The sequence below is a fragment of the Mustela lutreola genome, chromosome 7, assembly GCF_030435805.1.
Source record: "Mustela lutreola isolate mMusLut2 chromosome 7, mMusLut2.pri, whole genome shotgun sequence".
Classification (NCBI taxonomy): domain Eukaryota; kingdom Metazoa; phylum Chordata; class Mammalia; order Carnivora; family Mustelidae; genus Mustela; species Mustela lutreola.
The window spans coordinates 133,638,772-133,710,860 of record NC_081296.1 but is presented as its reverse complement, the minus strand read 5'-3'; the positions used below and the strand labels follow the sequence as shown (position 1 = coordinate 133,710,860).

Genomic DNA, 72,089 nt, shown 5'->3' with positions numbered 1-72,089 from the left:
CATATATACATATATATGTATATGTACATATATACATATTTGTAGCTAATATATTACATATATCTTGCTAATCAATAGAAAAAATCTTAAGTATGTATTTATTGGTACATAATATATTACATATATATTGATAATCAATAGAAAAAATCTTATGTATTTGTATATGTATATCAGTATGTAACTTACTAATCAATAGAGAAAACAAACATATCAATAGAAAAATGGAGAGAAAAGCAGAAACATCTATGAACAGAGGGAAAAAAGACATATGGCTAATCAACGTACTAAACCGCATTAGTGCTTTGGAGAAGAAAATCAAGGCCATGAAGATAAACAAATCAAGACCACACAAGATAAAATTTGATTCCACTTAATGGGTAAAGATTAAAAAAGCCAGACAATTCCAGAACAGATCAACAGGATTTCTTATACAGAGCTCACTGAAGCCATGCTTTAAACATTTTAGCATTATCTATTAGTGTTGCGTATCTAATAAAGTTGTCTAAGCAATTCCACTCCTTCTTACCCAAGAGTCAGTAGATGCAAATTATTGGTAGGGTTTTGGTTCTTTGACAGTATACTAGGTTATAAGATACTCTTTATATTATTAAAAAGAGAACAAAATAAATGATGGCCTTGTATGAAACATTGATAGTGTTTCATAAACCAAGGATCATGATTTATTCAATTCTAAGCATACAAGGTCCATAAAAAGAAAGAAAAATAATCTTTAGCCTTTTTCAAATAGAAAACTCTGATTTCTGAAACAGATGAGATTTATTTTTTATTGTTATTATTATTATTATTATTATTCTTGGTGGTGGTGTTATTTACTACTCTTATCAGGTTTACTTGCCTGAGGCATTAACGGATTCCATGGAGTAAAAGAAAATCATTACTGGGAACAAAACAAGCATTTGGTTAATATATGAATATAGCATATCATTATTAATGATAAGATGGTTAGATTCATACCATCAAGGGCTTTCCTTTTAAGCAGCATTATAGGGTTTTTGTGAACCATTTGGAATATTAATATATTAACATATTTCATATTTTTCAGAAAGTTGATATAGAAAGATCAACTTAATTGGCTATTTTCTAGTCATTTACCTTGAGACAAAGCCATTATTCCCATCCACTTGTAAAGCACAAATATGCACCATCTACTCTACTTCTTAATGAGCACCCAAAGAGGAATGGAATTTTCATCTTTCAAAGAAAGCTGGTGCATTGTTGAAAAGTGTTAGTGAAAGAAAAAAACCTGATACCTAAACAATTTTCTGAAAATGAAGGCCCTTCATAACACAATGACTGGGTTAAATAAAAAAGGTTTCCCATTCCGAAACATCATTGGTGGGTCTCGTTGCAGTTCTCGTCAACAACATGAAACACATCCGTAAAATAGAAGTTAGTACTTATAACAAAGTATATTTTCTTTTTCCATGTTTTTGAAGCATGAAAACAATTTAAAGTTAGTAGTTCTTCAAAGTGGAAAACAGAGGGATTATACAGATAGAGGAAATAGAACTAGAGGAAATATTCTGACATCATAACCCTTTGACAACCATTACATAATGAACATAGTTTTGAGATATACAATTAAAAAATCATCCTCGAGGGCGCCTGGGTGGCTCAGTGAGTTAAAGCCTCTGCCTTCGGCTCAGGTCATGATCCCAGGGTCCTGGAATCAAGCCCCGCATGGGGCTCTCTGCTCTGCAGGGAGCCTGCTTTCTCCCCTCTCTCTCTCTGCTTGCCTCTCTGCCTAGTTGTGATTTCTCTCTCTCTGTCAAATAAAATCTTAAAAAAAAATCATCCTCGATTCTTTAAGAAATTAAAAATAGAGCTACACTATGACCCTGCAATTGCACTACTGGGTACTTACCCCAAAGATACAGATGTATTGAAAAGAAGGGCCATCGGTACCCCAATGTTCATAGCAGCAATGGCCACGTTGTCAAACTGTGGAAAGAGCCAAGATGCCCTTCAACAGATGAATGGATAAAGAAGAGATGATCCGTATATTCAATGGAATATTATGCCTCCATCAGAAAGGATGAATACCAACTTTTGTATCAACATGGAGGGGACTGGAGGAGATTATGCTGAGTGAAACAAATCAAGCAGAGAGAGTCAATTATCATATGGTTTCACTTATTTGTGAAACATAAGGAATAATACGGAGGACATTAGGAGAAGGAAAGGAAAAGCGAATTGGGGGAAATCAGAGAGGGAGATGAACCATAAGAGACTGTGGAGTCTGAGAAACAAACTGAGGGTTTTGGAGGGGTGGTGGGTGGGGTTTGGGAGGGCCTGGTGGTGGGTATGAAGGAAGGCGCGTATTGCATGGAGCACTGTGGCGCATATTGCATGGAGCACTGGGTGTGGTGCATAAACAATGAATCTTGGAACACTGAAAAACTAAAACAAAATTAAAAAAAAAATCCTCATTGATAAAGCCCTGACTACAGTAATTTAAATTATTAAAACTCATTACAGGTAATCTACCCATAAGTAAAGACATAGACAAAAAGAAGCAATATGAAGTTCTAAATAAAAGGGTGTTTTGTTTTGTTTTTTTTAAAGATTTTAGTTTTAAGTAATCTCTATACCCAATGTGGGGTGCAACTCACAACTCAGAAATCAAGAGTTGCATGCTCCACTGACTGAGTCAGCCAGGCACCTCCTAAATAAGTTTTTCAAAATGAATGGTTGGCGTGCCTTGGTGGCTCAGTCAGTGGAGGCTCTGACTCCTGATTTCAACTTAGGCCATGATCTCAGGGTCATGGGATCCAGACCTGCATCGTTGGGCTCCATACTCAGTGGAGAATCTGTTGGAGATTTTCTTTCTCCTACTCCCTCTCCTCCTCCTCACTCCCCGGGCTTGTGCTATCTCTCCTTCCTTCTCTCTCTCTAAATAAATAAATAAATTTTTAAAACAAAGAAAAGTGAATGGTTATTTGTGTAATAAATACATATACCTAATATGCTTTAAATAAAGGCCCAATTTATGCTTTGTGGATTTTTATTTTTTGTTTTAAAGCACCTATGTTTACAATTTTAAGAAGTAATTCTTTACGTGAAAAGAAATTGCCTCTGGTTATGAATGCTATAGCTAACAAATTAAACATCCAATTGTTTGTATCATTATTTATAATATTAAATAAAATGGAAAACATATTGAACAACAGGGAATTATTTAACTTATGTTACATCATTAAAGTAATGCAATTAAAATAATGATTTGCCTTTGCAGCACTTGTCTAAATCATTTTTAAGACATTAAAATTCATGTGTATAACAATTTATCTATATGAGCAAAAGCTTATGACATGATATTAAGTTTAAAAATATATAAAACAATAAACAATTGGTGACAATCAGGTATAACCATGACTGGTGAAACAAAAACTGGAAGGCAAGTGCCTCATGTGTCATTATTGCCATGTTTTCATGTTGTAAAAGCAGGTGGTACTTTTCTCTATTACCAACATTTTTAATAAAAATTACAATGATTATCATAATAAGCATCCTTGTGGGAAAGTTTCTGTTCATATCATTTGTCATTGCCGTATAACAAATCCTATAAACAGATGCGTTAGATCAAAGAACATTTCCAAAACTTCTTACCTAGTGCCAATTGCTGTCCAGAAATGCACAAATATACAGTCCAGCAAGCAGTAAATAAAGATGCCCCATTGTAATCTTTACAAAGAAAGACCATGAAGCAAACCATCAATATTTGAGCCTCTTTTTTTCCAAATGTGGTTCTAAGGTCAATTGTGTTTTATGATTACTATAGAAAGTATGCAAAGAAGTTGGGAAGAAAACATTGTCATGTACTTCTGCTTTTCAGCGTGGTAACAAGTGCATTTGAAAATTGCCTGCTTTCTCTGATTGGGAAGCTTTGTAGAGATCCCCAGGAAATATAGTCCCATTAGTTTATGCAGTCAAGGTAAAAAAAGCCATGAGTGCTCTGAGAAAGACCATTCTTCAATTACCCCCTTGAAGACCGCTTCCAATCTCTGTGGGGTTGGTAAAGGGAGTAATTTGTGTCCAGATTTTTCTCACGTTTGAGAACAGTTTTTACTTATATTCAGTTCGGTTTGTCTGTTTTCCCCATGCTAATGTTTAAATACTTTATAGACTTTAGCCAAGACTTTGGCCATTATTTAAATCTTTTTTTTTTTTTTTTTTAAGATTTTATTTGTTTATTTGAGAGCAAGAGAGAACATGAGCAAGGGGGAAGAGGGGAGGGATAAGCACACACCCCACTGAACAGAGAGCCCGCCCAGGGAACTTGATCACAGGACCCTGGAATCATGACCTGAGCCAAAGGCAGACGTTTAACCAAGTCACCCAGGTGCCCCTTTAGTTAAATCTTTTAATAAACCGTAGGATTTTAAAACATTAAATCACACTACAATTACTTTTCATCTAGTCATTTGGTAAATCCTAGGAAAATGATGGAATCCTTATTATACAGCTTTATGTTGTTTAAATTTTTTTTAAGATTTTATTTATTTATTTGACAGACAGAGATCACAAGTACGCAGAGAGGCAGGCAGAGAGAGGGGGAAGTGGGCTCCCCGCTGAGCAGAGAGCATGATGCAGGGCTCAATCCCAGGACCCTGAGATCATGGCCTGAGCAGAAGGCAGAGGCTTTAACCCACTGAGCCACCCAGGCACCCCTGTTGTTTAATTTTTTTAATTTCACTGTGAATTGCAGTACTTTGTTTTGGACACCCTTGCCTGAAATTTTCTATAACTGAAACACTTATAAAATGTAGAGTTTGAGGAGGCAGAATTAAGTCTAGAACCAGGATACCTAGATTGGACTATATGAAGCTCCAGTTCCTTCATCTAATGTGAGGATATTAATAGTATCTAGCCTCTAGGATTTTCAGGAGTTTAAACAAGATAACTTCATGTACAACATGTATACATTTCTATGCAGCACTAATTAGATATTAGGTACTAGTTCATTTACCATCATCACCACCATCATTAAACCTGCATAGTTGAATGAGTAGGTCTCAAATTCATGAGTGAGTCTCAAACACTGGAGAGTAGTTTTAAATGCAGATTCTTGGACCTCATATCCAAAGATTCTGATTCAGTATGTGGGGCTGAGGCTCAGATGATTCTGATATAAGTGGTCAACTGACTACATTTTGAACTTCTGACTTGACCAGGCATCTAGGGACGCCTAGGTGGCTCAGCTGGTTAAGCATCTGCTTCAGCTTAGGTCATGATCCCAGGGTTCTGGGATTGAGTCCCACATTAGGCTCCCTGCTCAGTGGAGAGCCTGCTTCTCCCTCTGCCTGCCACTCTCATTCTCGTTCTGATAAATAAATAAATAAATAAAACCCCAAAACCAAACAACAACAACAAAAAAAAAAACCAAAAAACAAAAAAAAACTTTAGCTGATCTAAGAATTAAATTGACATGAGACAGATTAACAGGAGAAAATAAAATTATATTTTATAGTTACAGGGAATCCCCACAGACATGAGGTTCCAAAGACAGGCAAAGTAAAGTATATATATCATCCCCATCCAAGAAGGGGATAGGGATCTGGGACTTCAAAGAGAAGGGAAACAATTCCTGGGAAGATGAGAGAAGAGTATATGTTTGGTAGACAAGTGTTTGCTGAGCCATAGGAAATCAATGGGACAAAGAAAGGAATTTTAACAAACAGAGTTTACTAAATTCATTTTATACTATAATTATCTATGGCAATAGCTCCCTTCCTGGAGCAGGTCCTTTATCTAAATTCCCTTAGGCAATTACGTGAAGGTCAAAATGTCTTCCTGAGTTTTTTGGACCTTGATTGCCTTCAGCTTGAAATGTAATCTGTATGTCAAAGTGGTACATTATGGGCAACTCACCCTTGGCCCCTACAGGGGTCAGGGTAAGGAACTTAGTTCTCCGGTTTATTTATTTATTTTTTTTTGGGGGGGGTGTTTGTTTGTTTTTTAATTTCAATCACATGGAAGTGGAAACAACCAGAAAAACTGGTTCAACAGGGCACTTTGTCTCCAAATGGATTATCCCATGTTCACTGTGTATAACTATTGATAATGGACCAAATAGTACATGCCTTTGGGGACAGATAGCCCTCTTGCTTTCCTCCTAATGCTTTCCTTTTGGAGAATTTCATCGCCCTGTGAAATCACAAGTCGGGGTGTATTGGAACAGAAAAGAGGAGTGGACGCAGAACAGAATTCCATCTGGAAGCACCAGAACCTCGGTCAAAATTGGAATACTGATGCTGTGTGCCCTCGGCACATTCTCGGCACAATCCACCATGCCTACTTTCTCATCTGTAAAATAGGGAACTAACAGTGTCTGTCCGATAGCATTGTTGTAAAAATTAAATCATGGGACTTTGAAATAAGATGACTAAAGTTAAAGTGCATTTTAATTAATCATCTTTGTTCAGCCGTCTTCCTCCCTAAAGGTTGGCCGTCATTGATCAAATAATGTATCCTATCTCTTCCTCTCCCTAGTCAAAGATGCCGCATATGATACAGAATACAAATTATAAAAGGAAACATGGAACACTGGTCAAGCAAAATGTATTGCTCTGCCTGCAATTTCCCCTTCTCTACTCCAGATATTAAAAACTAATTCTCTCAGTTATTCATTGCTGGCAGAGATGATTAATTTAATCTTTATAGATAAAGTAAAATGTTTGGACGAAAGGAGCAAATACTCTGCTGAGGCTAATTGTAAGGCACATTCGGGTGAATAATTCATTGTGTGCAGTATAATAATATCATAGATGGTTAGCCAAGAACAAACATCAATTCTATAAAGAGAATTAAACTAAACCCAAGTCCATTTGGCAGGAGAAAATGAATATAGTCCTTACGGCCAATATGGATCTCGCTTTGGTAGATCCTACCCGGGCCCAGGAAGATTTCACTATTACCAATTTATGATAGCCTTTCATATGTGCCTTTACCTCTCAGTACTGATTCTTCACTTCAGTAAAATATGTAGGGTCTCACCTGGTATTTAGAAATGTGTATGAGTAAGATAGACATTGGAAAAACCCCACACTGCTACTAAATGTGGTAGTTGTGCATGTGACTTAAACTCCACAAGCTTTCAGTTTCTTGCCAGAAAAATGGGGAAAGACACATTGGGTTGTTTCGAGGATAATATGAGATTTATTTAAAGCGTTACTTAAGGGGCAACTGAGTAGCTCTGTCAGTTAAGCATCTGCCTTCAGCTGAGGTCCTGATCTCAGGGTCCTGGGATCCAGCCTCACATCGAGCTCCATTTCAGGCTCCCTGTTCAGTAGGGAGTCTGCTTGTCCCTAAGCCACTCCCCATGCTCTCCCCATGCTCGCCTTCTCTCAAATAAAGAAATAAAATCTTTTAAAGAAAAGCATCACTTAGATTTTTTTTTTTTTTTAATTTGACAGAGAGATAGCACAAGCAAGCAGAGCAGCAGGCAGAGGGAGAGGGAGAAGCAGGCTCTCTGCCGAGCAGGGAGCCCAATGCGGGGCTTGATCCCAGGACCCTGGGATCATGACCCGAGCTGAAGGCAGCCACTTAACCAACTGAGCCACCCAGGTGCCCCAGAAAAGCATTACTTGGGGCACCTGGGTGGCTCAGTGGGTTAAAGCCTCTGCCTTCGGCTCAGGTCATGATCCCAGAGTTCTGGGATCGAGCCCCACATTGGGCTCTCTGCTCGGCAGGGATCCTGCTTCCTCCTTTCTCTCTCTGCCTGCTTCTCTGCCTACTTGTGATCTCTGTCTATCAAATAAATAAATAAAATCTTTAAAACAAAAAAAAAAACCAAAAGCATTACTTAATGTAGTCCTGGGCTTATAGTAAATACTTGATCAGGGAGAAATATAGAGACATGTAATATGTGTACATGTGCATATCTATAAAAAATACATATGCATATTATAAATAGTATTTCTATTTATCCTCCTACCATCCAGCTATCTTCCTTTTACCCACCCGGCTGTGTTCATTTCTGTCTTTTTTCAAGGTATTTTCCTTTTCTCTGCACATTTTAAAATCCTCATAAAAAAATACAAGAAGAAAGCAGATGGAAAGATTCTTTTCCTCATTAGTAGTTAAAAATGCAAATTATAGCACCCTGGAAATGAGGATTTAAAAAAAAAAGATAAGATGAGCTGATGTGGCTAAGATAAACTAGTTCCCTACTAACAATACTTTACAATCTTTTTGTAAAACAATATTTCAAAAGTAAGAACCATAAATGTGCTCTTAGCCAGCACCCTTGGTCTTCTCTAAAAGTAAATCCAAAAGAACAATCTGCCGGAAGCAAAAATTTAGTGACACAATTAATATCTTCATGGGTAAATCTAAGATAGCAAATTTTTTAAAATAAACACATATGCCAAATGGAAGGCTGCATAATTTATGGCACAGCCAGATGATGGAATGTTACATGATGATTACAAATATAAAGTATGTAAAAACATGAAAAATAGTTATGACAATGTAAATAAAAATGCTTAATAAATTGTATATCAAGATTATGACTATTTAAACTGTTCATTTGTGAACACTAAAGCAAAACATGAGCTTTTAATGAGGTAGAATGAGCAATTTTTGTGATGACAATTTTTTGGAATTTTTTTTAAGATAGTTTTTTTTTTTTAAAGAGTTTGTTTGTTTATTTGAAAGAGAGAGAGAGAGAGCGCATGAGACGGGAGAGGGCTAGAGGGAGAAGCAGACTCCCCACTGAGCAGGGAGCCCAACGCAGGACTGGATCCTGGGAACCTGGGCCGAAGGTAATCGCTTAACCAACGAGGCCATCCAGGCACTTAAAAGATGGAATTTTTTTTTCATCTTGGCTTTTTCTTTCTTGAAAAATGATGATCAAAGTCTGCTCCAAATGTATGATCAGAAAATCATACATATTCTCTTCCCTTTTTCAAAATAATACCAAGCCATTTAGTTGTGTTTCTTTTTTTTTAAAGAGTAATTTTATTTAATTTTTTAAAAAGATTTTGTTTATTTATTTGACAGACAGAGATCACATGTAGGCGGAGAGGCAGGAAGAGAGAGAGAGAGGAGGAGGAAGCAGGCTCCCCACTGAGCAGAGAGCCCGATGCGGGGCTCGATCCCAGGACCCTGAGATCATGACCTGAGCCGAAGGCAGAGGCTTAACCCACTGAGGCACCCAGGTGCCCCCATTTAGTTGTATTTCTTATTCTGGACCTTACACATATTATTTTATCATTTTCACTTACTTCCTCCTTGTTCATTTCTTCTCAGAAAGCCTTTAAACCCTCTGAAGATAGAGGTGGGGTAATTTCCAGTTTACAAATATCTTGCAACACCTAGCCCAGACCAGGAACTCTGTAAAGCTTTGAAAAATTTAAAAGAATTGCCCACAAATATGAATGAACCACAGAAGTATTACCAATACACTTAGATAAAATTGCTTTATCAATTTGGGAACTGGTTAACCAAACCAAAATGTTTATGAAGTACCATCATGCAGTTCCTAATACAGAATATGGGTATAGAAAGGCACTTGGGGCTTGGTTTTATTGATCCCTTTAAGGATCACCTTCCTGTCTTTGTTGAAGTTCTGGGGTCACTGCCTTCTGCTGCTGCTCTTTCTATCCTGTACTCTTACATTTCCTCGATTTTCCCCAAACCCTATTCATGCAATCCATTGGTATGTGTGTGTAAGACTCACTAAAGATTTGACAAAATAGATCACACATCCATACAGTGGGAACTTTTGAAAATGCAATATTAGACACTTCTTGTATCAGTCAGGGTCTCATCAGGGGAAGCAGAAATCTCTCCAGATATTTAAAGAGAGAAGATGTCACTTAGGGAATTAACTGAACAGGCAGGGGAGGTAAGCCGCTGGACATACAAATGAACACTGGTCTGCTCACATATGACAAAAGAACTCTGACCCTTAACCTCTGTAGAAGTCAGCCCAGAATGATCAGGACTTGACCAATGACCACTGGCTTCCCAATCTTTTTATCCACCGCCTGTCTCCTACTCCCACCACCTGCCAACTTTAGGGAGCATATCCCAAGCCAAAGATGCTCTCCAAATCAACACAGCCTGCCTCTGAGATTCGCCATGCCAACAACCCCTAGTCAGAGCACCCCTGAAATCTTCCTTTTTCACTATAAAGAGTTTTCACTTTCCAGCCTGCATGTGAGTCTCCGCCAACTGAAGCAATGGTGGCTGATTCCCTTGCTATAGCAAGGTTTGGCTAAATAGCCTCTGTTTGTTCTCATTTGTTTTTTGTTTATTTCCACAGTGGATTAAAAAAAATGAGGTCACAATAAAGTAATACAAAGTTAATAATCACTGCAAGCCATCACCACCTCTAGTGTTGGAGACAAAAAGGGGAGCTCTTAGAACCTAGAAGCTCAAACCCCACACAGTTGGGAGAAACCTTGAAGGAAGGAGTGACCATCTGGCTGATGCCAGCAAATCAGGATCTTGGGGAGGGCGTGGCTTATGTATGGGGCTGAGCCCTCTGGGAAAAGGCTGTTGCCCCTCTGGTGCTGGTACATCCATAAGGGGACAGTGAGGCTGGTCCTGGAAGTGCCAGAACAGAGAGACTGAAGCTGACTGCTGCTCTTCGAATGAAGCTCTTTGTCAGGAAGATAGTTCTAGACACAGCAAATGGCTCCAGTGACAGGAATAGCAAGCAAAGAGGAAGGAGCAAGTCCTCAGACTTACTGTGGCAAAACCTAACAAAGGCAGCTGACAAAGGAAAATGTACATTGCAGCATCGGAGAGTCAGCATAGTGAAGCAGCATACAGAATTGCAACAAAGGAGAAAGACAACCACTTAATAATTAACACACTCTGTTCTTAAAAGAATTTTAAGCCACCCACATTCCCCAAAGCCATTATTTTGCTTTTCTCTTCCTTTGTTTTCTTCCCATTCTTTCCTGAATCATCTTTATTTTCTCCAACCTTCCAAGCAACAGCGACTCTCTCTTACATTGTATCCTTCTACACCGTGTCCTGGGAGGCTCAGTGCTTGCACCCTAAATCAGCCAATGGAGGCATTTTCCTTTACAAAAAGCTGTTGGCTCTAGAGGAAAATTATACCACTCCCTCCGGGGACAGCAGCAGCGGCTGCCATTTGGGAGTTCTAAAAGCCTTTTTGTCCTTGTTTACTTGGTTACGCATGTTTCCATACTCCCTGTGCATTATGTGCAAGCAGATGCTGGGGTCGCTGCAAAGGTGAAGTTTCTAGGAGGTAGGCATTTTGCAGCGTCTCACTGTAGGAGAATCCATGTTACCACAGGTCAGGGCATGAAGATCTAGTGGCGGCAGAGGGTAAACGTCTGTGGGTATGGGCGATGAAGTCAAAGTAGGGAAACTCAGAGGCCACACTAGAAGGAGAATGTTTTCTTCTGTTAACTTTTCAAAGTAAAATACTTTGCAAAAATAACACACGCTCATCGTAAACAGCAAAACAAAACAGCATGTGGGTATGTAAGGAAGTAAACATTCTCCATTGTCTTCCTCCATTATTTCCACCTCCTGGGTATGCCCACGTTATTGAATGGTGAGTATTCTTTTAGGCTTTTTTCTTCCATGGGTGGTCCCTCCCACACTGCCTGGGTTTGGCCACATGACTTGCTTTAGCCAATGAGCTGATAGCAAATCTGATACAAATAGGAGCTTGAAAAATGTGCATTAAAGTGTGCCCTCTCCTGCTGCTGCCAACCTTCCCACGTTCACGTGAACAAGCCTAGGCTAGCGTCCCGAGGAGGAGAGACCACGTGCTGTGAGCCTCAGCCACCCTAATGTCCCTGCCATTCCAGCAGAGGCCAGGCCAGGTGAGTGAGGTCATTCTAGACAGTCCATGTTCAGCTAAGTCCGAATAACATCAAACCCACCCATGGAATCATGACAACGAAGGGTGTTTTAGACAATCAAGTTTTGAAATGGTTTGTTGCACATTATATGTTTGTTCATAAAGATGGAAATATATAACTATTTAGATATAAATAGATTTCTATTTCTGTATATAAATAGTACAGGGTTAAAAATATTGTTATTCATCCTTACTTGAGTCATATATAATTATGTTCCATAAAAAAATCACCAGACAACTCATAAGGTGAGAGAATCCCTATAATCTGTAGCCAGCACCCAAGTCATCAGTGGGTATGTGCTCATGTGGAGCTACTCCTGCTTTGTGAATTAGAAAAGAGAAAATTTTCTTTTCTTTTCTTTTCTTTTTTTTTTTTTACTCTAGCCAGTCAACAGCATGGCTTGGAATTATGCCTATCCCAGTGAGCGTACATCTATTCCTAGATAGACACGCACACCTCCACCATATTGTTTACTACCTAGATCTTTAGAATTTGAAATCTCTTAGATCAAGCTGCTCTCAATTTATTAATCTTTACACCCAAACTGGGCTCAAACTCACAACCTGGAGATCAAGAGTCGTGTGCTCTACCGACTGAGCCAGCCAGGTGGCCCTCTTTCACTTGAATTTTAGGCTCCTCGGGTCACAAAGGATGAAACATCTTGTGGGAAACATCTTGTGGGAAATTCTGGGAGATTACATTGAATTTAATCAGTTTGAAAGAATTAACAACTCTATTGTATTTCATCTTCCCATGAACAAATATGTTATATTTCTCTTTTACTCAGGTCTTTCCATCACCTTCAGCAAAATTGTATAATTTTCTATACATTATTATACATTTACTTCTAGATTCCTTCCTCATTGCTTTATATATTGTGTTTCCTTCAGAAGAAGGATCTTTAAATCTATTCTATCCCATTGGTACATAGGAGATCTCTAGATTTTTTTTAGCATTTATTTTTACCAGGCCACAATACTGAACTTTATTCTACTAGGAAAACTAAGACAATCAACCAACCAACTATGTAGGTAATCTTTTTTTTTTTAAGATTTTATTTATTTATTTGACAGAGAGAAATCACAAGTAGATGGAGAGGCAGGCAGAGAGAGAGAGAGAGGGAAGCAGGCTCCCTGCTGAATAGAGAGCCCGATGTGGGACCCGATCCCAGGACCCTGAGATCATGACCCAAGCCGAAGGCAGCGGCTTAAACCACTGAGCCACCCAGGCGCCCCAAGTAGGTAATCTTATCACTTATAAATCATGATTTACCTCTCCCTTTCAGTATATGTACTTTACGTTCTTTTTCTTATTTTATTAATTTGGAACTGCAATGTAGTGTATTAAAGTCATTAGCAGTCATCTTTATCTACTTCCTGACTTTGATAGGAATGCTTCCAGTGACTCACCATTGATCACAATATTTACTGTAGGTTACTGGTAGAAATTTCCTATCAAAGTAGGGTTATTTTTTAGTTCTCATTTTCTCAGAGTAATTTTTTTTTTTTAATAAAGAATGGGTGTTGAATATCATCAAATGCTTTTTCATTATCTATTGAGATCATCATACAGTCCTCCTTCTTATTTATGAGCTGAACTATCATAATAAATTCTAATATTAACCTACTCTAGCATTTCTGAAATAAATGCTAATTACATTGTATTATTTTTCTAAAACACTGCTATGCTTTATTAGTAGCATTTCAATTTAGATATCATGCTTCTGTTCACAAATGAATTTTTTCAATCCTTTTATTTTCTTATTCTCTCCTTATCTACACTTGGTAACTACAACAGCTGACCCAAGAACAACATGGGTTTGAACCACAAGGGTCCATTTATATGTGGATTTTTTTTTCTGAGACAGTACTGTAAATGTATTTTCCCTTCCTTATTATGTTCTTAATTATATTTTATTTTCCCTAGCTTACTTCATTTTAACAATATATAATAATACATATAATACGGTACATAATACATATAGACTACTATAACTATAGTTAATTAACTATTTATGGTATTGGTAAGGCTTTCAGGCAACAGTAGGCTATTCATGGTTAAAATTTTGGAGAGTCAAAAATTATACATGGATTTTCAGCTGCCTGTGAGGTCAGCACGTTTAATCAGCATGTTGTTCAAGAGTCAGCTATAATACCAGCTTGACGCTTGATGGTGTGACTATTGTAAATGATTACCTGTAGTTATAAAGTACTGTGTTTCTTTGTGCCTGTTTATATGTGTGTTTTCTTCTGCCTATGACATATCTATATTAAATTCATGCAAATTCTTCTCTCCTCATCTATCTCTCTATCTACCATCTTTCTCTCTTTCTCGATCATATATTCATCTATATATATACTATCGTCTCCGCCGGGTAATTTTGATTCTCATCTTCTAAAATAGCTGCTGAAATGTTTAGTTCTATCTTCAGTGACTCTCATTTTTTTCTTATGTTTTCCTCAGCTTTCTGAGATAGGTTTGAAAGTGATAGTGAATATTTATATATCTCTTTATATACAGGCACTGTCCTCAGTATTAACTCACATATGACTCAATTCATGTCCTGGGTACACATATTGCTTTATCAATATAAAGCAAGATTGATTCAATCTTCCTAACCACTTAGTTCTGGTAGAACATGGTAAACTATATTAGTCAGGATTGATTTGGGAAAACAAGACACCCTAGATGTTTCAGCAGAGAGAACTCACACGGGATTGGTTAAGCAAGTACTAGAACCCTGAAAAAGCAAAATGAGAACACTGAGGTAACCTAGAGGTATATGGAAGTACAAGTGGCTACCACCTGTAAGTGTGGGGAAATTCATGAAAGATTTTCAGAACCTAGAAACTCCACAGAATTGGAGTACAGAACTCTGAGCAGGAGGTGTTACTGTAGGTCATGTAGACAGAGGAGAGCTCTCTTAGAGATGAGGCAGTGTCCACTGTATACATATTGGTGAGGGAGGGGGAAGAAGCCTGCTTTGGGCTGCCAAAGGAAGGTGGAGACTGGAACCAACTGCTATGGCCACGATTGCCTCCGACTACTGTTGGGACCATGGTGACACGAACTACAAGCAAACAGGAAGTTCCTACCCTTGCCTCCAGCATCTTTGTTGTGCTTTTGTGCTCTCTGTCAGCATAACTTCACAGTAAATAAAGTGACAAAGTGACAAAGGAGAAATAAGTTCACAAATTCCTAGCCCCAATTTCACAAAGAAAAGTATTATAGGATAACGTTTGGAGTTTAAAGAAAAAAGCTTAATAACAAGCACAAAAAGTTTAAATGATTTTTCTAATGTCACACAGACAGTAAGTATAGACGTAATATTCAAATCTAGGCAGTCTGTTTCCAAAGTCTGTGCTCTTAACCACCATACAAAGTTGCCTCTCCAACTATTTAAATTCCAGAAAATCCCTTGGATCTAGCTTACTTGTTTCTCTTGAAATATGTCCTTTCTTTTGCTCAACCCAACTACTGGGTATTATTTCAATGATGAGAGTTTTGTTTATTTTTAAATTTTTAAAATTTTATTGTGGTAAGAACACTTACCATAAGACTTATGCACTTACATTTTTAAGTGTTGTTCACTATAGGCATAATGTTGTACAGTAGATCTATAGAAGTTGTTCATCTTCCATAGTTGAAACTTTATACTCACCTATAGCAACTCCTCATTTCCCCTTTCCCTCAAGCCCCTGAAACCACCATGCTGCATTCTGCTTCTCCAAATTTGATCACTTTAAATAGCTAATATAAGTGAAATCATGAAGTGTTTGTCCTTCTGTGACTGGTTTATTCTACTTAACATAATGTCCTCAAAGTTCATCCATGTTACCACATATGATTTTTTTTAAGGGTAAATAATTTCCATTTTATCTGTATACCACATTTTCCTTACCATTCGTCCACTGATGGGCATTTAATTGTCTCCATATCTTGGCTATTTGTGACTAGTGCTGTAATGAACATGGGAGTGCTACCATCTCTCTGAGATCCTGATTCCAATTCTTTTAGATAAATACTCAGAATTGGGATTGCTGGATCATCTGGTAATTGCATTTTCAATTTATAAAAAGATTTTATCTATTTATTTGAGAGAGAGGGAGAGAATGAGTGGGAGGAGGGAGAAGTGAGAGGGAGAAGCAGACTCCCCATTGAGCAGCGAGCCCGATGTGGGACTCGATCCCAGAACTCTGGGATCATGATCTGAGCCAAAGGAAGATTTTAACTGACTAAGTCACCCAGGCTCCCTTAAATTTTTTTATTTATTTTTTTAAAGAACTCCATACTATTTCCCCATAACAGTGATACCACTTTATATTTTTATCAACAATGTGCAGGGGTTCCATTTTTTGCATATTCTTGCCAACCATGATGACAGTTTTAATTTCCATTTTATTAGGTTAATTTTATTATGGGTTAAATATCTTCCTACAGTTTTTAGGATATAAATTATATTTATTCTGAACTTCCTGTTTTGCTTATTCTTCTGTCTCTGTCCTTATGATTAAGTTGAATTAAGTTGATCTTTTATTGAGGAACAACAAGATATTGGCCTTCCTTGAATGATTGATGACTTTTTTTTTCCCCCCTAAAACTAGGCAATTTTAATGGTTTTTTTTACATTAGAATAAATAGTATTCTTGATGATTTCAGTCATGTAAGGCTATTGGGTAGTATTCAGAAACATCACAGTAATGCTGATTTTCTCGATTGGTGTGTAGTCTTCAATAATTATAAGGAGTTACTTGTATGGAATTGATGTCAAACCATAGGACCATGCTTATGCATCATCATTTTCAGGCTTGCTGGTAACTTGTGGGCATATCTTCCCCAAATACTTTCCCTCCTTGTGTCACTGTGCCATAAGGCCCAACTTGCTGACGTTTACTTCGATGAGAGTTCCTTTGGTAATGACATTCAAAGTTGTGTAGAGTGGGGATAGGAGACTCTTTTTGATACTAAGCATTGGTGGGCAAAAGATGCCATTCAGTTCAGGATGAGTTACATGGCCTTTTTCAAATATAAGCCCAGCCACAGATGTCTATAGCCATACCACCCTGAATGCATCTGATCTTGAAACATAAGCCCATTGGCTTAATGAGTCTTTCATATTTAGGTGGTTTTTGAGTAAAGCCATCTCCAACACAGCAAGACTTGAGTAACCCTCTTCTTCCATATTTTCTTCTTTCTCTTCCCTGTTTGAATAACTTTTAATACTTCTATTTCTTCGCAGGCAAAAAGTTGGGCAGAACTTTCCTGATTTCATTCTTTATTTTTGTTTAATCATTTTTTTTAAGTTTTTATTTATTTCTTTTGAGAGAGAGTGATAGAGACAGTATATGTGTGCACAAGCTGGGTAGGGATGGGGCAGAGGGAGGAGACTCCCTCCTGAGCAAGGGACTCAATCCCAGGACCCTGGGATCATAACATGAGCCAAAGACGATGCTTAACCAACTGAGATATCCAGGCACCTCTGTTTAATCATTTTGGAAAGTATCTTTGTCTACTTGTGATCTCTGTCAGATAAATAAATAAAATCTTTAAAAAAAAAAAAAAAAAGAAGAGGAATTCTCCTTGATTTACAAACCAGATGTGAATTTTAAAAAGAAAATGCATGATCATTCCTAGAGATTCTATTATGATATAAAGTAGCTAAAGCAGTGCCAAGTTTGCCATCTAGAATGAAATTTTATATATATTTTTAATAAAAATGGGCTTCTGCTACTCACAATATTTTGAAAAATTTTTGATGAATCAATTAAACACATTTCCATGAAAGTAGATATATGTTATTTTAAGGTTGCCTAGTGTTTTAGATATAAATATACCACCTAGACATTCCCCTGTTGATGATCATTTTAGTTTCTTTTCAGTTTTTATATTACAAACAATATTGCAATAAATATGTCATATACTTTTGAAATTATTTCTATAGAATGGAATTTTTAATATAGATTTATAAAGTCAATAAGAAATATTCATGGGATGTGGTTTTCAAAGGAAGAGATCACTCTTTCTTCTCTAAGTTTTTGTTAGCCCCCATCCGCATTAGCTCAAGGTTCTTATCATTCTGGCTATTTCAGTCCTGGAGTTGAGCGACAGGCCCATCATCCATAAGTATTCTCATTTAGTCAGAGCAAAAGCACCAGGACAGAGGAGGGTATTCAAAAGCATGGAGAGGGGTCCCTGGGTGGCTCAGTGGGTTAAGCCTCTGCCTTCGGCTCAGGTCATGATCTCAGGGTCCTGGGATCAAGGCCCACATTGGGTTCTCTGCTCAGCAGGAAGTATGCTTCCCCCTCTCTCTCTTCCTGCTCTCTGCCTACAATCTCTGTGATCTCTCTCTCTCTGTCAAATAAACAAATAACATCTTAAAAAAAAAAAAAACACATGCAGAGAAACATGACGCAAAAAGAAAGCATCACTCATGCATTCCCAGAATATTAAAAACCTACAATATCTATTGATAAATAAGAAAAAATATTTTTAATTAAAATTTTTACTGAATAATATGCAGAAAAATAACATATCCTGAAGTCAAACAACTAATTTCTCAAAATTATCAGGAGCTTTACACCCACCAAGAAATTCTTAATCCTTTTCAGCAAAGAGATCTTTCCTTCACATCCTAAATCCTTTTTCTCAATAGACTCAAATCCAACATCTGTCTTCATTGCAATTTCAAACATCTTCTTACCTGTTCTGGACTTCTTTTCAACAACTAGCACTTTCAAGTTTGCTTCTTTTCTTTTATCCTCAAGTGTAAACTCCAAAATATCTGTGTCAGAACAAACATATGGTAGATCTACCAGAAGAACCCCAGCTACAAAAGTTATTAAGCTGATTTATAGCAGCTGACCAAAATATCACTAGAATTTACTAAACATGTGTTCTCCATACATGAGTTGTTACTTCTTTTTCAGAAACTGTAAGAAAGCACAGATAGGACACAAACACACTCACACAAAGGAAAGAAAAGAGAAAGAAAACGGAAAAGAAATAATCATTGTGGCAGACCATGTTTCAAAAACTGTCCATGTTTTTGTGTTTCCAGTTCTATGACTGTAGAAACTTGACATTTGTCCTATCAGAAGGTGCAGTTTAATTTTCACCCTTCAAGGCAGGTCAGCCTTTGTGACTGCCCAATAAGTAGAATGCAAAGGAAGACACTGTATGACTTTTGAGACTAGGACACAAAGGGTGTTGTAGCTTCCATCTGGCTCTTTCTTTTTTTTTTTTTTTTTTAAAGATTTTATTCATTTATTTGACAGAGAGAAATCACAAGTAGGTGGAGAGGCAGGCAGAGAGAGAGAGAGGGAAGCAGGCTCCCCGCTGAGCAGAGAGCCCGATGCGGGACTCGATCCCAGGACCCTGAGATCATGACCTGAGCCGAAGGCAGCGGCTTAACCCACTGAGCCACCCAGGCGCCCCCATCTGGCTCTTTCTGTGGGACACTCACTTTTGGACCCCAGCCACCAAATTTTGAGGAACCCTAGGCTCCATGAAGAGGCTACCTGTAGGTGATCCTTTGACAGTCCTATATCAAGTCCCTGCTGAGAGCCATTATCAATCACCAGGCACGCATGTGAACAGCCTTAAGATGATTGCTGTTTCTAGATGGTTCCTAGACTTCCTTCATAGTGTCCTCCCGATAAGGCTCCAGCAGTATGGATCAGTGACAAATCTTCCCTCGCGTGCTCTATTCAAGTTCCTGACACATAGAGAATCTATAACAAATGGCTGTTTTTACCATTCAATTTGGGGTAGTCCTGGAAAAGCCACCCTCACCATTAGAAAAACAGAACACTTGCCTTGAGTTACTGAAATAAATAAATGTGGGAGGATATACGTTTAAAACATCAGGTTTGAAAAGGGCTGGACACTCACACCCTTCCATCACAATGTTAGTTCTAGTGTAGAATTAATTCTTCTACTAGAGATTCGAATCAATATTGATGGATCTCAAAAGTTTCAGGTGAGTACCTTTTCCTGTCCTTTGGCATTTTCTAGGCTGTATATCTGAAAAATGTTTAAAATTGCAATGGATTCTCCTAATGTTTAATTGAACATTGCCCTTCCTATGTTTTAAGGCATTGTCTCTAAGGCTCCTATCTAACATCAGCCTTGACCCTCCCATTGCCTATTATACACTCTGCTGAGATTCATTTCTCTTCCTTAGCACCTGCTTCATCTGACTGTTAGGTTTGGTAGAGGTGGATGAGAATTAATAATTTATTCATTTGGAAGAAATTGATAAGTTTATTATTTAGCAAGTATATTTCGGAATGCCTTACGCTCATCTATTAATGATTCCTTCTCCTTTAGCTCATAAAAAAACAAACAAAAACCAAACCAAACCAAACCAAAACACACCCAATATATAAAATCAACCAGTAAAAATTTTACCCAAGCTACACTGTTAGGTCAACTCAGCAAACAGAAATCAAATTGGCTGAGACCTGGTTTTGTTTTTAGTTTTACTGAGCAGGACTCTTTTCCTGAACTAAAAGCTTGATGTAACAGCTAATGGAAAATTGTATCTCTTTCTGATGATATGCAAAAGAGCTACACAGTTGAGTGTAAGTCTTATATTCAGAGATTAAAGCCCACATTCACTTATGGTATCTCCAATTCTGTTTTGGTGATGAAATTTAGTGTTTTAAAAAAATTTACACTGCAGCCCGTTCTAACACAATTGCTATCTGACTACTTTATAACCTACACCATACCATTTATGGATAAAATAATGAAATTTCACAGAGAATTAATTTCATGCTCTCAGAGGAATTTTCCATATCTGTTTTTCCTTTAATTACCCAATATGGCTGTGTGAATAAGGTGGAGGAAAGACGTGGGAAACTAGGTTCTATTCCTTTCCTGGGATTTGATCTAAGGCCGCTCAGAGACATTCCATTTTTAGGTTCCTCAGATGGAAAATTTTCTACTCATGTTAGTCCTTTATTTTCTTAGGTCAGGTGTAGGTAATGGGATGCTGCTGCAGATTTTTCTTTTTCCTGCTGCACATTTGAAGATGACTATGTCACAAAGGTGTCAGAATCAAATAATAATTTACAAGTGTATTAAATAGTCTAGTATTACTTTTAAACCACACATTAAATTTGAATTATCAAAAGTGATTTAAAATGGGACATTGATATACTCTACCCATTCTGTCTTGAAAGCCAAACATTTTTATTGCTATAGTTACCTTGTTTGAGTCTGGGTGTGTATGTACGTTTACATGTGTATTTTATAAAATGAAACAAGACCAGAGAAGTGTATCCTCAGAGAAATTGCATGCAAATAGGGAAATCCTTTGGCCCTGAGGCTATCAGTGGCTTTCTTTCTAGTCCACTTCAGGATTTTTCCTTTAAATAATTGTAGAGCTGAGAGTGTGGGACAGAGCCCACTTATTCAGGATGTTACACTTGCTTTTTTTTTTGCCCCTTTCGTGGGCTATCATAAGCTTCTTACCTCAACTGGACTTCATTTTTGGCAGTTTCCAACACTTTTCCTGCCATTATGACACAACTATGTATATAAGAGATCTCTGAACATACTAAACATTGCTAGAACATAGTCATTCATTATAAGCTAAAATATAAGGATGCTTATATAAAGTTTTTTTGTGTGTTTATTTTGGTTTAAACTAGGTTCCTCCGATTCTGGGTTGACCTTCATATTCTAGCCCATGAAAAAAAAATTCAAGTGGTATTTATTAGGCAATTAATCTAGTGCTTTCTAGGCATTGTGATAGAATTTTTGAAGTGGCTGTAATTTTTTTCTTCCTTTTTATGGACTGCTGCAAAATATCCACCCAGTCAACATTTAACTGTGATCTATAGTGTGTGACCAAATCTACTGGAGAAAATATCTGTTCTTGCAAGAAATAAGCGCATGCAGATTTTGGAAATAATTAGTTTGTACTCCACAGTATAATTATTTTTATTTTAAAGAACTTGGGATATTATTCTCAGACCATTCAGGGGACAAGTCCATCTGGTCCATTTTCCTATAATAGTATTAACCACTATTAGTACTACTGTCATCACACTTTTTTTTAATATTTTTTTTGTGGATACCTACCAGATGTCAGACACTGCTCTACATGTTAAATGTATGTTATCTTCGTAAATCTTGTGAAGTAGACATTACCCTTATTGTAAAAATGAAAAAAAATTGTCACTATGTATAGTGGAAATAGCAAAATCATTGGTGTCAAACAGACTTAGACTCATTCTCTGCCACTTCATGTCTTTTGAATCTTACTGTAATAAAAGATACAAATGTTTGGTTTGAAGGAACCATGAAGCAAAAAGCAAATGAAAGAAAAATACAAGCAAAAATCAAAACAAGCAAACAAAAACAGATAATCAAGCCTTAAAGTTGTTTTATTCCCTTTAGGGGTCTAAATTGTTGTAAAAATTATCTCCAGTTATATTGATCAGGTGAACTTTAACTTCTGATTTTTTTCCTTTGAATTTTAATGAGCCTTTTAAGTTACCAAGGAATGAATTTTATGTGTATTTAAATTCTAAATTGCCTAAAAATATGATTTTTGTCCTCATTTTAAGCTTTCAAGAAATTATGCCTGAATCTCTGGTTAATCAAGAGTTCTGCTCATTTCAGTTTAAATCATTCTCTTATTGAAAAAAGCCTCAGTTTTAACTGGATTGAAGTTGATTTTAAGTTATCATGTTTCTTAGAACCCTTCTTTTTCAAATGAAGTTCTGTAGCTTTTTCACTGACACCTTTAAACCAAGACATTTAACTGACACTAATTGAAAATGAAAAAGAGAGACACTCTGGGGTATTTTCAAATCTCACCTATGGGAAAAAAATATGTATATCCAGTCTTCCAGGATTAATGCATAGTCTGGAAGGTACCAGCCCAGATGTGCCATGCTCTTTGGTGAACATCTGGCCCAGGATATGAGTAATTTTTGAAGCTCCCTCTGGGCAGAGATATGTGCAGTAAAATACCACCTCTGTTTGTCCACAACAGATTCCTCACCTTCTAATTTGGCCAGGTCTCTGTAATATCCTTTGTCCAAAAAGGATGCGCTATGTATTGATGGGTACTAAATAGCTTCTACTACCAAGGAGACTTCCTTTTCATCTTCTAGTCTCAGATGATCACAGTAATCCGGGGAGAACACTATTTGGTGCTGAGGTGTCTTTTCCTTCTGAACACTTCAAAGTGAAACCATCATTAAACCCGAGTGGCAGTCATTATTTGTCTCCAGAACCCAAGTGAGCAGATGAGTGGTGACTGTCTAAATGGCAAAGGGCTTGACCACTGACAGAATTCTAAACCTGGATTCTGAACCTATCCTTTGTCATGAGGACAATGAAAGGGAGACAGATTTTATACTAGGGAGGGTCAGCAGGAGAGATATGTTCTTCAATGGTGGTCAAGGTCTATCAGTTCAAAAACACTCAACACACATTTAATGCCTACCAGTGTGCACTGCTGTCCTTGAGGCACATCACTCTCTGCAAACTGTTCCTTCAGAGGAAACAATAGCCCACACTCATGAGCAAGTTCTTAACAGCTGTGACCTTAAAGGATAGAAGTGTGGTTTCACACTAAATTTTTCCAACTGGAATTAAATGCTTGAAAGGGCATGGGAGTCAGAGGCACAGCTAATCCCCGCATCCTACAGACAGATACAGAAGACTTAATTAGAAAGACTTTACTAGAAACATGATCCACCCTAGTTTGAAATGTCTCAAAGGGAAATGTTCACAATTTTTCATGGAAGCCCAAATTCACAGTCTGTTAGAAGTTGTTATCCTCCTGTCTTCTTGCATTTAAAAATGAATATTTTTCTTTCTCTTTTGATTCTTTTACCTCCTATTATTTCCTCCTAACAGAATGCTTACTCTATTCCTTTATCATTTCCATGTGACTGTGGTTTGGAAGTTGATACCTAATGATTACTAAAGAGTTGGCCAAGTACTCTTGGAAGGTACCTTGATGATTATCTCCGATCCACAAAAATGTCTGCACTTTAGATCACATACAAATTAAAAGTAAATACATTTTTGAAGTATAACATATAAAGCTAAAAAAATCCATATTTAAATAACCCTGGGTCAGTCTTTTTTGTAATCAGTTCTTTAAAATAATTCCCTTATTAAAATTTGAGGTGAATGAAAGCACCAAGGTTCTTTGGCACTTGGATCATTAATTATCTGCCTTCTTTTGCCATATGATAAAAGACAGGCTTTTGTCTTGGTTTTCTTTCCTTTGTCTATTTAAAAAATGCTTTGCCTGCCTACCTTTGACACATTGCATTTCACAACCTGCTTAGCCTTTGCTGGTCAAGGAAGCTTGGATTTTCTCTCTTAGAAAGTCCATTTGTTCAGAGACAAATTATATGAAATGATCAGTAAATGTGGCCTTGGGTGATGAACATGTGTGCTCGTAATGTTCATGTACATGCCCTTCAATCCAGTATAAATTAATTTTTAATATATTAATTAAAACATTGTTTCCTAAAGGCAGAGAGCACATCTCCCTACCTCCCTCTTCCTCTGTCTCTCTCTCTCTCTATCTATCTTCCATGTTGCCTAGTAGAGTGCTGTATATTTCGTGATTGCACTGAGGAAAGGGTGCTGGCATATTTTAAAGACAGTAGTATAATAATAATAAAACCTTCTATTTTCTTTTCCAGTTTCCTAATTTAAACTCTGTATCTTTCTATCAATCACTCTTATGGTTCCCCTCAGCTCCCTTCATTTCAGTTGTATTCTTCCGTAAGAAAGAACAAACCAATGTCAATTTTCAGGTGGTATTCTCATGCATTTCCATGGCTTTATTTACTACGTATGCAGGCGACAGCCTGCTCATTCCATCAATCACAGAGGTAAATTCCCATGAGTCCCCAAGATGCCTCGATTTATTATCCCTGGACTATTCCCTTTGAGAGATTTATCAAAGAAAGGGTGTTTCAGAGAAACCTAACAATCCTTGCATTGAGGTTCTCTCAATCATTCCAACAGTCTAAGGCTTCAAATTTGTGAAGCCTCTTGATGCATAAAATAATGCAAAGAGAGGAATAAAGCTCACAATGAACTTGCACTAGTGGGAAAGTCACGAATGGTAGTGATTAAAAACACAGGCTTTGGATTCAGTCAAGATTCAAATCACAGCCTATCAATTACTGACTGTGTGATGAGGGCCAGGTCCTGAATCTCAGTTTCCTTGTATGTGAAGAGAAGCAAGAATATCGACCTCATAGGACTTCGGAGAAAATCAAATGAGATAATGGTTGTATATATGAGACACAGTGAAATGTCTGGAATGTGTTGCATTTTCCTAAAGCTATAACTATAGTTATTCCTAAAGGCAGTAAAATGGTCAATTTCATTATGAGAAGGTTTGTTATTACAGTTCCACAGATTCCTTTACCTAAATCACATTTTTCAAAATATCTCTATTGAACATGGAGGGAGCATGTATTACCAGACATTGGCAGTGCTGTCTTCCCATCTGCAGCAATATCAAGAGGCAAGGAAACCAACTCATCACATTGTGAATTTGGCAGAAGGATTAAAAATGTATAGAGCTTGAATCATAGGCTATGAGTTAATTAGTATAGAAGCTAAAAGAGTACTTGATTTTCAGTTCAACTTGAAATTTTCAATTTATTTCTCAGTTCAGTGGAACAGTGATATTAATAGCTAGTATTAATGGAGTGATTACCCTGTGCCAGGCAGTAGATTCCTTAGCACAAATATTTCTCAGTTCAGGGGAATGCTCTGCAGGGTCCCTGGGACAATAATCCTTGGGTAGGCAATAATTATCTTGCCTTCTCCTCAAATGAATCAAAATTCAAATCAAGTTCTCCTTTGACTTTGTATATGCCAAACATCTGGCAGCTACTTTGACATCTAAGTCTCACCAGGCCATTTATAACTCCCTGATTTTCTCTTCATTCTGAAGGCTGCTTTTTCATGAATTCCTCACCAATGCATAAAAGTTGTAAAGTTCAGTGCTTTTTCATAGTCAGATGAAGAGTTCCCGGGACCATTTGTGTTATCAAGATTGCAACATAACTAGGGTATTCCTTATTGCCCAATTTTTAATTTATTCAGTGAAAAAGCAGAGGACAGTTAAAACTATTAACATTGAATCCTATATCTGAAAAACCTATAAATAGGTTAACTAAGGGGCTAGCTACACAGGACTGAAAGCAGTAATTTCATGGTAGGAAGAATGCCTAAAGGTCTTATTTCAAATTCTGATGATGCAGCAGATCTAGACACTAGCGTTTTATAGTAATGCCTGAACTGACAAACATTAACCAGAAATCACTGCCCTTATTACAAGTGGCAATCTATCATGGTAAATGTCAGTATGGGGAAGACCTTAAAAGCCAAAAAACCAAAAAAGATCAGATATAAAGCTTATCCAATAGGACTTTGCTCTCTAGAGGAATTTTAAATTCATATTATAATTGGGTAACCTGTGCTCTTTATAAGTTCTTGAAAAGTTCTCTAGTTCTAGATAGTACTGTTTATGGCCTTGAATGATTACATATCAAATCCCCTTAGGAGAGGCAATCTTCGAATGACAAAAAGATTTCCATATTTTCTAAATGATTGGCCCATGTATTTCAAGCTACATTCAGATCAGTAAAATTTCGAAGTAGCACTGATGATGGGGTTGGATCCATCTTTTGTGATCAGCATTAACAAAATTTTACTCTCAATATTATTAATTTTTTTTCAAATAATAATGATCTTTCAAATCAGAATGCTAATCAAAGAAACCAAGCAGAATATATCAGCTTCTTCTTTTAGATCTAATACCATTGTTTCTAACAATGATATGATAGAAATCTCTCACTGATGTGTTTTTAATACATGAAGCTTAAATACAACACTCAACTTATTAAAATGATACAGAGTCTCTTGTTCCAGAAATGAAGACTAAATCATCAGCAAAATACTGGTTAATGTTTGTCAGTTCAGGCATTACTATAAAATGCTAGTGTCTAGATCTGCTGCATCTGACCCCCAACTTAACTTTCTAATCTTTTCCCTACCATTTCTACTTATCTTCAAAGTGTATACCTAAACCATAGTTACAGAAGACCTGCTGCATTTTCTCCAATGTGTCATGGACGTTTACCTGTCTGCTTCTTGCACTTAAATGACCCACTTCCCTTCTTTGCATGAACAATTCCAAATCAGCCTTCAAACTGCGGCTCAACTACAACCCAGAGCTGGTTGCCTCTTCCTGTACCTGTGCTCAATCTATCAGAGCATCTGCCACATTGTGCAGACCTCTGACCACATCACACAGAATGATAAGCTCTATTTTGCCTTTGTATTTGCAGCACTCAGAGTAGCACTGAGGAGTCAGTGGACAATAAATAATATATTTTTTTCTGAATGAATCACTCCCAGGGCTGCTGTGTACATCTCTGCAGGTTATACACGACTTCACTCTAGGGGCCACAATTCAGATAGATTATGATGTGAACAGGAACCCTGCAGTTGTGAAATACATATCCTGATAACACATGGCAGACTCAGTCTTTTGGGCTACAAGTTTCATACTCCCTCACGCTAAACGTTAGTGTTTGGTGCTGCTCACGCCCTCTTCCTTCAGTTTCCAAATCCTGGTAAGTCAGGATAAGTTTGTTTTGCTGTCGTAACAAACAGTTCCAAAATCTCACTTATTTGACACAACAAGTGATTAATAGGACATGTCCAATACAGGTGGGCAGAGGAATTCTGTTCAATATTATCTTTCAGAGACCAAGACTGACAGAGGTTCTATCTTGACCCATGGTCATGATCATTGAGACTAAAATCAGAATGTGACTGATTCTGTACATGATTTAAAAATCATGTACTGGCTCTTTGAGCTTCTGTTTAGATGCGCCATGTAAAACTTTCAATCACATATCAGTGGCCAAAGAAAATCATGTAGCCATACCTAATTTTGAAGGGGGCAAAGAAAATGCAGTTCTTCCAGATGCTCTAAAGAAGGAGAAATACTCATAAATTGGAGCATCTCCTATTTCTACTCCATTTGTCTGGTTTAACTCCTTCTTACCTCATCCCTAGACTACAACTATCACCTACATAGCTTCCCTGCTTTCTTTTTCTTTCTTCCATCTTGCCCTCAGCTCTTCTCTTCATCATTGATAGATTGATCTTTAAAAAATAAAAAAGGGGCACCTGGGTGGCTCAGTGGGTTAAAGCCTCTGCCTTCAGCTCAGGTCATGATCTCTGTTTGTCAAATAAATAAAATCTTAAAAAAAATAATAAAAATAAAAAATAAGTTTCTTACTTCTTTTAAGAAGAGATTTTTTTTTTTAAGATTTTATTTATTTATTTGACAGAGAGAAATCACAAGTAGATGGAGAGGCAGGCAGAGAGAGAGAGGGAGGGAAGCAGGCTCCCCGCCGAGCAGAGAGCCCGATGCGGGACTCGATCCCAGGACCCTGAGATCATGACCCGAGCCGAAGGCAGCGGCTCAACCCACTGAGCCACCCAGGCGCCCCTTAAGAAGAGATTTTTAATTAAAAACCTTTAGTGATTCCCCCACTGATTACCAAACTAAGTCACAATTTATTTATCTAATCCCTCCTCTTTCATACTTTCCACAATTTTTGACTTCTTAATGGGAATCAGACACCACATGGGACACTGAGAAGCAAAAAAGATAGTTTCTGGACTTGACAGAGCTTATAGCTAGACACAAAGAAAAAATGAGGGTATTTCAGAGTGATGTTATAGTGGTATAGCTCAGTGGTAAGATCAAGAACAGGATAACATTTTTTTTTTAAAGATTTTATTTATTTATTTTTTGACAGGTATAAGAAGTAGGCAGAGAGGCAGGCAGAGAGAGAGGAGGAAGCAGGCTCCCCGCTGAGCAGAGAGCCTGATGTGGGACTCGATCCCAGGACCCTGAGATCATCACCTAAGCCGAAGGCAGAGGCTTTAACCCACTGAGCTACCCAGGCACCCCAAGAACAGGATAACTCCGATTGGAGTCGATAAAGGCATCTCCAAGGAAGAGATGTTTAAGATGGTTCTTGGATTTTGAATATATGTTATATAGTCAAATATAGTTGGGGATGGGTGAATTGGGGAGGGATGAAGGCAGAAGGAAGAACATGGATAAAGATGGAGGCATGAAAATTTGGTGTGTTAGAAATATAAATAGTTCTGTAGGCTAGAAGACAAGGAGCTCAGGTGGTGGGATTGGAGTAGTTCTGAGGGGTAGGAAGTACATATGGAAAGAGAGATTGAAGTCATGTGAGAAATGGGGGAGCCTTACAGTTGGTTTTAAGGAGTATGGCCTTTGTTCTTTGGGAATGGTAGAATAATTGAATAGTTTTAAGCAGGAAATGATGTGATCTACTTTGTACTTAAGGTTCAGTCTAGTGGTAGCATGAATGCAGAAGTGGAAAGCAGGAGATACCTATTTTGGAGTGACTTTTACTATGATTAATTTTATGTATCAACTTGCCTGGGCCATGGGGTGGCCAGATATTTGGTAAAACTTGTTCTGGGTGTTACTGTGAGGGTATTTTGGGTGAGAGTAACATTTAAATTAGTAATAGTTTAAATTAGTAGCCTTTGAGTAAAGCAGATGAACCTCATCCAGTGAATTGAAGGCCTAAATAGAATAAAAAGACTGTTCTCCCCTGAGCAAGGGAGAATTCTCTAGCAGACTGCCTTTAAACTTCATCTCTAGCATCAGTTTTTTCTGGTTCTAAAGCAGACTGCCTTGGGACTCAACTGGAACACTGGCTCTCCTGGGTCTTTAGCCTACCAGTCCACCCTGCAGATTTTTGACTTGCTAGCCTCCGTAAGAGTGTGAACCAATACTTTATAATAAATCTCTCCCTCTCACTTTCTTTCCCTCTCCCTCCTCTCTCTCTGCCTCCTGTCTTGCTGCCTCTATCTCTCTCGGTCTCTCTTTGTCTTTATGCTCTCTCTATCTCTCTCTCTATTGGTTCTGTTTCTCTGGAGAACCCTGACTATACAAATTTTGGTACTGAGAGTGGTTCTGGAAGAACAGAATCTTAAGGATGAATTTTGTGAGTTGGTTCTAAGGCTTCTAGAATTAAGATTTTAATCTGATTTAAAGACATTAATGACTCTATTTTAAGTAGTAAAAAGAACACTAATAGTCCATGTGTGACCTGGCAATAGTACTATGCAAAAACTATCACCAACGTGATAATCAAAGGCTAGAAGTAAGAATCTGGGTGTCCATGTATATAATACTTGGACATATTTATCAAAGTAAATCCTTAAAAAGAATTTTATTTATTTATTTATTTATTTATTTATTTATTTATTTTAGAAAGGAAGTGGGAAGGAAGAGGGAGAGAGAGAGAATTCCATGCAGACTCCACACTGAACCTGGATCCCTACTCGGGACTGCATCTCACAACCCTGAGATCATGACCTGAGCAGAAACCAAGAGTCGATGCCTAATCAACTGAGCCACCCAGTTGCCCCTAAAGGTAAAAGTCTTAAATACTTAGCATTTACCAGGTCAAGAAATAGTCTATGAAGTGTTAACTGCCTTGCTCGATGCACCAAAACTTAAAGTGAATGAGGTGTGTCATGAACTCACATTTGCTGGTGCAGTTTCTGGTATTTTTACCCATTACTCCAAAACTGAAGGGCTGAGTTCAGTCCAAGGACTTTACTTTTGAATTACAGTTTGTAGTTCTCTGGAAATAGCTCAGTACTTTTTGGGATGCTTATAATGGAGCTGCTGACTAATGGTTTATTAACAATGGAGGTAGACATAATCTGATGGGATTAATCAGGTGTGGGCCAAGTTGCCCCAAAAATAATTTCCATATACTCCATATAAATAGAGAACCTAATTATGTAAATTACTCTAGAGATCCCCAACTGACCTTCTTGACAAGAACTAACCAACAGTAATGAGTGGAAAGAGAAAATATTGAAAATTGGATCATTTCCTCAGATAATACCAGAGTTGACAACAATGCTTCTGGAGTTTGAGTGCTATCGTTGCTGACTGGAGACGATAGTGCTGATTCAAGCTCCCTGAATGGGATGTATAGATTCACTAGGAAGTAAACTAAAAAGAGAGATGTTTTCTGTTTCTGTATGACCTTTATATTTATTAAAACTTGAAATGTTTCTCAAAGTGATGGTAAACAAACTTCTTCCAACTGGCAAGAAAAAAAAAATCACCCTGTATTTTCTAATCAAGGAGGATTAAAAGGCTATGAAACTATATCCAATGCACAAATGTTGTAATTACGATAAATATTTGTCCTTTCTGTTTTCACTACAAACTCAAAAATCCTAGAGTCTGTGTTTGGCACATGCAGGAGATTACAGCCATCTGCTGACAGACAAAGCTGTCAATTATAAAACAATCTGGCTTTCCATTTCATTCCATTTACAGGTTAAATGTGGCCCAGCTGAGGTAGGATCTTAACTATTATTACTACTAAAATTGAGAAGTTCTTGATCCCTTCTGCCCTGTGATCCCTTCTGCTCTGGATTCCCAGAAATTTGCAAATCTCTGAACTTGGAGTTTCAAACTCAAGGTCAGCATATCTTGTACAGGCCATTTAATAAGGTAAACCACACTAAGGGAAGGCTATGAGCTTTTTCTCTAACTCGAGGGCAAAATGATGGTTTCATTCAATTAAAATGTACTTTAGACTAAGGAGAGAAATTATGGCAAACAGACATAGCAAAGGGAGATAGGACTATTGCCTGTCAGCTGGACTGATGAACATTTAAAAGGGAAGCTTTGAGGGTAATAAATAATAAAACAATGAAATATGGGAGGTATGGGGCTGGCTCATTCAGAAGAATATTCGATTCTTGATCTCTAGGTCATAAGTTCAAATCCCACATTGGGTACAGAGATTACTATAAATAAATAAATAAATAAGTAATAAACTTTTAAAAAACACACAGAATGAGGGGTATCTGCATGGCTCAGTCGGTTAAGCGTCCGACTCTTGGTTTTGACCCAGTTCATGATCTCATGGGTCCTGAGATCCAGTCCTGTGTTGGGCTCTGTGCTCAGCAGGGAGTCTGCTTGAGATTCTTTCCCTTTGTCCCCTCTCCCTGACTTGTGCTCTCTATCTCACTCTAAAATAAATAAATAAATTTTAAAACAAAACAACAAAACCCGACACATACAATGAAACATGGAAAGTAGAATGGCCAATTTAATGCCTTCAGATTCAGCAACATTGAGGAGGGACAGTTCAAAACCATGGTATAGACATTTTAATGAAATCAGCAGTGGCCCTAAAATTAAGGCCATTAAAGACCTAATGGAAATGAGTTAGCCTTTGTTTTGGCCAGATTCCATACTAGACAATTCACTCTGCTTTCTTGAAATTTTCCTGCAGTTTTACTGGAAACAGTTATCTTGTATTTTGTTTTAGTTAAATTGCCTTTTAACGGACTGTTCGGTAACTCTTCTATTCCTCAGCAGCCGTGGAGGAAGAATTGGCTTTTAAACAGACACCTAAGGGTAGAGAATACACATTTTCCCACCTAGATCTGGGCATGGGTCAAGCCTGAGGACAATTCCAAGGGGCTATTGAAAGCCTAATTAAGGCTCCATATTTACATAATGTTAATAATAGTGTTTTTTTTTTTTTTTTGATAAAAGGTTTTTTTTTTTTTTAAGATTTTTATTTATTCTTCAGAGAGAGAGGGAGAGAGAGCGAGCACAGGCAGACAGAATGGCAGGCAGAGGCTGAGGGAGAAGCAGGCTCCCTGCTGAGCAAGGAGCCCGATGTGGGACTCGATCCCAGGACGCTGGGATCATGACCTGAGCTGCTTAACCAACTGAGCCACCCAGGCGTCCCAATAATAGTGTTTTTTGAAAGAGTTCTTTCTCACCGCCATTAGAGACCAGGGGGAAGTGAAAATGAATTTGAATTTTCTCAAGTGCATGATTCCTCCCCTCCTTTCAATTTAACAACCGCAGTTTGCATTTCATAACAATGACCTAATCTTAGGTAAATAATTTCACCTACTGACTCCTGAACTCAAGGCAAAAGAAAAACAAAAAAAGAGAGAGACTATTATTTTACAACTGAAGAGCCCACTAAAATACAATTCATAAATCTAATGTTTCTCAGTTAAACATAAAAATGTGTACCTAAAAGGATTCCGTTTAAAGCAAATTGGGTAACAATTAGGGCATCTGGCTCTAGCCTGCAGAAGCAAATTTTGCCTCCTGGTTTAAGGGAGAAGGTTAAGTTGGATTTCAAAGTTACCTTCCACTTTCCAGCTGGCTCTGTTCTCCCATCTGGTGACATCCTCAATGTCAGCATTTCATTTTCTCTTCTCAATGCCTCTTGTACTCAGCCATCAACATTGTGTGTCCTGGGTCTCATTCTGTCAAATGGATTAAATGTTAATCCAATAGTAAAGAATAGTGGACTAACTTTATTGTCTAGTACAGCTGTTGGAGCTTTCAATGTCAATACATTGTTGGACCAGAATCAACTGGAAGGTTTATTGTAATTAACTTAACATCTATACACGGACTCCTCTACTTGAAGACTTTCAACTCCAGACTCTTAGAGACATAAAAAAATTTCCCTATAACATGATCAACTTTTCTTTCCTTGACAAATGGTAGTATAGGAGGGATCCTACAGATAGGTGTTGAAGGGGGATCAGGATATGCGACCTCAAAATATGTCATTTTGACATAAGGATTACTTTGAGTTGAAGGCAATTGGTCCTCCCCACTATCTGCTTAAAAGTGAACATAAATTTCCCTTTGTAAAGTTGACTCCATTTTACCAGGAAGAGAAGAGTGACTGTTACCTGAGATAGAGAACAAACACCAAGATGAGTTTGTACAAACAAGCATTACTAAAATAACTCTTATCTCCCATCAGCTGCCTGGTGTATTTCTAGTCCCTTCCCCATAATTTATTGTCCTTTGAAGCCCTAACTTTGCTTCCTTTGTTAAAATGGTGTATAAGCCCCTGAGTCTAACCACTTTTCTTTCTTTTTCTTTTCTTTCTCTCTCTCTCTCTCTCTCTCTTTTTTTTTTTTTTTTTTGGTTTTACTTATTTATTTAAAGAGAGGGAGAGTGTGTGTGTGAGAGTGGCAGGGAGGGGCAGAGGGAGAGAGAGAGAGAGAATCTCCAGTTGATTCTCCACTGAGTGGAAAGCCCGGTGCAGGGCTCCGTTTCACAACCCTGAGATCATGACTGGAGCCAAAATCAAGAGTCAGATGCTTAAATGATTGAGCCACTGAGATGCCCCTTGTCTGTCACTTTTCTATGGACTCCTGTGTATGTAACTATTAACAAAAATCCTGTACCTTTTTCTCCTCTTGATCTACCTGTTGTTAAATTCACAGATCCCCAAGACTGAATATAAGAGATAGAAGAAGAGATTTTTCCTCTCCAACAGTGGACAGAAGTTAAGTTTCATCACTGTGTGCCTACATTGATACAGAAGAAGGACAGGAGTATATCTGAGACTATAAATCCTACATGTATTAAAGTTCCTGCTGATGGGAATTTTCCTGGGGACTGTGGATGCTGGTTCATACTCAAGATAATTTGCATCCACACATCCTCAAGGTCAATGGTAAGAAGGAAAATGAAGATACCCAGTGGAGTTTATGAAGTTTATTAGTGACATATGGGGTACCTACTGTTTAACCCACAATATTTATTTTCCTCTTTTTATTCATAACTTGAATTTCTCATTCATAATGATTTTTTTAATTAATAACCCTTACTTCCTTATCAGATCTGATTTCATTCAGGATAGCAGTGATGAACAGTTTAGTCCAATTAAAAGAACTTATAACCTTACACCTCCCCAAAACTAGGAGATTCTGTGTCCCAGGTGTGGTTAGTGAGGGCAGGTCTCCAAGTGGGCATATTGAGAACAACATTGTTTTCCTGTCAAAAGTGACAAACTAAGCCTGTATGACTCTTTTGCTGTTTATTCTTTTCTTTTCCACTTGCTAGAATACAGATGCAATGTCTGAAGTACAGAAGCCATCTTACAGTCAAAGTTAAAAGACACAGGCTAAAAATGGCAGACCAGGAAGTAGAAGGGGCCGAGCTTTTGATGACTTCCCAAAACAACTGCCCCAATTTTAGACTGCTCACCTCTGGAGTTCTGGTCATGTGAGAAAAATCTGTTTAAGCCACATTTGAGGTTTTTGTTGTATGAAGACATCCCAAGCCTAAGTGATACAAATTGCTCCAACAAATTTTAATTTTATTGATAAAAAGTGGTCTATTGGGGGGAAAATGCTTGAAAGACTTTATTTTAAAAACTTTGGGGAGTAGCTCAGACTTCTATACAGGAGAGTGTATTGGTTGAGCAAGTTAAATTTCTCTCTGCAGCTATAAATTTACAAAAAGAGATAATTAAAAGGAGTTACACACACACACATTTTGGTTATTTACTTTCTTTGCCAAGGAACTAGCATTAGTAAATTAGTTCTCTTCATGTGAGTTAAAATACACTGAATATTATTCCTACAACAATGCCTCCCTCCCTCACTTGGGCACTGAAGCTCTCAACTAGTAATAGAAGGTTGGATCTCTAGTACTCCTGAAATCAGACCCAGTCCTGGACACACCCTGGGAGTTTGTCCTCTGTGAGAATCTCCTTTGCTGTGTTTGTCTAGGGACCTCTTTAAAAACTGCTGGAATAACACATGTATCTATGATTAGTTTTTTAAATTAGCACACTGATTTTAATGATCCTTTCTGAAAATGCTGTCTTAACCCAACAGAATCCTGTAAGAGAATGAGAAGGTGAGTATTTGGAAAATCGAGGCCTTTCAGCATTCCTCAAAATTGGTTCCACTACCATGGGTAAGCCTCTTTTAGAACATGAATGCTAGATGGAGGAAAGCTGGCAGAAAACTAAAGGGAGAGAAGAAAGAGGTGGCCTCCATCACAGTAATTTGCCTAGGGCTCTCAGTAGGTCTGTTTGCACAACAGTAATTCCTTGGGTTTCCTTCCACCAGATAAAAACTCCATCATTAGGTTTGTGATTTGCAAAATTCCCTTGCTGCCTCACTCTCACTGGACGGGACCAAATGAATCAATCAACATCGCTTTCCCAAGGCTCTGTTTGGAATCAAAAGGGCCAAAGTTTTTCTTGTTTATAATTAGTGAAACATCCTGCTAAAACAAGATCCCCATGAAGGCTTGCCAGCATCACACCTCCTCATCCCAACATCCAACTCATAAAGAATACACACTCTTTGTGTTGTGTAGAGCGGTGCTTAGCAGCTGTTTAATGGCATAGCAACTGTACACGGGACTGAAAAGCAAAGGCAAATACCAGATTTGATTGAACCCGCAGGGAAAATTTCAGGTGGTCTAATGAAATTACCAGAGTTAGGATATTGAGGTTAAGGAACACCTATGCTCTCTTATCTAAAAGTGTGCAGGATCTCTACCAGCCATAAATGACTTGGATCTTAGTTTTATAACCCGGTAGTGGAAAGGGAGGCAATTCTCCAGCAGCACAGCAGTCTCTTGTTGGAAACCCTGTTTCTCATCCGGCACCACCTGTGTGTCTCCTTGGCTGCCCCCCAGCGCAAGGCACCGATGCAGCCAAGCCCACTGAGCCTGTGAGAGTGGCCAGAAACACAGCAGAAGGTGTTGGCTTCCTGGCCTCTCGTTGAGGCCATCTGGACTCTAACACACCTGTTTGGGAGGGTTTCCATCGCTTGGTTTACAAATGTAAGTGCAGCTCAGAATGTTCTGGTCTGGGGCTGATCACTGGCCTTTACTTTTTGGGATGTTAATTACGCAACAAGATCATTTCTGTGTCCATTTTTGTCCTCCGTTACAAACTTTAGATGGCAAAAATGTGCTTCTCGGTATTTTTTTTTTTTTTTTTTAGTGGAATGAACAGATGTAAAAGTGTTTTCAATTCCTTAATAAAGGTGACATTAGGCCAGATTTGATATTACACTAAGTCCCACATAACATTTAAAAATGAGTTTTTCCAACCATAAAATTACTAATTGATCTGTCTTGTAAAAAGATAAAGGAAATGAATGCCTATTTGAGTTTCATTTCTGTCAGGCTCCCGATTCCTTATTTTATGTAGCGCAAAATGAATTTTAATGAAGCAGCCTCCAAATTTCAAAATATGCCATTACCCTTCTGAAGTAATTGGCATATTTGACTGCCTTTTCCTGTCTTAGAGTCTGTCTGACTTTCTCATCTTAAAGTCAATGTTCCATTCAACATGTTCTTCTGCATGCCATGTGAAAGAAGTAAATTAAAACAAGAGGAGGGACTGTACCAGAAAGAATTCATTCATTGAGCAACTCAGCAAATATTTATGGAATTCCTGCTGTAGGTCAGGCACTGCTCCAGGTGCTGCAGAGAGAGTGGGATGTAAGAGAAAATCCCAGCTTTCACGGAGTTTCCATGTCCGTGGAATGAGACAGTATAGACACACAAATAGATGATATTCAGGAGATTTGCACTATGAAGAATAATGAATATTAATATGTGGAAAGGGACAAGATGAAAAGTCTGCATATGCTGGTTTTTTGTTTGTTTTGTATTTTTTTTTTTTTTGAAGGGAACCCAGATGAGCCTCTTCAGGAAAAATGGCATTTGAGCAGAGACCCAAATGAAGTAAAAGGGTGAGCTATTTTGGTGTTGAGAATCAGTAGATAGAGTAGGCTTTCTTTTTTTTTTTTTTCTTTAAAAGATTTTATTTATTTATTTGACAGACAGAGATCACAAGTAGCCAGAGAGGCAGGCAGAGAGAGAGGGGGAAGCAGGCTCCCCGCTGAGCAGAGAGCCCGATGCAGGGCTCCATCCCAGGACCCTGAGATCACGACCTGAGCAGAAGGCAGAGGCTTTAACCCACTGAGCCACCCAGGTGCCCAGAGTAGGCTTTCTTCTTCCTCTCACATTTTTGCCTACTTATGTACATATAAAACACTTGGGGTTGCTTTACCAAAGCAACCCTTTATCAAAGCAACCCTTTCTCCTCAGAAGGGATGAGGAGAAAGGCAACTTTGGCTAACTTCCTGTGCTACAAAATGTATATTTCTGTTTTGTGAACCTGTATGACAACTCCCTGGCCCAATAATCGGATCCCTTTTTACAGCTAGGGAAGCCAAGGCTCAGGGACAGCTTGACGTATGAATGCTCCAGTTCTTTCTTGTTGCATTACAAACTCCTAAATTTTGTGGGCTAAAATAACAACAGTTCTTTATTTTGCTCATGAAGATGCAATTTAAGCAAGACTCAAAAGGAAAGGCTTGTGTCTGCCCCATTTTGTGGCATCATTTGGGAAGCACAGTTTAGGGTTAGGGATCCATATCCCAGATGGCTCATTCCCACTGATGGCAAGTTGGTGCTATTTACCCAATGATAGATAGCTGAGTCTGAAGGCCTGTGGGCCTCCTTTGCACACTAGGTTCCCTCAGAGCATGGTGACTGGGTTTCTAGGACAATGCCCTGAAAGAGACCACAAGATAGAAAAACATGGCATTATAATGTAGTCTTGGGAGTCCATATGCCCAGATCTGCCTCTCACTAGTGTTGGGTTTTCAACAAACTGACATCACCCTGACCCCCAGGAAGGCATTCTATTTTCCCAAATAACACCTTTCTCTGCATCCGTTTGTTTAGTAAACAAGCACTCCTGAGTGCCTCTAGCACAATAGTTAGAACTCTGCTCTGGAGTCCAGTTGTTTGAGTTTGTATCCTGGCTTTTCCCACTTACTTGTTGATGAAACTAGGGAGATTTACCCAATCTCTCTTTGCCTCGGTTTTATTAAATGTAAAACATCAGGATTTAAGGAAGGTCCAGAGAACTTCTCATGCACCTAATAAGATCACTAATTTCTAGCCCTGTAATGCTACCAGCTCAGTTCCATTGTCTTAAAAAAAAAAAAAAAATCAATCCCAAGAAGGTAAAATTAGAATTAATGACCTACTGGGGCACCTGGGTGACTCAGTTGCTAAGTGTCTGACTCTTGATTTCAGATCAGGTCTTGATCTCAGGGTTGTTGAGTTCAAACCTCATATTGGGCTCCATCCACACTGGGCATGGAAACTACTTAAAATAATAATAATAATAATAATAATGACCTGCGTTCTCCAGAAGGACTGACATACATTTTATCTCCACAAGAAGCCCAAGACATATATGATATCCTTTATAAGAACTTTTATGCCCCTATGTTTCTGTATAACCCTGAGTCTAATTCAAGCTCTCATCTCTTACCATGTCTACCACCTCTGCCCCAGCAATGCACCAAACCCTTCTACTTCTCCCTTTGGAATTCATGGTCATCATCTGAAAAAAAAAAAAAAGACAAAACAAACAAACAAACAAACAAAAACTTAAATAAAACCTATTTTCTAAGAAATCTCCTCACCTTCTTTCTCTAAAAGAAATAGTTTCCTAAAGCTCTTTCCTGTGATAGCTGTTTTGTTTTGTTTTTACCACTACTACCCTATGTAGTAAAGGGCTTTGTGGTAGGATAATTGTTTTTCTTGTTCTTTCTTACTGTGTCTAAATCATTTCTCCTCTCACCATCCCCAAATCCAATGTTCACTGAAGCAAATGTCATAAGATTATACTGCCTACATCCCTTCATAACACAATCATCCATCAGTACCCTGCTTTTTCCTTACCCTTCACATGAGACTTTAGCCCTTGCCTCATTCGGTAGGTTTTCCCCTAGTATTATACCTATCACTATATTACTGGGTTTTACCACATATACAGATAATCCATCCACTATCCTGGCTTCAAACAATAAATTCTCCTTCCCTTTCCAACAATCTTCTTTCGCCCCCTCTCTACCATCCACTCTTACAGCCATATTTTGGATCCTAAATCTTGTCAGCTTACTTCCTTTAGTACAAGTTCCAATAATTCTTCAGTTCACCAAGAATTTTAATCCACTTTTCTCAAAATTCCAATCTTCCTACTTTTTCCTTCCTTACCTTGCTAGGTGGCATTCTATAGCCCATTACTAAGGACCACTCTTTTGCATATTTTTTCAACAACTTGAACTTTGTCACCTATGGATGAGTTTTTATTGGTGTCACAACAAATCACTACAAATGTAGTGGTTTGAAACAATACACATTCGTTTATCTTATAATTCTGTAGGTCCAAGTTTGGTGGGCTGTTACTTGGAGGCTCTGAGGAATCATCCACTTCTAAGCTCATCAAGTTGTTGGCCATACCCAGTTCTATGCAGTTGTAGGACTGAGGTCCCACTTCTTTGTTGGCTGTTGGCTGGGAGCCACACCTAGCCCCTCGAGGACATTTTCTGGTCCTTGCATGTGGACCACTACAATTCAGAGCCAACAGGTTCTACTAAATCCTTCTCATACTTTGAATTTCTCTGATCTCTTATTCTGCCTCTTTGCTTTTAATAGTTCTTGTGATTACCTTCAGCCCACCTAGACAACCTCCTTATCTTAAACTCAGCTGATTAATAACCATATATCTTTAAAGTCCCTTATATTAGTGTCTGATGGAATAACCAGAGGATGGGATCTCGGAGGGACATTTAAAAAATTTTGCCTATCACCATCCATGTAATTTTTACATGATAAACTCTAACTCTGCTTAAAACTGGCCCTTGACCCCTTTGCAGCTGCACCACAGCTGAAGAAAAACATTCAGTGTTCTAATAGGGACATTCTGAATTTGTGATGACAAATCTCAAGTAGGACTCAGCACAGCCAAACAATCATTCTGTATTTCCCTAGGAGGCATCAGCATATAGAAGATATTTAAAACACTGCAACTAATGAGCTCAACTATAAAGAGAATGTTGATAGAGAACAGTAGAGAGCTGATGACTGAGTCCTGAGGAAGTCCAATGCTTAGAGGTCAGGAAGAAGGAGAATCAAGCAAAAGAAACTGATAAAGAACAGCCAAAGAGAAGTACAAGAAAGCCCAGGAGAGTATAGTGATCTAGAAGATAAATAAAGAAGGTGTCTTAAGAACAGGGGATTCATCAACTGTGTCAGATGTTGCCTAGAATTGGGAATTGTTCATTGGGTTTGGCATAGTGGAGGTCCATGGTGAACTTGAGAAGTGGAATAGCAGTATATGGTATGAACAAAGCCTGACTGGGATGAGTTGAAGAGAAAATAGCTATTGGAGAAGTAGAGGTAGCAAGAATAAGCAATTCTTTAAGGAGTTTTTCTATAAAGATGAGCACAGAAGTGGGGTAATGCTATAGGGTCTCATGGGATTTAAGAGCAGAGAAAGATTGGTGGGGAAGCACATGGGGGCATTTGTATTGACTTCTAGTTGGTATGAAAATCCAAAAGAATCCACTTAGAAAATTTCAATTTCAGATTTTCACTGTTAATATTTTCAAATTATTGAACATTGAATGCAGGGACACTTCCTTAGGTTTTTATGCATTACTGGACAAGTTCTTGCACAGTGTAGGGTAAGAAGGCTATAACGTATAAAAATGTATCTGAGAGCCATATATCTTTGACACAACAAAGTCCAGGGAGGACTTTTTTAAAATGGGAGATATATTTGCATTTTTGTATGGTGACATTAAGCAACGTAGGAAAGAGAGGAAAAAATGCAGAGAAGAAAGTATAATTGCAATTGGAAAGTCATAGAACAGGCAGGAGGGGATGAGATTGAGTGCATTCTGGGAGGCTAATAGTAAATTAAAGCAAAGACTTAAATAGAAGCAGGGAAGCTGAATATATGCATGAAAATGCAACAGATAACTAGATTTCATAATGGAGAAATATTGTAGTTTTCTTCCAATTGCTTTGAATCTTCCTCCCAGTGAAATGAGAGTTGAAGCTATCATCTGGAGGTAGAATATGAATAGAGTTTTGAGGATCAGAAAAACATGTGAAAGGCCATCTGGGGCAGTAGAAGCAACCCATACCAGTCAGGCTTTGCCCCTATCATTTACTAATATTCCACTTCTCAAGTTCACCATGGTGGAGTTCACCTCGACTATGCCAAACCCAATGAACAATTCCCAATTCTAGGCAACATCTGACACAGTTGATGAATCCCCTGTTCTTAAGACACCTTCTTTATTTATCTTCTAGATCACTATACTCTCCTGGGCTTTCTTGTACTTCTCTTTGGCTGTTCTTTATCAGTTTCTTTTGCTTGATTCTCCTTCTTCCTGACCTCTAAGCATTGGACTTCCTCAGGACTCAATCATCAGCTCTCTATTGTTCTCTATCAACATTCTCTTTATAGTTGAGCTCATTAGTTGCAATGTTTTAAACATCTTCAATATGCTGATGGCTCCCAATTTTAGATTTCTAGTTCTGACATATCCCTTGAGCATTAAACTCATTTACCAATTGCTTACTCAACATCTCCTCTTGGTTGTCTAATAAGGTTCTCAAAATTAGCATGTCTAATATAAAACTCATGCTCCTCTCCATTTCTGCTTTCCCTTCCCCACCACAATTCACTTATCTCTCTATCTGTTTCATCTTTGTCAATGTTACAATTCACCTACCTGCTCAGATCAAAGCTGTATTATTCAGGGTTCTCCACAAAGCATAACCAAGAAGATATGTAAACATATAGAAAGAGAGAGATATCTTAAATAATTATTAGCTCAGCAACTATGAGGGCTGGAAAGTCTAAAATGTGCAGGAAAGCCAACAGGCTAGAGACTAAGGGAGGGGTTGATGTTACAACTTAAGTCCAAATGCAGTCAGGAGGCAGAATTTCTTCTACCTTGGGGGACCATAGTTTTTCTCTTAAGGCCTTCATCTGATTGGAGCATACCTACTCACACTATGAAGGGTAATCTGCTTTATTCAGAGTCTACTGATTTAAATGTTAATCACATTAATCATGTTAATGTTAATATAAATTCAATTAAAATTTAAATGTTAATTTAAAAAGTATCTTCCCTACATCTAGCCAAGCTGACATAAAATTAACCATCATGGTCTACCCCTTGTCGACCAGACATCCATATGCATCTTCTTAAACCATATTTAATCTCCAAATAAAGGCCACAATAAGGTCATAGTTCTAACATATTACAGATATCCTGTGTATAACCAAAACACACTCATATTTTCCCTAGAAAAGAATACAAAGTCCTTAGGTGATAGTTTTCTTCTTGCCGTCTTATAATTAAATATGATGATATAAAGTGAATACATCTTATAGAGAAAAGGGAAAAATCAAAGATATTATTATATACATATGTGTACTTACATATATCACCTTTGGTGTCAATGTAGAGCTTGTATCCAATAAACCTCAAAAAGTCATTATTTTCAGTTCTTCCTCAGAGGAGGCCCATAGATGGCAGCCATGGCACTCCGCTAAAATGGCATGATCCTGCAGCACCACTTCCACAAGGACTGGCAGGGGCACATGCCCACGTGGTTCAACCAGCTGGTTCCAGGAGATCTACAGACATAAGGCCTAGCAAGTCAAGGCATGCTGCATTGCTCCATGCCTTGCATGCAGAACCCCCTAGCCCATTGTAAAGTGTCCCAAAGTAAGGTAGCATGCCCAAGTACAAGCTGGATGGGGCTTCAGCTTGGGAGAGTTAAGGGTGGCTGGCATCCACATGAAGGTGGCATGGGTCATTGGGATTGCATTAGGCTTTCAGTGGATCCAAAAACGTGGAACAAGTCTATGGAATCCTTGTAGTCCAACTTGCAAGCAGCTCAAGTGGTATCATCCTTGGTTCCCAAGAAGGGAGACAACTCTGCTAAAGAACTCAAATTGGCTACTCAGCTAACAGGACTGGTCATACCCATAGGGAATGTCTATAAGAAGGAAAAAGCCAGAGTCATTACAGAGGAAGAGAAGAACTTCAAGGTCTTCACTAGTCTTAACATGGCCAGTGCCAATGCCTAGCTCTTTTCATATCTGGGTAAAAAGGGCCAAGGAGGGACACCTGGGTGGCTCAGCTGGTTGGGCAGCTGCCTTCGGCTCAGGTCATGGTCCCAGCGTCCTGGGAAGGAGTCCCATATTGGGCTCCTTGCTTGGCAGGGAGCCTGCTTCTCCCTCTGCCTCTGCCTGACACACTGCTTGTGCTCGTTCTCACTCCTCTTTCTCTCTGACAAATAAATTAAAAAAAAAAAAAAAAAAAAAAAAAAAAAAAAAAAAAAAAAAAAAAGGCCAAGGAAACTACAGACCAGGACATTGAAAAGAAAAAATTAAGTGTCATTGACAATTTGTAAAAAAAAAGTCATTATTTTCTTTTTCTCAATGCACAGTCATCTTGGTCGAAGGCCATAAATCACTTTGGAATAGATTGGGAGAAAGAATAGCAGGATACATTTTCAGCAGTGTACTGGGTCCTTCTCCAAGGGAAACTGGCTTTGCCTTCACTCAAGTTCAAGGGGTCCCAAGCCTATAAACTGGTTCAAATATAGGAATTAACTATGGGCCTGTGACTCTTTGCTTTTATGATTCAAATTTGACTTTTGTTCTTTTGACCTAGAACCCTCTGCTTATACAAATAAAGAATTTAGACTTGCCATGTATTTTACTCCTAGAAATATCAGGATCAGCTAGACAACAGATTTCTGCAAGTCATACTATTCTAATTGCTGCTTTGATTCTGCTGTTCATTAGAGTAACCATGCCCACCTTGCCTTTGGTGATTAAATAGCACCACTTGGTTTGATACCTTGGAATTCAATTACTTTCATTACATTTAGGTATTCCAAGTCTGTGACAGTTGTTTCCACCATAATTTCTGACTTCGGGAGGAAAACAATCACAGAGCTCTTCAAGAGTATTGGGCCTTCCCTCACAAACTTATTGCTCATAGTCATATTGAAAGGTATGTCCTCTGCACCCTCCTAGGATGGATGAGGAGATCTTAAGTGATAAATCCATTCTGACATTCCAATCTCCCTAAGCTTTTGAATCTCTTCCTCTATAGTTTATCAAGACAGTGCTGGCATTTCAGTCCATTTAGTGTAGGCCGTATCTTCTAATGTCAATGAATCTGTTGGTTTGTGTTTCGAGTAACCAATCAACTAATCAGGTAGAGTTCTTTCTAATCTCCTAAACTGCAACATTAAATCCACATCTCTGCTTAGTGGGCCCAAATCGATAAATTCTGCTTGATCCAATTTTATGGTCCTTCTACCATTATGCCACACCTGTAAATACTGACTCCCACCCATATTTCCTGGATTTCTATTTATATAGATTGGCAAGATCATGTAGTTCTTGTGGAGTGTACTACACTCTTTATGGGTGACATTTTGTCTGTTACCATAGGGGGTCTACAGGAACTTGAGTCCAGTGATAGATCTAGAAGCAAAGACAGTGGTGGTCCTGAAGAGAATCATCAGTGTCTTGAAAGGCAACTACTTCATGGGAGGTCATTACAGTTTCTTTAGGCAGAGCAAGGTTAATCTCCTCAGATGAGGATGGAGTGGCTGCTTCTACTGGCAAAGAAGACTCATGGGAGTTAAAGTGTTCAATGTCCCCAGCTTTATCAGGATCTTCCCATATGTCCCTATTCTAATTTTCAGGATCTCATTCCTTCCCAATTTATGCCTTCACTTTAATAGCAGACACCCTGTGAGGTTGAAAATTCAATTTGCATTGTAATTCAACCACTTGCAGGATGAGACTCTGAGTTTGGTTTTCAGCACTCTCGGCTCTTTGGCTGTACAGGTGATAAGGGTTTCTTTCAGCACAGAATAGAAACCTTTAGGTCATTTATGCAGCACATGAGCTGGGAATTTGATTCCTAAACTCTTCCTTCTTTTTCCTTACTTGGTCCAGTGCAATTAGGAGTAGCCAGCCAATCCCGTACTCATTATTTTGCTAAAAATATTCTAAAATATTAAATACATAGCCATTCTGAAACTTGCCTCGTAAGTATTTGACTAGGAGTATCTGATTATGAAACTTTGTGAATCTCTATTTTCACATCACACCACAGACAATCCATGTTCTCTTCACCAATGGAAGTAGTCAATGGTACTTTTGAATTTAATAAGATTAGAGAACCAATTTCAAACACTGGGCACCATAGTCTAGCCAAGTTGACACTTAAGCATTATAAAAACCTATGATTAAAAGTAGAATTAAGCATTATAAAAGCCAACAAATCATCCTTGGTGTCTTTCATTCTTACTACATTAGATCCATCAGCTCCACTTTTGAGTATATCCTGCCTCTTATCACTTACCATATTCAATATTATTGCCACCCTCATCAAGGTTATCATCATTGCTCATCTACACTCTCAAAATACTCTCTTTTTGGTTTCTTTGCTTTCACTCTGCCTTCTACCTCACTGGCCCCCTACCCTCTGAGTCCATTATTTATGCAGCAACCAGAATGGTTTACTTGAGACACAAATTTAATTGTTTCACTCACCAGCCCCAAAACTCCCATGGCCCCAACAAACTCAAAATAAAACTCAGACATCCTATTGTTAACAACTCTACATAGTCTCACCCTGACTCTCTTTCTTTGATTTTATTTCCATATTCACCAGCATTTTTATGAATTCCCCAATGTCTAATTGAAGGTATTTTTGTTTCTTTTGCCTGGAAACCTCCTCTCCCTGATGCTCTATGGCTCCATTCAGATCATTGCTCAGAAGTCATCTCTTCAAAGTCTTCTCAGGATCACTCTATTTAAATTAACTGCATTATACACTATTCCCTTACTCTGATTAACATTTCTTCATTACTCCTATCACCATATGGTATATCATACATGTATTTGTTTAATGTCTGCCTTCCTAAGTAGAATAAAACCTCCAAGAGGACAGGGGCTGTCCTGCCTTGTGTCTTGCCAAATCCTGAGACCCCAGAACTACATCTAATGTACAGTAATGCAAATCATTTATCAAATATATGAATGGCATTTATAGAGTACCCTAAGTTAGTACTCATAAGGTTGTTTAGAGGGTTAAATTTGATAATACACAAATGCCAAAGATTGACAATTATCTTCTAATTTCAATTCTTCCTTCTTTCCTAAGAGAATCCCCAATTTTTATGTACTCACATGGCTTCCCAGAATAAAGACTTCATTTCCACCCCATCCACACAGTCACACTGAACTAGTACCCACAACTGGTATCTGCAACCTCTGTCGTTCCTGCCACCTCTCTGCCTCTGGCCATGGATTCCCACAGATTGAATGAGCTTTGGGCCTTGGTGAAAATGTGTAAGCAGGATCTGAACATTCTGCACACCAAGCTATGTGCTTCCTGTGGGAGTGGGTGGCAAGTGTGGTGGGTGAAATACTACCTGCTGCTCTTAAAACTAAATCAGAAGACAATGTCAAGGAGGAAAAAACAGATAGAAAGAAGGTGGAGGAAAACATAAAGACAGAGGAACCCTCAAGTGAGGAAAGTGGTCTAGAAATTGACAATGAAAGTGTGATTGAACAAGATCCTGATGCCTCTCAAGGCATGGGAGGTGGGTGCCTGAGTGGCTCAGTTGGTTACGTGACCGTCTTCAGCTCAGGGCCTGATCCTGGAGTGCCAGGATTGAGTCCCACATCAGGCTCCCCACTCAGCCAGGAATCAGCTTCTTCCTGTGACCCACCCCTCTCTTGTGCTCTCTCTCTCTCTCTCTGTCTCTCACATACTCTTTCTCTATCTTTCAAATAAAGTCTTTTTTTTTTAAGATTTTTATTTATTTATTTGACAGACAGATCACAAGTAGGCAGAGAGGCAGGCAGAGAGAGAGGAGGAAGCAGGCTCACCACTGAGCAGAGAACCCGATGCAGGGCTCCATCCCAGGACCCTGTGATCATGACCCGAGCCGAAGGCAGAGGCTTTAACCCACTGAGCCACCCAGGTGCCCCTCAAATAAAGTCTTAAAAAAAAGAAGTGGGAGATGAAAATGTAGAGCTAACCAAGGAAATGATGGATCAAGGAAATAATAATAGTGGCTGACATTGATGCCCTAAGTGATGGTGAACTATGGAAAGCCATTGACTTGTTCACAGGTGTCCTCAAGCTGAATCTTCACTTGGCCATTCTGTATGCCAGAAAAGTCAGTGTCTTCATCAAATTACAGAGCCGAATGCTGCCATCTGAGACTATGACTGAGCTACTGAAATAAATCCCAATTCAGCTCTGCCTTCTGAGTAGTGAGGGAAAGCACACAGACTTCAGGGCCATTGGAAAGATGCAGCACGTGATCTTGCCCATGCTTGTAAACTGGATTATGAAGAAGATGCTCATGCATGCTGGAAGAAGTTCAACCAAGGGCCCTGAAAATTGCTGAACATGTGAGAAAGGATGAGCAAAAACATGAAGAGCAGAAGATCAAATTAATAATAGAAAGGGTTAAGAAGGCTTGGGAAGGACATGAGACAGCCCAGAGGGAGGAAGAAGCTAGAGGACCATCAGGAGCACAGGATGGCTCCTTCCCAGTTTACTTTCTTGGAGGAATGCCTGGAATGGGGTAGGGTATGCCTGGAATGGCAGGGATGCCTGGGCTCAATGAAATTCATAGTGATCCAGAGGTTCTTATAGCCACACAGGATCCAGAAATTAATGGTGGCCTTCCAGCATGTGGCCCAGAAGCCAGCAAATATGTCAAAATGAGAGCAACCCAACTGGCAATTAGTAAATTGCCAGCCAAAGGACTTTCTGACAAATACAGCCCGTGCTGAAGGAAGAGCAACTTTGATCACCCAATGGACGTCATGATAATACAAACAAGTGTACCTCTGACCATTTCATGGAGAAAACTAGGGTGCTGTGAAGAGAATCTCTACTCCTCTGCCCCACAAGCAACTGAAACATTTTATAGTGGTTTGCCATTAGGGTATTCATTCAGATAATGTTTTCCTACTAGGAATTACAAACTAAACACTTTTTTAACCTTCAAATATTTAAGAACAATTTAAAAGGGTATGTTAATTCCTATAATTTCTATTTATTTATTTATTTATTTATTTATTTATTTATACATACTAATCTTTTCAAGTTTTTTTCCTTTGGATTAATTGGGCAAGGCAGACACTTCAGTATGGAAGATTTATTGCTTAGTTTGAGTGAAATGAAGGTTTATTAGTGGGAAGCAAATACAGCATTTAAATACATAAAGTCTGGGTTGAATTTATGGTTTCTGAGGCCTTTTGACTTATCTTTTTAAATGCTTTACTTTTTAAAACATGATTTATTTCAATACAACCATTGGGACTACCAGTATTGCATTAGGATCTGGATGGGTACTAGAAGTACTTAGCAGGGCAGCTGCAATCTAACCACTACTTTTATATAGCATGTACCCTTATGCAGATGCATTTAAATCTTTTTTATTTAAATTTAAATTAAATTCACTGTGGTGAAGGGGTGATTTTTATATATGCGGAAGTGAAGTTGGATTACTTAGCTGTGTTCTTGTCTGATATAGAAAATAAATGTTTCACATTATTTCCACACACACCAAAAAAGACTCCATTTCCCACCATGCCTTTCGGTCAATATTGATCATGTGATTAGTTCCTGCCAACATGGCATAAGCAAAGTTCCACAAACTTCTTAAAAGAGATCATAAAAGAAGTGAGTAGAGGAGTTTGCCCCCCCTTCTCTTCCTTGCTGACCGCAGTTTAGATATGATGGATCTCCAGAAGCTCTAACATCCATTTTGAAGCATGAGATGACCTTCAGAATAGAGGTTGGCAGTGGAGGATCAGGAGATACAAAGAGCCTAGGTTTTTGCTACCACAAAGTGACATAATATGTTCAGAACATCTGAACCTCTGAATGTGAGCAAAAAGTAGATTACTTTCATTTTTTATTTATTACCATTTTGAGATTTTCTGTTTCTTACAACCGTACCTACTCTTCACATTTTTAACACATAAATTGACCAGGACAAACTTTGGGTCCCAATAAACCCTTAATAAATATTATCTTTTACTTGGTATTACCATCATTGCCTTTTTTTATTTTTTTCTGTTTCTATATCTCTTATTAGCATTGTTTGTTGTTAAATGCTATGTACTATACCAAATTTTAGGGATATGGGCAAGAATAAGATAGATCGTTGAGTTAAAGGACATTGTGGTTTGGGAGGGTAGAAATAAAATTACAATACAACATGTATTGTGCTTTAATGTTTTAATAAAAACGTGCTATGGGAACAAATAGAAAGAAGAGCATAGGAAGTCTTCCAGGGGGAATAGAGGCAGATTCATTGGAGAAGACATAAATCTTGAAACAAGATGTAAATATGTTAGTAACTATCATGAGGACAAAAGGTTGGGGAGGGAGAGAGAGAAGCAAGAGGAATGACTGCATAAGGACTTTCCAATTTGGTGAGCAGGAGTAATTTGGATCTTACAAAAAGAGAGAGAGAGAAAAGAAAAAGAAAAAAAAAGGGGTTGTTTTCGTTTTTGCCTTTAAGAAAGCCCCGTCTCTTATCTTACCCAATACTTCATTGCAAATGTGAGGACATCATATTAAAACAAAACAAAACAAAAACAAAAGACAAGCAAAAAACATCAGCACCAAAGAGTTTGAGTAAAAGATGAGTTAATATCTTAGAAAGCAGAGTGGATTTCCAGAAGGAACTTATATAATCAGGACTATTAAATCATGATGACATATCTTAGGTTGAAATTATTGGGGGATAGAGGTGGGGGGAGGAGGTTAGGAGGTGGCAGGACAGAATATACAAATGTATAAAATTAGAAAGACCATCTGAGGGAAAGATACCTACTTAAGGTTCTTAAGGCAACAATTTTTAAAGTAGTTTCTAAAAATTACACTCTAAGTACTCCCTAGTCTATCCCTTATATTGACAAGCAATAAGGAGCTTAGGATAGTATTCATTTGACTTTCATTTTCAGGGCAATTTCTGTATACATTTCAAAATCATCATCCTACCTTCACTGTATGTTTTTGCAGTGCAAGTCAGAGGATAAGGGAAGGATAACTAAGATAGCAAAACAAGGATGGACAGTTTGGGACTTCCTCCTTAAGACATCTTCACTGTTGTAACCTCAAGGCTTCTGGTGATTGCTAATTTGGATCCTCAGGATTCTTTTTTTTTTTTTTTTTTTTTTAAAGATTTTATTTATTTATCAGAGAGAGAGAGGGGGAGAGAGCGAACACAGGCAGACAGAATGGCAGGCAGAGGCAGAGGGAGAAGCAGGCTCCCTGCTGAGCAAGGAGCCCGATGTGGGACTCGATCCCAGGACGCTGGGATCATGACCTGAGCCGAAGGCAGCTGCTTAACCAACTGAGCCACCCAGGCGTCCCGGATCCTCAGGATTCTTGACATTGTCCATTTAACCTCCTGAAACTAAGCTGACCTTAAATTTACTCCTGAAATTTCCCATACCTCTAATACTAGATTTAGCATTTGCTCACAACTTCTCTAATAGTGACTCTTGATTTTTTTTTTTTTTTTGTCTTAATAATCTCTTCCATTGGCAAATTATTTTAAATGCAGTTTTTAACATGCCTTAGAGTCAAGTGCATTTCTGGGCAAATAACACACCTCTGAAAATACAATGGAAATCTATTGAAAACTATTAGTTGATCTATAAAAGTCTGATTTACAGATTTTAAATGTCAAGAATGACTGTAAAAAAAACCCAAAATAAAATAAGCAAAGCAAACAAACAAAAATACTCCACAAGGCATCACTTAAAGGAATTGATTTCTGGGACTGAAGAGGAAAGGGATAATAACATTTGCTTAATATTAATCTACTATAATGTATCCTTCATGTGAGCTTCTCTTTGCCACACTCTAAAGCAGCAACCCTTTTTACTGACCATATAATTCAAATCTTTCTTTGGAGAAATATGCAATAGTTGGTAATTGCATGCATTCTAAAGCATCTCATTTTATGCCCCCCAAATGCATGATTTACTTTGAATGATAAATATGGCTATGAAATGGAGTGTTTCCGGCATTCACAGATCAAATGTAACTAGGGAGAGATAACTCAGATGCATCCTGATGTTTTATATTTCCATGCACTAATATTTGCTTCACACCATATGTCACAGTTACACAAAAAATGTGATAAAGTAGAACAGCCCAGTGGTTTTCTCTTCCAACATCTGGTCTTCTGAGGAAGTCTAACACTTTAGAGATTCATGTTTAAATCCCCAGATAGGTGGGATAATCAAATGCCTTGGTGACAGGAAGCAAAGGCAGTGCTGGAAAGTCTTCCCATTATCAAATTGGCATCAGTGAAAACTGTGATAATCTCAACTGAGTTAAACAAACAGACCTAGAAGTCCAGTGGACCCTCCATGGAAAACACACACAAAGTCCATTCCCAGAGCAGTAAAGAGAACCAGATGTCAGCCTTTTAAATGGTGACTATCCATCAAGCCTTCTGACTCTTCATTTTGTTCAATGCAGTCCAGCCCTGGAGGGACCACAGCTACCTAAGGAACAATAGCAAAATCATCTTCCTAAAGCTGGCTTGGCCAGTCTACACAGAAAAAGACCAAGACCACATCAGCTAAATTGATGGAATTTGCAACACATGCTTGTGTCCTTGTGTCTCCAATCTTTAAAAAACAAAAAACAAAAAACAAACAACAACAACAACAACAACAACAACAAAAAGATGGGGAAAATATGCTTTCATATTTCTTACTCCCCTGCAGGAATAAATTAGCTATATTTGTTCTCTTCATTCCCTTACATGTTCCTTGTTCTTTATGCGGACACAATATGGATACCAGCCCTTCCATTTCAAAGAAGCCCCTGAGTGGCCACCTTAGAAGCAAAACTTTACCTACCCTTTCTATCTTTATTTTGCATCACCACCTCATTTAATATATTATTGGCTGCTCTCTCCTTCTCAGAAGAGTTTTTCCTGCATGAAATGTCCACGTCTCTGCTTTTCTAATCACTCTCTGTAAATCTTTCATTATTATTATTATTATTATTATTATTATGTCTTTACTTTGTCTAGACACTCAAATTTTGATGTTTAGCAAACCTTGGTCTTAGGTCTTCTTTCTGTCTACATCTCTTCCTGGGTGACCTAACCCTCATCAACACTCCAGGCCTTTATCATCCATATGCTGTTTCTGTTGATATATTCTCTTCTATTTAGGTCTTTTGTCCACTCTTCTGTACCCTGTGCTGTACTGCAGGAAGCTTATCTCTTAGGAACTCTGTCATCAGTTTTTCGTTTGGTGGTTTGCTTTTGTCAAGGAAGAACCAGCAGGAAATTAGATACCAGGTAAGATACTATTATCTTTCTGGCTTCTTCCCTGCCAGGCTCTGGGTTAGCAGTGGCTGCATTTCTTTACCAGAAACCATCGCTGTTAGGCAGGTTTCTTCTATAAGTATAGGTCTTGGAGATTCCAGTAACTTCCCCTTTCCCTTTCCCCCTCAAACTGAGAGGTGGTAACTGCTTTCAGTTTTCAACCTGATCCCAAGTTGAAAATTGAAGTCCTCATTCCGGGGGACTTCCCCACTCTTGCCATGTTCCTGAACCCAGTCATCAGCTTTGTAAATAGTTTATTCATTAAAGTCTTTTCTTGTGCCTTCTTTCCAATATGACATCTATTTGTTGCCAAAACTCTGACCCACAGTCTGAAATTACCCTCATCTGTATATCAAGTTCATCTATCTTGCTGGAGGTCGAGATTCAAAAACTACTATGCTCACTTGGATTTTCTAGAATATTTAAATACTAACATGGACATCAATGAACATATGAGCTTCTCTTCCTCTATCTCTGTATTCCACTTTACAGGAAATGACATTTGCTATTTTCAAGCCAGAAACATGGAAGTCACCTTTATCCCCTTCTTTCTTCCAATTCTAATTATCCAGTGAAATACTAAATTTTACCGAGTCTGCTCTAAACATTTCTTGAACACATCCATTTCCTACATTCTCATTGCTTTTATGCTAAACTAGACTATCTCCAACTTTTGTCCGGTCTCCCCTATGATACATTTTCCATAGCAAAGCCAGAATGATCTTTCTAAAAGGAGATGTCATTATATCAAAACTCTATTTAAAAATCCTTAAAATGGATTTCCATTACCTTTGGATAAAATCTAGGCTTCTTTCCATGGTTATGTGCTTATCCACTACCTGATCCATTCTCTGTTGTAACATTTATTTAATTTGTTATTTAAATGTCACCTGCCTCCATTAGAGTGAAGGTCCACAGGTTAGATGTTTGTCTTGAATTGTATTCCCCTAAAATTTATATGTCGAAGTTCTAATTCCCAGTATCTCAGAATGTGACCTTATTTGGAAAGAGTCATTGCATATGTAATTAGCTAAGATGAGTTCATACTGGAGTAGGGTGGGTCTCTAATCCAATATGACTGCTGTCCTTCTGAAAAGAGGAATTTGGACACAAACACAGACACATGTATAGGGAAGGTGACTGAAAAAAGTGGGGAGAAGATGTTCATCTCCAAGCCAAGAAAACAATCCCAGAACAGATCTTTCCCTCATAGTCCTTAGAAGGATTTAGTGTGCCAACACCTCCATTTTAAACTTCTAGACTCCAAAACTATGAGACTATTAATTTCTGTTGTTTAAGCCACTTAGTTCTAGTATTTTTTTTACAGCAGCTTTACAGGGAATATGTCCATCTTAATTATTGTGGTACCCCAAGTCTCTGACAGTGTCTCAAACATACACAGTAGCTATTCTACAAATATTTATAGAATGATTGAATGAATTCCTGTAATTGCTGTGAAGCAAAATTTCATATTGGGCATGTAGGTCAGACCAATCTGATGGAGCTTAATTATTGAAGTATCAAGAGTATCTCATTAAAACCTGATCCCAAGTTGAAAATTTAAGGACAATGTTTAGTCAAGTCCCATCACATTTAATATTAATTAATTAAGCAGGAAAATAGAGTAAATTTTCCACCAGAAAGAGAAATAAAATGCTGAGGGTCGTTACTCAGCTAGAATAATAACATTTTAAACATACCGTATCAAATAAAATAAAATGCCATATCAGCTTTACCTTATTCTTTTCATAAGCCCTTTAGATTTTTCTTATCCAAATAATAGAGAGTCATTATAGTCAACAGGAAATCAAGCATAGAGGGTTGGAAAAATTTGAATGGGTCCTTTGTCATTTTTACTTACAACTGAGGCCACCAGGCAAGGAAGGTTATTTAGTTGCTACTTTTTGAGTTTGTCTTTTCCTAAGTCAAACCTGAGAGTTTCAACACCCTCAACAGAGTACTTATAGGCCAAAGGTTGGAAACCTTATTAAAATTTCATGAACCTGAATACAATGTATTGGTTTATTCAGCTTTCCTTGGTGTTCCTAAGGTATACATGGTTCAGCTGAGGCATGGCATGTGGATTTCCTAGTGAATAGTGAATTCTGTAAGTTTATATGTATTCAAAAATGCATATCTCTTAACCCAATATCACATGTTCAACTTAGCTAATATCTTGGAAATCAGAGCCTCCTTGGCATTTGGGGCACCATAGGTTGGCATTTCACAAATGAAACAGTCCTCTTTAATTAAATAAAGACGAGTCATGATGATAAGTGGTGACTATAATTTGAATTAAATTATATTCTGAATGGTTAAGTCTAGAAAAATCAGCAGCCTAATAAAACTCATTAGTATTGACTTTGACTTGGTGACATCAACGATCTCTTCCAATTTTTATTCTTCAGGTGTAAAGTCACATACATGACACTGGTGCATGTCTTATGAAATGTCATCAAGCTTCCACCTTCAAAGAATTGAGAATACTTGAATTTGACCACTTTTAATAGCATTTCTCTCTTATTAACTGCTATTTTGTGCGTCTAAATCACGAATGAAACCATTAAGTGCAGTTGATATTTATACATACCAAATGGCTCTGTAATCCCAGTCAAGTTCTCCATGAACAGAAGCTAAACGATCAGAACCTTGCACTTTCTGTAAATAATTAATCTGTTCACATGGCCATCTCTCAAGCAGAGAAGTTCTCACTCCCTGGCAAATTTTTGGCCTAGATCCTGAACTCTGTCATGTCATCTGAACTGGAATTCTTTTTACTAGTATGTTATTTGAATCATTGTTTTCTTGAGCACTGGAGGCTCTTGCTCTGATAACTAATAGTGCTTTACTGCCATAACATTTTCTCAGCTATGCCCTGCCATAGTCCCTCATATGGTAACATCCATCTTCTAGCCATGTAGATTTCCCTCTTACCTTGAACAATTCAGATCCCTATATCTCATCACACCATTGGCCTTGTAGCCAGAGATTTCTGTAGTCCAGGAAATGGGAAGTTGGGTGATAATGAAAGACATATAGTTTGCCTTTGTTACTAATCCTGGGCTCCCTTTTCTACATCCATGGACGCTTGGAATCCTGGTTCACAAACTCATGGAGGTATATTGGTGCCATGATGGTTGCTCCATGGACTCCTATCGGAATCAGATGTATCCTTTAAAAAAGTTTATAAAAGTTTTAGAACACTTCTTCCATCATCAAAATATTTTATAATCTTCTCCCTGTTTCAGTCTTCTATCATCATAGCAATTAGAAGACTGATTAGCACCACTGCTACCTGGAACATGAATTCAGAGAGAACTGTCCTTGAAAATCTTCCAATTTAATCCTTGTTTGAGTGAGTAGAAATTCAGTTTTCTATTCCTTGCAAATAAGTGATTTCTAGCAAGTCATTTAATTCAATCTTTCGTATCAAAGAAACTTTTACCCTATTTTAAAATTTTAAGAGTTGGGGAAAGAAGACAAAGATGAAGAAGAAGAGCAGAAAAGGAATATGAATGACTAATTGAAAATGTCTTTTGTCTCTGAAACACCAGGACCAGTTTCACAGACTTTCCAGTTTTGTCACATTAGGTATCCTTAGATCCTCATGATTCAGCTGGTTTCAGGTAACTTGTCCAAGTATCCATGAAGCAATCATGAAATCAGTGTATCTAGTCAGCATGAAACATAATTATTGTTTTTAAAGATCCTCAAATATTCTTAATTATGAGCATCTGAGGTTTAAAAAATATATCTAAAGGATAAGTTGTTTTTGAGTTTTGATATGAAGTAGAAGAAAAGGGACCCTAATACTGACCTAAGTTATTAACAAAAAGATTTAAGTGTCAATGAATAAACGTCGAGCATATAAGGATGTTTCTTATATTTTTTAAAAGAATCACTTTCAGTTTATTAATCTTTGTAATCCAAATATTCATAATTATTTTTGAAAGAAAGGATAAGATTACTAATAATCATTATACTTTGAAGAATTTGAAAGAATTTGAAAGAGAAAACTCTAGTGGAGAAAATGTTTCAAGATGCAGGTTAATGTGATCTAGCAAAAACACTGTGAACTCAGGCCTTTTATAAATACGTGTATATATATATATATAATATATATTATATTATATATATAAAATTCAATATTTGCCTATTAATAAGATGCCAAAGGTCAGGATTACAAAATGTGCTATAAGCACAGTTCATCTTTAGAGGAAGAGCGATTACATCTTTGCCTGTTTCCTTTAGATTGACAGTACTATACAGTCAATCTGTATATTATACAGTAGTGCATAGATCAATAATATACTATACTAATATGCCTTGATAGAATATCAAATCCTAAAGATCTGTTCATAGTTTGGCTGGTCAACATTTCTCTAATTTTTTTTAGAAAAAAGCACAAAAAGCACAAGCAATTTTCTCTCTTCCATGTTGGTTTCTAAAATAATGTCCTCACGGAGCCTGCAGGGAAACTTGGGAATTGGAGCTCTTTTTCAATTAGTAAAGGAAAATCAAAGAGAATTTCCAGTAGCGACTCAATTAATCCAAGTCCAGCAGGGAGTAACATCCTAATAGTTGGAAAAAGAAATGGTGGGAAGATGCCTAAAATTCATTTCTAATTCCAAAGCTGAAAAACTGAGTGGCCTAAGGCCATTTTACCTGCTTCTGGTCCTTCACATTTCCCTCTTGATGAAAGATAAAAAAGTAAAAGTAAATTTAGTTTCATCACGTAGCAAGCGTTCAGAATATTTACATACTCTGCTAACAGTGTTCCTAGAGCAGTGCAAAGAAGGGGCTTAGAGACTGACGAGGCTATTAATTGCTAGTTATGTCCTACATTACGTTTGTACACCTCAGGGCTTCTTTGATGTCAAGAATATTTTTGCATTTGTCTTCATTCTCAGATAGTCCAACCTTTCTGGATGGGGAGATATTTATCCGTGTAGCCGAGACAGTTTTGATAGAAGCAGTTTCAGTTTTAAATCTCTCTTGAGAGGCTCTCACATCTTGTAGGCTTACCTAGGCTGATTCCAAGGAAGTCTCTCAAGTAACTCGCCTCAGGCCATGTGCATGCATTTAGCATCTCACTGAGATTCCACTGAGTTAGCGGTTTGTTAAAATTGTTTTTAGAAATATGTTCCTGCGTGTTGAAGCTCCAAATAATATCTAAATTATCATTTGTGAGGCATGAAGGGGAGTGTGACTGTCTTCACTGCGTCCCTCACGGGCCAAGGCCCGCCCTGACAAAGCACAGGGTGAAGCTCTCATCTCAGAGGAAAGACACAATACCTCCAGCAGCTTCACCCCGGCAGCAAAATGCAGCAGAGCTCCAGGGTAGACACAGCTCATTAGGACAGTGGAGTTTTGCTTGCTTCCTCTTGACTGATGAAACAATGTGCATCTTTTCTTTTTTCCAATCAAAATGCAGATTAAATTTCATCATGCACTACAGGTGCTTTGAAAGAGCAAACTAGTTCCAAAAAAAAAAAAAAAAAAAAAAATCTATTGTGTTTGACTCGTCACACATATTCTTTCTTCTGTTTGGAATGTCTTTCATCTTTTCAACTTGGAAAAAGCCCAGTTCTAAAGGAAGAAAGTCTTGCTTGGGAACCTTGTTCTCTCCCCAGTTAATCTGAGTGCCCATCTACGGATACCCAGACCCTCCCATGACTCCTATGTCATAGCACTTTTCCCACCCTAATACAATGTTTGGGTCACTCTCTGGATCACTAGACTGTAACCTCCCTGAAGCAGAGGACAGATGTCATCACTTTAGTATCTACAGGGTCTTTAAGTACAATTACCTAGCACAGAGGTAGACTAAAAGAAGCATGTTTAGTGAATTAATGTACTTAGTGCTGTCCAACAATCAATGCTCTCAATAAATAACAATTTAGATGTATATATCTCTGTCATTACTCCAGCACTTCCAGAATGCACACTTGGATGTAGATAATGGATTATCTCTATTTTTTAATTTAAAAAAAATTATTTATTTATTTGACACAGAGAGAGAGAGCACAAGCAGGCAGAAAGGAAGGCAGAGGGAGAGGGAGAAGCAGGCTCCCTGCTGAGCAGAGAGCCCGATGCAGAGCTTGATCCCTGGACCCTGAGATCATGACCTAAGCAGAAGGCAGAGGCTTTAACCCACTGAGCCACCCAGGCGCCCCATATAATAGATTATCTTTAAACTCTTACTTGTCCTAGAATGCCCTCTGACTCAAATGTGGTTTCTTGCAGCCATAATTTCTTCCCATTTATCTTTTTTATTAGACTTTGAAAAGAGGGAGTGTGCCATGCTTCCTGTGGCTAGCAGGTACAATAATAACTACTTTTTTTTTTTTTTAAGAACAAAACAGGTATATTTCTATTGAACTACATAACTACTTTTTAAATAAATAAACAAGCAAACACGAAAAGGTAGCTGATGATGCCCATGGCTGGGCAGAGGGCATGGCTATTGAGGATTGACTCAGTAGCTACACAGTTAATCAGATAGAGGTGGTTGGAGCTAGGATACAGAGGATTTAGGAAACTAATAATAAAAGCCTTCTACAGACTAAATAACACTATCCACAGTCAAGATAAAAGAAAAATCATCTCCTAAATAAAGATGTTGCCATAGAAATAGGAGATGTGATCTTACAGTGTAGAAGGGTTAAAACTTTGTTCATTGATGAAAAAGCTTCTTTATTAAGCTTAGAATTAGAAAAAACAACCTTGAGTTATAGCGATGTAGGGGATGAAAGAGGGATGGTCTGTAGTACAGACCTGTAAGAGGCAGTTTTCCAAGGGAAAGGACAGGTTGTTTTGACATGGGCCTAAAGGGAAGATATGGGGACATGGTCAGTTCCAGCCATGGACAGCTACCAGAGAATTATAGGGAAATAAGCCTGGAAAATCCCTTTTCCACCTAAAAGGTATGTTCATTTCCAAGTGACTTGGCTTCTTTTCAATGCTGGCCCATCACCTATTAGAAGAGAGAATCATTTTAGAAGCCTAAAGCAGCCAACGCAGATGCTTTGACAGTTCTGGAATGCCTCATCGTTTCATCAAAGCACCCAGACATCAGAGCATTGTACTGCACCAATGGGAGACCAGCCTTTTATCCTGATGCTTATGGGTTCTTAGGATACACAAACACTTGGAAACCACTAAGGGGAATTACCAGCCAAGGTACCACATCATGTAGCCAGCCATGATTACCAACAGAGCCCTACTAACACCAGGGCATGTTTTGTTAAGAAAAATTAAAAAGTTACTCAGCTGTGAAAACCACTTCCCATTCAATTGTTGCCAGTCCCAAGGTGCAGTTACACGGATCCAAGTTAACAGCAACATACACACATACACACACCCTTCAGTTATAAATCAGGACCCACATGACTTAGCATTGAGCCTGGCAAATAACTAGAAGTGGTTTTTCTTTCTTCCCCTTCTTCCAGTTGGCCGACAGGTATAACAAGCTGACTGAGCCTGCAATCAGCTCCATCAGAGAGTGTGGATAAAAGAGCAAAAGGCAGAAGGATTTTCTGTGTCTAGCCTACAGAGCATCCCCTGGGAAATCTGCAGAAGTGGAAAACACTTTTCAGAATTACTGCGATATACTACCTGTTCATCGGAGGTGCTTACAGTGATTGAAATGTCCTAATTAAGTTTCCCATCCACCTTGCGGACTGGGATTGTAAAGGTCATTAAAGCAGGTACTGACCAACTAGTACTGACCCAACACTCATGCACAGAGCCCTTGTGTCACCATATTTTTTATCATTATATTCTGTATAGCCAGAGAGAAGTCAAGCCAGGTCCCTGTTCAGTTACCTGCCTCTGCTCTTTAAAATTTCAGGGATATGGTAAAGCCTATGATGTGTGTGTTGGGGTGGGGGTAGGGTGGGGTAAGAGGACATGGAATGACAGGAAGGGAGTATGAAAACTGAGGAGGAATGGGATGGTGGGAAAAGCTCATGGCTTTTCTTACTGACTGATTTTTAGTAATGATGGCAGTGAATGAATTCCCAGGTAGTGTACTCCAGTATTCTTAATGAAGAGATTAATGGATATGGTTCATTCTTAATAGTTATTTAAGAAAACTGCTAGGGCGCCTGGGTGGCTCAGTGGGTTAAGCTGCTGCCTTCGGCTCAGGTCATGATCTCAGGGTCCTGGGATCAAGTCCCGCATTGGGCTCTCTGCTCAGCAGGGAGCCTGCTTCCTCCTCTCTCTCTCTCTGCCTGCCTCTCTGCCTGCTTGTGATCTCTCTCTGTCAAATAAATAAATAAAATCTTAAAAAAAAAAAAAAAAAAGAAAACTGCTAGATTTCAGGAAGTCAAAATGTTTGTAAGTTTTTTTCCCTGTCTTAAGAACCATTTCTAAATGGATGATTTCCTTGTCTGTGCCTCAATTTAATCCCAATATTTTCATATGGGCATTGCCTACTGAAAAGCTTCCTCCCTCTCTGGTGGATTCTGGAGATACTTGACGGATCGTCCTCCTCTCCGTGCATCCCTCTAGCCTGTTTTGGAACATCCGCACCATGTTACCCAGGGCTGTTACATTCTTCCAGGACCCTTTACCCCACAGGACTGCACTCCTGTCTTGAGACGGTAATGGGCACTTGCTCCTGCTGGCCCTGACCTGACTTTGCACGGGGATGGACTCCTCCTCTAACAAGAAGAATGTGAAAGCTTGCCGAGGAAGAAAAGGAAAGAGCTTTGGCATTAAAGTCTTTTCTTTTTCTCCCTTGCATGTGGTCCAGATTGTTGAACCAGTTTTGGTTATTATCTGTTTCTGTAACATGCAGTCCTTGTAGAAATCCTGCTATATGCAGCACCCAGCTCCATTTCTGACCACGTGGAGCATGGGTTTTGGTGCCAAACAGCCTGGATTTAATTTAGCTCTAATCCTAACTCCCGTTTATGACCTTGGATAAATCACTTAATCTCTCTCTGTCTCAGTTTCCCATCTGTAAAATGGAGTTAAGAAGCTATTTTTAGGGGTGCTTGGGTGGCTCAGTTGGTTGAGCATCTGCCTTCAGCTCAACTCATGATCCCAGGGTCCTGGGATTGAGCCCCGCATCAGGCTCCTTGTTCAGCAGGTAGCCTGCTTCTCCTTCTGCCTGCTGCTCCCCCTGCTTGTACTCTCTCTCTCTCTCTCACTGACAAATAAATAAATAAAATATTAAAAGAAGAAGAAGAAGAAGAAGAAGAAGAAGAAGAAGAAGAAGCAGCAGCTATTTTTACTTCATAGGGTTGGTATGAGAGTTAGACTTTCTGGGTTTTCCACAAGCCTCACATCCCTTTTGTCATTGGCCCAAACGTTTGTCTTAGGACATCTTGATCACTAAAGTATTTGAATTTATAGTTAAGTATTTTCAGAGTCCTTATTGCCTACTACAAAATTTTGCTTAAGAAATAAGTACTGTCACAGGAGATGTTGATATTAGATAAATAACTGGTAGAAATATTTATTAAAATTAGAGATTCTTTTCTCCACATTCATTTTGAGACATTTGGAACCCAAACCATCAGGTAAATCATGCCCCTCTGTGCCCAGCAAGGGAAGCAACAAAAAAAGGAGAGCTGGCCCTGGGGCAACTTGTAAGTTAATTCCTCCAATGAGTGTAATAACACATGTTCTATTTAAGAATCATAAAGACCAGTTGAGTTAAAACAAATTTTATATTCGACTGTATGAATATTGGAAGTTCAAAGAAAGGAGGGCCGGTGGGAGCTTCGGCAGGCAAGACACCTCATGGCCTTGATCAATCAAGTTCAACGGGAAAGGATGAAGGAAGACCGCTCTCATCTGGACAAGGATGGGGAGGTCAAAGCATAAATAATTGTGCAATTTTTGGTCTAATTAAATAAACTTCTGCTTCATGAAAAAATTTATATAATATATCCCTTCATGTTCTAGATTTAAATTTGGAGAACCGAAACACACACAACACTACACACCTATTTTAGTTCTTGCTGACACATCCATCAAATATCATTACAAAAAAAAACAAACAATAAAACCCCCTAAAATCAAAAGGCTCCACCAACGACGGGAGGCAGATCTATCTTCAGGGCTATTCTAGAATAAAACTTACTGTGTTTTTTTCACTGGCTGATGCTTTACAAATTCATTTATAATTTGCTGCTGGCTGCTCTTTGTCTCTCTGGTGTTTCTGCTTTCAGAGTTCTCCTACCCTTCATAGGTCAAGCATTAGATCTCCCTCCACACCCTCAGCTTTAATGCTTATTTTGCAAGCTAAAAAATTCATTTCAAACACCTGTAAATCTTCTCGCACTTCATCAATAAAACCATTAAGTAATTTAGGAACTAATGGAGTCGATCTTGATGCCCCCCGCCCCACAGCTGAGTGGCTCCCCTTTCATTTCTAGCCCCTTCCTGCCCTTTTACCCACTTGCCATTCCACACTCTGCCACAGGCTGCTATTAACCAATGATTTTTACGCAGAAGTCTGTCAACTTACGTTTGATCCATATGCTCATGTATTTACAGAGTAGATATTATTTTGAAATCGCCTTGTAAAGACTGAAGAGAGGAAGAAAACCAGGGAAAGCTTTTTATTGATAGATACGAAGAGACTGAGAGATTGATTCCCTTGGGGATACACCAACATGGAAGACTATATAAATTTGTGAATGCCCCCGGGCCTTATTTTGTGAGATGGGACCCTGAAATATATATTTTGCTGAATTCCTTGCTACTTTCTCTCCTCCTCTTACTGCATTCTCTTCCTTTCCACTGTCAGACTCTCTATACCTGGAACCCTCTTTGAAAGAGACATTCATGATTTATTTTGTGCATTTATAAAGTGTCTTTTTTTTTTATAGCATCTACAGGTATCTCCTGCTTTCCAAAAGTTGGCGTCATAGTACTTTGTTCTCATAGGAGACCTATGTTAGTGCTTATTTTCACTAACCAAAGGAAATCCGAAGATCATTTTTGCTCTTATTAAACTTATGTTACCGTCCTAAAGCAGAAAGTGGGGGATACCCTTGCCAAAGTTTCATAGAAATGCTCTAATTCTGAATAGCAGGGGAAACCTGGTATTCATTGAATTTTGAAATTAAACATAAATTATGTAGTATCACAATAGGTAGTATTACACTAATTGCTTCTGTCACCACAGGGCACAACTGGCAAACTACTGAAAATGGGGAAAACATATCAAACAGCCAATAGCAAAACCAAATCAATGTGCTCTGCATTAGAACCCCATAAAGGCAGGTTTCAATGGAAACTAGGGGTAAAACTTTTGTGAAATTTCGTTTCAGGTACCACTATTACAGGTGAGATGATCTGTGATGTGTGAATAGGGGTCTCCATCCTTGAATTTGCCATGAGAAGATTTAAGTGGGGATCTGGGCTTGAACAAAGATAGCCAGAAGGAAATTAGCAAGCGCAAAGCAGTTTACTAAGGTGAAACCACACACTCAAGGTGGGAGAGCGGGGCAAGTTCCTCCAGGCCTGGCCTCCGTGTTGTTTTCAGATTGTTATTGGTCACTCTGGGCTGGGAGGAGCTGTGACAAACAGTGGGGTGGTGTCTAATGGAGACTGTTTCCAATCCTTCCAGAAACTCCTCCCATAGGTTGGGAGGAGGAGTTTTTGACCCTCCACAGTGTGTACCAGAACTATCTCTGTAGCCTCTCCTCTATGGACTGTACCCACAATGCAAATGTATTTCAGTGAGGGTAGGGGTTAGTCTGGGGCAGAGGAGGAAGAGGAGAGTCCTATCTGCTCCTGTTGTTCTTTGGTCTGTCAGCCCCAAGGTCTTAAAAGCCATAGTCAGGATGTTGTACTCCTGGGCTTTTAATGTGTAGCTTTTTAATCACCATCCTTGCCTATGGCTAAGGTCTCTATCATTCCCCTTCAAGGACTTGGGAGTCTGCTTCACGTACTCCTTCCACTGCTCTGGTCTAGCTTCTACCTAAAACCACCACCTCTTTTACGTGGTGAAAGACGTTTCACCATTAAATTTTTAATTCCCAGGATAACTTAAATAAGATAAAGATCAGTATGTCTCGCAGAAACATGAAGGATTGTAACAATCACGTGTTTTACACCATATGGAGAGAGGAGCACTGCCTAGTTCATTGCAGATGCAAAAGACAGACTTTCCAGAAGAATATATGGAAATTTTGGCTTTCCAGTCAGGTGGGAGTAAGTGTGGCAAGATTTGCTCTCTGATGTAAACAACTGGAAAATTAGGCAAAATATATAAAACAACTGTTTTCAGACACTGGACCACAGGCAGCACAGAACTGATTCCTTAGAGAAGGAAAACAAATCAGGTTTTTGTTTTTTTTTAAATTTTTTTAAAATTTATTTTCAGCATAACAATATTCATTGTTTTTGTACCACACCCAGTGCTCCATGCCTTCTATAATACCCACCACCTGGTTCCCCCAACCTCCCACCCCCCTACCACTTAAAACCCCTCAGATTGTTTTTCAGAGTCCATAGTTTCTCATAGTTCACCTCCCCTTCAAATTTCCCCCAACTCCCTTCTCCTAAGCCCCCATGTCCACCACACAAATCAGGTTTTCTGCTTAGAATTGCTTCCTAGAGTTTTATGGAGAGCAAAGGAACTCAGACAGACAGATCTTGGTGTTTCTACCACATTGTAGAAATAGAGGTCAGAGCACTGGGTAGATAGAATTGTGGATAGGTACCAGAGAGAAGAGAAAGACATAGAGACCAAGCTTCAGAAATCTGCACTAGTCACCTTGGTAGCTGCTGCTGAATACTTAGCTACACATGCATAAAATGAACATCTATAAATTAGATAAAGAAATCTTAGGGAGAACAACATCCAGAGTTCAAATGCATTGCAATCAGCCAGAGTGGGGCATTCAGCAGTACGGTAATAAAATTTGGCCTGTAGTAAAAAGCATAGTAGACTATTAATAATAATGCTTTAAATGGTGGAAATAATCTTTAAGTAACTTTAAAGCCTGCCAAAACATTTTTAACACTCTCTATAAGAAGTAAGAACCTAATAGTAAGAGACTAAAAAAGTAAGAGCCTAAATAATACAAAACTTTTACTATCTAATATACAATCAAAAATTACTAGCTAACTAAAACTACTAACTACTAACTAATGAGAAATTCAGGACAAATTGACCAAGAGTCAAGTGAAAAATCAGTCAACCGAAATAGACCAAAGATAGGACAGAAATAGAAAATTACCAGATAGTCTTTGAAACTACTTTTATGAATATGTTCACTATGTTTAAGAGTTACACAAAGAATATGAATATAATGTGGAGGGAAAGGAAAAATATCAGAAGGCTCCAAGTGGAAATTTTAACCATGAAAAATAAAATACCTGAAGTAAAAAAATCAGTGAATGGAATAATGGCCAATTAGGATAATGCACAAGTAAAGATCAATGAACTTGAAGACATTGTAATTGAAACAATCCAGTCTGATACACAGAGGAAAGATTAAACAATGAGTACAGCTTTGGTGACCAATAAGATAGTGCCAAGTGGTTTAGCATATGTATATATGGAGTCCCAGAAAGATAGGAAAAGTGTGTGTATGAGGGGTAAAGAAATAACACCTCAAAATTTTCTAAATGCAAACAAATTAAATCTACAGATCCATGGAGTTCACCAGACTCTTAACAGGACATATACACATAAACACAAACACACACACATGCACACACACACATATACAGACAACCAGACCAACGCATGTCATAAATACCTTCCTGAAAAACCAGACCAACACATGTCATAAATACCTTCCTGAAAAACCACGATAATGAAATTTTAATTCTTCCAGAGGAACAAAGACATGGCAAATACTGAGGAATGAAGAAAACAATTCCTACAGACAGCTCAGAAGAATAGGACAAACCAAAAGAAAATGAAAAACCAACTTTAAAGTGATGGAAAAATATTTACAAAATTAGCATTCTAAATCTGGAGAAAATATCTTTAAACATGAAGGCATAATAAAGACATATTCAGACAAATAAAAGCTGAGGGAAATTTGTTGCCGGCAGTCCTGGATGTTAAAAAATGATAAAGAAGTTTTTTGAGCTGAAAGGAAATGATTCCAGATGGGAACCTGGATCTAAAAACAGAAATAAAAGGTACCAGAATGACAAATATGTGGCAAATATGTAAGGCTTTTTAAATCTCATGTTCAACTTTATTTAAAAGTTGTTTATTTTTTAAAAAGATTTTATTTATTTATTTGACAGAGAGAGATCACAAGTAAGCAGAGAGGGAGGGAGAAGCAGGCTCCCCGCGGAGCAGAGAACCCGATGTGGGGCTCAATCCTAGGACCCCGGGATCATGACCTGAGCCGAAGGCAGAGGCTTAACCCACTGAGCCACCCGGGTGCCCCAAAAGTTAATAATCTATTGAAGCCAAAATGAAAACAACAAAAGATAGGGTTTATAAATATAGGACTAAAAAGCTTCATAACACTTGTACAAGTAATGGGGAGAAGGGAATAGAAACAGTGTTGTGAGGTCCCTGTGTTCAATGTGAAGCATTATATTATTAAAGTAGACTGAGGTAAGTTAAAGATACATATTACAATACCTGGATTGGTTTGCGTGCTAAAGGAAGCACACAAATAAAGACAAGACAGTGATGTGTCTAATAAACTAACAATGGATAAGTGCTCTCAGTCATTCACTCCATGGTATCAATTCTTCAGATGACTTGAGTTTTCTCCCTCTGCCACTGGCTCAAGTAGTAGAAAATCCCCTGTGGGTTAAGATCCAGTGCGGTAAGAAGTGAGACAGGCCATGGCTTTTAGATTGAAAATCCATGATGCTTTAGACACTAAAGCATTTGGCAACAGAAATTTCCATTAAGGATCAGCCTAACAAAGTAGGTGAAATCTGTTTTTCTTTGTCGTTCACAGTGTAGAGAAGCTGTTGTAACAACAACCACAGCAACTACAACCACCACAATAACAAGAACAAAAAACAAAAGCAAAAAAGAATCCCACACCACAATAATACTTCTCATCGTACCCTCCAGAGCCCTCACATAACTCCTCTCGTGGACTTTCATTCAGGAAGTGGGTGCTTTATGGTGTCATTAATGTGGAGGGCACCTACTCATTGAACAGTGTTTGAGGTTCCACTGTTTACCATACAGGATTTTTATAGGGAGTTCCTTTTCCTTTTCTATAATGTATTCACTTTCCACTGACTCTTTAAGCTCAATTTCAAATGTCTTTTTCTCTTTTCCCTGGTCACAAGAATCCTACCTTCAAAAAGTCTTCTCCTAAAGTCCATAATCTGTTGTCCCTTTTCTCACAACACCTATCTACCCTTTATGGTAACAGTCTGTTTCTGTGTCTCCATCTTACTCATAGGTTGTACATTGTCCATATTTGTACCTGCTTCTTTCCCCAGGACAGAGCCCTACACATAAGGGAGAATTTATAAATGTAACAAGGTGGGGGAGGGGGAGGGGTGGTGGGGTGTGAGACAGGCTTTTGTGTTTGTTTGAGCCATCAATTGGTCTTTTGGTTATCTGGAAGGCAAAAATGTCAGAGGATCAAGAAAAAGTATTTTTACCAGGTCACTTGCAAATACAAAGGTAAAGATCTATTTTTACTTTTGATGATAAAACCTTATGGGAAAAACTCAAGCACAGTATGTATCCACTTATGTAGAACAAACAGAAGCCAAAATGAACCATGTTAGGGAAGTGATCTGTTTGACCCCCTCTCTTAGAGAGCTTAGATAGTCCAAGGTAAAATTGCTAGAGGAAGTCATGGGAAGTGAGCAGGCACTGTAAAACCAAGCATATTACTTAGAGAGTTAGATCAGGAAATTCCAGTTTTATCTTGGCCTGGTCTCACGAACGGAAAGGATTTAAAAACTTAGAAACTACAACTTGCCCACTTTGTGTCTTATGGGTTAAAGAAGTAAAAGAAAAGAAAAACAAACAAACAAAAATTTAAACAGATAGAATGAAGTAATCATGACCATGAGAAGATATAAAAAGAGAGAGAGTATTCCTTAAGATGGTTTCCTATTCCCTGGTCCCAGTACTCCAAGACAGTTGGCTGACTGTCTGTCCCATGACTCATAAATCATAAATGGAATTTTTAAAATATTTTTCTTTTGAAATAATTTAAGACTCACAAGAAGTTGCAAAATTAGTATGGAATTTCCTTATACCCTCACCTTCCCAAAAGTAGCATCTTACGTAACAATATACATTATCAAAATCAGAAAACTGACATTGGTATAATATTGTTCACTACAAACCTGATTTATTTTTATGTTTACTCATTTCATGTTTGCTTATAGTACTATGACATTTTATCTCATGTACAGATGCACTGAACCATGTAACCACCACCACAATCTGGACATAAAACTGTTCCATTACCCCAAAGAAACTCCCTCATGCTATTCCTTGATTGTCAGACCCTCCCCGCAACTCTAACCTAGCAACCACTGACTTGTTCTCCATCTCTACAGTTGTACTATTTAATGCTGTTATATAAATAGAATTATAAGGTATGAAATCTTTGAAGATTGCTTCCCCCCCCCAGCATAATGTCCCTGAGATCTATCCAAGTTCTTGCATGTGCTGATGGCCTATTGTTCCTTTTTGTTGCTGTGTAGCATCCCATTATATGAGTGTAACAGTTTTTTTATTCACACACTGAAGGACACCCAGTTGTTCACATCTTTTGGCTATTATAAATAATGCTCTGATGCACATGAATGTGAATGTATGAACACAAGTTTTCATTTCTCTGGGATAAATACCGAGAAGCTCTCCTTTAGAGTTCTTTGGCATATATGAAATTTTTAAATGCATCTTTCCTTTAATGATCCCACTTTCAAGTTATTTCCTTTCTTACAAACCAAGTTCTTGGAATAACACTGTCTGTATTCCCCACCAGAATAGGAGTCTTCCAAGGCAGGGATTCTGTTTTAATAATGATGGCACGTCCAGTGATTATGTTCACTGCAGAGTAGACATGAAGAAATGTGGCTTGTTTTTTTTTTTTTTTCTCAAAATATCCAAGGATGCTTGGAATAATTTCTGATGGATCACTCACTCATATTTACAAATAAGTCAATGACTAACATTTACAAGAAAATTAGAAAGTGTGGGAGCTGATATGGTATCATTCTGAGGAGCAGTTATCTGAGGCTAGAATTCCGTCCTTCAACGGAAACCCTCTCTGCTCATCATAGTCACCATCTTGATTTTCTCTTCAATCTCTTTATACCTACCAAGGGTAGCCATCAGGTACCCTACCTGAGGGTGGTTAGTTGATTTTTAACTTCTTTGTTGCAAAGAGCAAGTCCTTATGAAAAAATCTCAAGGGAAGTAGAGAATATGCTGTATTAGAAGAGAATCAGGAGGACATTTACAGACATGAAGAACAGGGTAGGCAGAAAGGAAAACAATCTTAATAGGAATAAAAAGGTTTACAGAGAACTTGACTCCTAAAACAATACCCATTTAATGAATTATTTTAATAATAAAGGCAACTAAGTTTTCTTTTGACCTTTCAACTGGCTGAATGGATACTATTTTTCTTAAACTATAAAGGCTATCCATTGCTTTTGCTACTGACAATGCTCCCTTGATATCTCACCTCCTTTGCCAAGTCAAAAATTATTATATAGACAGGCATCCCCATTCCTATTTTCTAAGTTGAGTATGAGTATTTGGGTGTTTGCATAGCAAGAGTTTCTCATATCTGATGCCTGATGAGCTTGATGTAGGTATCATACAGACATCAGTACAGGTGACAGGCATCAAAGGGCCCTACTATGGCTGCCTTAGTACCAGGGAGAAGCTATATACATGTGCCAGATGAGATAATCTTGGAAATGTTGAGTAGCAGTTGAAATGCCCGTGTCTTCCATTCCTCATCTCTGTGCAGGAACTTCGTAAATAAAGTGGGTGGAGGAATCTAGAGAAAGGATGTAATGCGTAGGGACAGTGCTTGGAATCAGCACTTTGTTACCCTTTCGTAGAAGAAAATACCGTTCTTTCTTTCTCTCTTTTTCTCTGAAATTGCATGTCACATTTCAGTGATTTTTCACTTGAAATGGGTATTAGGGAAGTGATGCTATTGTCAAAAAGTCATACAAAGGCAGTTTCAACTAGATTAAATGGAAAGCAAACAAAAAAACTGAAAGTGAACTCAAATCTTTTTATTTATGAAAGTGATAATTTTCTCTCTATGTGTGAGTTCAGTTGATCCAGAGATAGAAAACCAGAGACTTAAATTTCAACTGAAATAAGAGGCTTGTTCCCTCATACTTGGGGGGATTACACATTCAGCAACCTTCTCAGTTTAGGCATGGTGTTAGAAAAGACTAGTTTCAGCCACAAGTGATAAAGATGCTCAAATAACAGCAGCTTCAAATGTATTGCTCTCAGATATAAATGAACTCTAGAGATAAACATTTCAGAGCTTGTCTGGTAACTCTGTAATTATTAGACCCAAACTCCTTGTACTTTATTGTTCTACCATTTCCAACACTAGGCTATGGTTCAAGATGACTTCCTAGGTACTGTGAGGTCCACATATCAGCAGGAGGATGGAGAAGAATGTGTGAAAGTTCTCAGCCTCAACTTTCAGGAACATTTCCTAAAAGCTGCACATGACACTTCTATTTATATCTCAGTGGAGGGAGATTAGTTACTTGGTCATAGCTAGCCTCAAAGAAGGCTGGGAAATGTAGTTTCTATTTTGGATGGTCACCCACCCAGCTAACATTCAGAGGTTCTATTATTAAAGAAGAGGGGAGAATGAATCTTGAGAAATCAATAGCAATTTCTGTCACAGGTTCTACACAATGGATATTTGTTATTTATGTCTGTCTCAAACCCTTTGAACCTGTTCTCTGGGTTTCTTTTGGGGGATGGGGAGCTTATTTATTTATTTTTTTGTTTTTTGTAGTTTTCATCATTGCAAATCCCTAGTGAGAACAGTTGAGAGGCCAGATATGAG

General features: G+C 38.3%; 2 pseudogenes; both read left to right on the top strand.

Moving 5' to 3' along the window:
* Positions 1-43,207: 43,207 nt before the first annotated feature.
* Positions 43,208-44,088, top strand: LOC131837259 (large ribosomal subunit protein eL13-like; annotated as a pseudogene).
* Positions 44,089-47,010: 2,922 nt separating this feature from the next.
* LOC131837258 (hsc70-interacting protein-like) lies at positions 47,011-64,426 on the top strand (annotated as a pseudogene).
* The last annotated feature ends 7,663 nt before the right edge of the window (positions 64,427-72,089 follow it).